Source organism: Bidens hawaiensis, unplaced genomic scaffold (assembly GCF_021521415.1).
Source record: "Bidens hawaiensis isolate Kalapana, Puna unplaced genomic scaffold, B.hawaiensis_p1.1 tig00001236_1, whole genome shotgun sequence".
Lineage (NCBI taxonomy): Eukaryota > Viridiplantae > Streptophyta > Magnoliopsida > Asterales > Asteraceae > Bidens > Bidens hawaiensis.
Window position 1 is genome coordinate 597,458 of NW_027491070.1, and position 70,665 is coordinate 668,122.

Consider the following 70,665-nt stretch of genomic DNA (forward strand, 5'->3'; position numbering starts at 1 on the left):
ATCTGTGACAAATATTATCGATTCATGTTACATTTGTATTAGTTTCATACTAGAATTACCAATAGTCAAATAGATCAGGGACTAGTTTGTATTAGTTGTTAAAAGACAAGGACTAGTTTGTAAACTGTTAGTTAGTTGTAAACTGTTAGTTAGCTAGATCTGTTCGTTAACCGATTATATTACCAGCTCTAACTAATAAGATCGGTAACTTGTTTGACGAATATTCCTTTCTCTCCCTAAAGATTCTTTGTTCTAATCTCAAGCTATCATTGGTATCAAAGCTTTTCCGATCCTCATCGGAGCTTTTGAAGAAGACGGCGGCAACAGTCAGTTCACGGCGGCAACAATCAGTTCACGGCTGCGACGATCAGTTCCACGGCGGTGTCGATCAATTTCACGGCAGCAACAAATCAAGTAATTGAAGATAAAATTAAATGGCGAACACTCGTACTCAAGAATTAGAGCGAGCAATTAAGGAACACGAAGCTTCCCTCAGTCGATTAGAGACATCAACAGATCAAAACCTAACGGAATTGATCGGAATCAAGGCATCGACGGCAAAACAAACTTCTGAAATGGAAACGATGAAATCTCAAATGGAGTCAATCTTGAAGAAACTGGATCAATTGGGTAACCCTAACAACACAGTTAGACATAACGAAACGATTAACAACAATCAGCGGGAAGAATTTGCTGAAACTAGATGCAGCCGAAGTAATAACCGATTTTCAAAGGTCGAATTCCCCAAATTCGATGGATCGGATGTTGAAGGGTGGCTATATCGATGTGAACATTTTTTCTCAATCGATGAAACACCTGAAAGATTCAAAGTTCGTTATGCGGCGGCTCATGTGGAAGGGCGTGCATTGCAATGGCATCAGTCACATATTAATTCCCAAGGTGGAAGACTATTATCACAGATACCCTGGGCTGATTATGCAGGATCCATCACTGCTAGATTTGCTACAACCATAATTGATGATGCTGTGGGAGCTATCAAAGCTTTAACACAGACAGGGGAATTGGAGGACTATTGTGATCAATTTGATTTCCTTCTAAACAAGGTAACCCTACCAGAAGAGTATACTCGCAGTTTATTCATTGAGGGCCTAAAACCTGAAATCAAATGTCATATTAGACTTCTTGATCCTAAATCTCTTAAAGAAACCTATAAACTAGCTAAATTACAAAATCAAGCTAATCTCACAATGTCTCAAACCAAGAACACTTTCAATACCTATTCTGCCAAAACAACCACCAATTCCTTTCAATCCAAACCTACCTATGGCTCCAATGCTACGAAAATGCCTTAATTACCTATACCAATTAATGCAGCTCCTGTTACTTCTTATAAACCAAATCACAATCGCAGACTTACTAGCAAAGAATTGGAAGACAAAAGGGCAAAGGGGGAATGTTTTTTCTGTAATGACCGTTATACCCTTGGCCACAATTGTAGAGGCAAGAAACAACTGTTTTTGTTTGAAATAATGGAAGAAGATGAGCCTCAACAGGAAAATACAGAACCACAATTTTTTAATGAAGTTACTCAAGATCCACATATCTCATTTCATGCATTAACTGGTATATCTTCTTTTTCCACTATGAAAATTAGAGGATCTATTGGTACAAGGCATCTGCAAATTCTTATCGACAGTGGTTCAACTCATAACTTTGTTAATGAACAATTAGTAGATAAACTACATTGTCCCATAGAATCTGTCGGGAACATGCCAGTCACTATAGCAGATGGTACCAAACTACCCTGCATGAAAATATGTAAGGATTTTCAATGGGTTATGCAAGGGAGTTGGTTTAAGGCTGACATGATGGTCATTCCACTCAGTAACTATGACATTGTACTGGGTATTCAGTGGTTACAAACCTTGAATGATATTATATGGAATTTCAAATCATTGATTATGAAATTCACCATTAATGGTCATACCTTTGAACTAAAAGGATCCACTTCTAATGGGGTCAGTTTATGTTCTATGGAGAGGCTAAATGTTTGGTTTCAAGATCCAAACAAAATTGTTAGTGGCCAATTGTTCAGTTTAAAAACAAAAGGCACTGAACAACTCCAACATCAGCCTCACATATCTGATGTTGGAACTCATAAAACCATTGATGACCTTCTAAATCAGTACCAAGATATCTTTGAAGTGCCTACAGGATTACCTCCTTCTAGAAGCTGTGATCATAGAATCAAACTTAAGGATGAAAATGTCACATTAAACCTTAAGCCATATAGGTATCCTAGCACTCAAAAGACTGTCATTGAACAAATGACACAGGAATTATTGGATACTGGAGTTATCCGCAACAGTACCAGTTCTTTTGCAGCCCCGGTAGTTTTGGTTAAAAAAAAGGACGGGTCTTGGAGAATGTGCATAGACTATAGAAGATTAAATGATGCAACCGTTAAGGATGGATTTCCCATTCCTTTAATTGAATAACTCTTAGATGAATTATGAGGTTCAACAGTTTTCTCCAAACTAGATCTAAGATCGGGATATCACCAAATAAGAATGTATGAAGATGATATCTACAAGACTGCCTTTAAGACACATCAAGGCCACTATGAATTTCTACTTTTACCATTTGGGCTGACAAATGCCCCTGCAACATTTCAGTCGTTGATGAATGAAACTTTTAAACCTGTTTTGAGGAAATGTACTTTAGTCTTTTTTGATGACATCTTGGTCTATAGCCAAACAATGGACCAGCATGTTATAGACTTGGAAAGGGTACTAAAACTTATGAGACAAAATTCCTTAAAAGCCAAAAGATCCAAATGTTTTTTTTGGAGGATCTAAGGTGGAATACTTAGGACATATAATCACTGGAGATGGTGTTGCTACTGATCCTACCAAAATTAAAGCAATTCAGGATTGGCCACCACCTGCTACCCTTAAACAACTAAGGGGTTTCCTGGGTTTAATAGGGTATTATAGAAGATTTATTAGGGGCTTTGGGACTATTGCCAAACCCTTAACCGAACTTCTGAAAAAAGACGCCTTCCATTGGAACCCTGCAGCTCAAAGTGCTTTCGATGAACTGAAAAAGGCTCTAAGTACTCCCCCTGTGCTTGTCTTACCTAACATGTCTAAAATGTTTGTCATAGAGACAGATGCTTCTGCAACAGGGTTGGGAGCAGTCCTTATGCAGGATAAACATCCTATTGCTTTCATTAGTAAGGCTCTCTCTGCTTGACAACATGCTCTATCTGTTTATGAAAAAGAGCTCTTAGATATTCTGTTGGCAGTAAAAAGTTGGCATCATTACCTGATCTCGAAACACTTCATTATTAGGACTGATCAACAAAGTCTCAAACATCTACTCGATCAGAAAATTATTACTCCACTACAACAGACTTGGCTATCCAAACTTATGGGGTATGATTATGAAATAATGTACACAAAGGGTTCTGATAACAGTGTGGCTGATGCCCTTTCTAGAGTTCAAGGTATGGGATTGTTATCTCTTACATTGAGTACTATTCAACCACTTTTATTAGATAAACTGAAACAAGGGTGGGAATCTGATAAGAGTTTACAACATATTATAAATCAAATTCTGCAAGGGAAACCTATAAAGAATTTGACTTGGGATGGTGCTATTTTAAGAAGAAAAAACAAGATATTGGTACCCACTAATTCTATACTCAGAAATGACATTATCAAGTGGTGTCATGATTCACCATCTGGAGGCCATTCCGGGTTCATTCCTACCCTATCCAAGGTTAAAGAAATGTTCTTTTGGAAGGGATGCAGTAAAGAAGTTCATAGATTTGTCAAAGAATGTACCATTTGTCAAAGGGCTAAATATGAGACATTGACATCTCCAGGGTTACTCCAGCCACTACCTTTACCATTGACCATTTTCAGTGATGTGTCAATGGACTTCATTTCTGGTCTTCCTAAAGTGCAGGGTAAAGACACAATTTTGGTAGTGGTAGACCGGCTAACTAAATATGGACACTTCATTCCTTTATCTCATCCTTATACTGCAGCTACGGTAGCTCAGGTATTTTTGGATAACATTTTCAAACTTCATGGGTGTCCTAATTCGATTGTATCTGATAGAGATCCTGTCTTTATCAGTCAGTTTTGGAGAGATTTTATGAAATTGCAGGGTATTACTTTAGCTTACTCAAGTGTCTATCATCCCCAATCTGATGGGCAAACAGAAGTGTTGAGTAGGTGTCTAGAATCTTACCTAAGATGTCTGTGCTTGGACACTCCATTGCAATGGTTGAAGTGGTTGCCATTAGCTCAATGGTGGTATAATACATCATGGCATTCTGCCATATGCATGTCTCCGTATCAAGCTTTATATGGGTTCAAACCCTCAATCCATATTCCTTATATACCAGGGGACACACAAATTGCAGCTGTGGAAGAACTCCACAGAGACAGAGAACACATGATTACTTAATTAAAGCATAATTTAGAACGGGCCCGAAATCGTATGAAACAGTTATGTGATAAGAAAAGAACTGATCGGGAGTTTAATGTTGGGGACTTGGTTTACCTCAAATTGCGACCTTATGTTCAATCTTCACTTAAACTGCATCATAATAAGAAGTTGAGTCCTCGTTACTTTGGACCCTTCTTAGTATTGGAACGTATTGGTGCAGTGGCTTATCGTCTGGATCTACCAAGAGATTCTCTTATACACCCCACATTTCATGTCTCACTTCTTAAGTCAGCTCATGGAAGTCATCAACCAAGTTATCCTCTACCTTCAGGACCTCGGTTCCACTTTCAACCACGAGCGATTTTAGATAATAAAGTGGTGCGTCGAGGAAATAAAGCTGTTGCAAAAGTTTTAGCCCACTGGATGAATTTACCAATCTCTGAAGCCACATGGGAATTTGCGGATGAACTTAGAATTCGTTTTCCCTCTTTTGTTTTTTGAGGTCAAAAAAGTCAATGGGAAGGGGGTATTGTTACATTTGTATTAGTTTCATACTAGAATTACCAATAGTCAAATAGATCAGGGACTAGTTTGTATTAGTTGTTAAAAGACAGGGACTAGTTTGTAAACTGTTAGTTAGTTGTAAACTGTTAGTTAGCGAGATCTGTTCGTTAACCGACTATATTACAAGCTCTAACTAATAAGATCGGTAGCTTGTTTGACGAATATTCCTTTCTCTCCCTAAAGATTCTTTGTTCTAATCTCAAGCTATCAATTCATTTACGTGTGCATAATACGTGTCGTATTCAAAAAAGTTGTTGAGCATAACACAATAATACAACATTAAACAATAAATCAATAAAATGCAAAACATTTTTATTAATAGTTATTTAAGCTGACACTCTATAGATATCATAATAGTGTTATGTTCTCAAAAACTTTAATTATGTAACGTGTCGATAATGTCTCCACACTCATCTAAGAGGTCGAGTTGCGGCAACCCGTGAATCCCTTCTTTGGTGGCTATCAAACCACTATTACTGAATCCTCCCGCGACATTGGCTACCGGGTCACTTATGCGAAGCAGAAGCAGCCGAATCCCTTTCGACACAACCATGCTTAGTAGTGGAAGCATCTTGCTAACCGATTTGACTCGTTAGTTGCAACCGAATCGTATCTTAGTGACCAGATCAGTGTTTACTAAGCGAAGCCGTGACTACATTAGTGTCAACCAAGCAAGCCATCAATAATATGAAGGTGGCTCTCAAGTGGCTCACGGCGATGAAAGTGTACAAAGTGGGCCATCAAAGTGTTACATCATTCTAATTGCCGATGCCCCGCCATGAACACGTATGTGGGTGCAAGCTAGGTGTGAACCCTTCAGGGTCTCCAGTTGTGTCTTATTCCATTGAATTAATATTAAAGGGGTATTTTTTATCTTATAAACCATTTCACCTTTTTAATCCTATTTACGTCGGACAAGTTGACAAACTTTAATCGACTTTTCTTACAATTTTCATAAATTTTGCTGTATAAATTACACAACTTCGAACATCAATATTTTATTTATCTTACCTCTGTTTTAGACCTCGTCTGGTTCATTGTGAAGCTCTTATATAGAGAACACAAACTCAAAAAAATATTTTTCCGTCACATGTATGAATAAAATACATTTAGGTTCAAAGTTAATAAAAATCATTTACACTACTATTTTTTCAAAACATCATACCTCACACCAACCAATACAGGGGTGTTTTGGATTCCTTATTTACACCTAATAATTTATTACCATAAGTCTAAATTACAAAAGTGTAAGTTATGATTTATTGCTCTCATAACTTTCAACTTTATCAAACAGCTTATTGCTTTTTAGAAAAGTTATAAGTAATAAGGAGGGTAAAATAAATAATCCCAAACACCCCAGTATCTTTGATTTATTATGATATTGTGGGCGAGCTTTCAATCACCAAAGAAAAACTGTATATGAGCTTTTTGTCACAAAACTAATATAAATCACAAAACTAATATACAGATTTAATGTTTGTATTGTACAGTCATAATTTTATTATTTACTCCTTTTAAACCATTTAGTATTATAATTTAAATAATACAAAAAGACATAAAAGTAGTTTTATTACGAATTGTCAATTAATCACAACAAAGATGTGAGTAGTGACTGACATGTAAAGTGGTATCTAGCAACATGTAAATCTCGTGGGTTAGTGGTGGGCATTTATTTTTCTTGTCTGGAAACCTAATAAGAAATACATATGTTAATTAAATATAATAACTAATGGATTTGGATTATATTCTATGTCAAAAAATAATGCACCGAAAATAGACATGTTGTTTAAACAAAAACACGGCACCTATGATATCATGCTTTGAAGAAGGTTTGAAAAATGCCCCATGAGGTTGTGAACGCACACACACTTTGAAAAAGAAAATAACGGCTTAAAAGAAAATATTGGTCTTGATATTTTGTGATAAGAATACAAATTACCCGTGATCAAGTGGTCTAGTGGTATGATATGATATGTGCTTGTAAAAAGGTAATGTTTTCAAATCTTTGCAAGTGTAGTGTTAGAATTTTAAATGGAAAAATTAATTATAAAAAAAAGTTACATACAAATATGGAACTAATCCACTTGATAGAGACATTTAATTACAATTAAAGAGCCCTCTTATGAAGATGACATTTGACAACCCTCTTGATTAGGATTAAAGAGCATTTGTCCTAAAATATGAACTCTCACCATTTTGTAATCTCAAAATACAACACAAATAAATCAAATACAAAAAAATTCAGTACATAAAATTAAACACAAATAAAATCCAACACAAAAATTTAGGAAAAATAATCTAACACAAAAAATCTATTAAAAATATATTGACTCTCTCTCTCCAGACCCAACCAATAGTTTTTATGTGGAGTGAGATTTACTGATAAGATTGTTGTTATAATGTCGTATAAAAAGGTTATTAACATTAAAAAAAATAAAAAAACATATGTAACACATAGGGGATGATCCCCTAAAATAGTGTTTTGCTTAAGTAGCCTAAGAAGGATTGTAAAGATGACGCATTTTGTATAACTTAAATGTGTTAGACACGACACAATAGAAATTAACATATAGGATACAATTCAAACTACCATATTCAAAACACCAACTTGACACAAACACACCATAGTTTCACACATAAAAGATAATTGACAGTCGACAAAACTCCATGGAGATTTATTATAGCCCCCCACGGAGATTAGGAACCCGATTTGTTAGGAGTGCTTTCGAGGTACACAAAACCGAATTAGGAACCCGATTTTTAAGGAGTGAACCAATTTAAACCCGAAGTTGCCCCCAACACTCCAAATTCCCATACTCTATGAATCCAGTTAGATTAATGGGTGTGGGGCGCTATCCTATCGTTCACACGAACCACAACGAGCGGGGGGCGCGATTCGCAAACCCACTTGTAGCCACGACTAGTGAGTGGAGGGATGGAGTTGGACGCTAACAACTAACTCACAACAACATGTTCAAGTGAAAGGGAGCACTAACAACGGGTGAAAAGTCAGATCTCAACTACACCATGTAACGCAGTATAATAAGATACGTCCATTAAAAACTAACCAAACCAAATAGTCTTGAATTAAATGGTTGTATGATAATTGCTTCCAGGAATTTGGGAACAGGAAAACTTTGAATTACTTTTATGTACCTACTATTAGCTAACCTTGACTTAATTAGACTACTAATTCATTATAATAACAATTAATAATAATAATAATAATAATAATAATAATGCAACTTTTTGAAGCTTTATATATATGCAGCCCAAGGAACCTTCCAGGAAGTTTCATTGTATTTCTTCCGAATTCACCTTAACTGAAACAAACAACCCCAATCTCACAACTTCTATCCATCTTCCTCTCTCACAGGTCTGTATATATACATATATATATATATGTGTATAATTACTCTACTACTAGTATCCTGTTTGTATATACCGATCCGTGTTAAATCTTACTCTAATTACTAATTTTACTAATTGTTATTCGAAACCCGAGCTTTTGTGAAAATGAACTCCGATCTTAATTATTATAAATTAGTGAAAGGCAGTATGTTATTGTTGTGGTTGTTATTTACAGAGACTAGTACTGTTGTTGTATGTGAATCTGATCGAGACGGTGTCATCTCTCCTGCGGCTAGTAATTAGGTTTTGATTTACAGTGATGAGTGGTGGTGCGTCGCCGTATCGGAGGCATAAGAATCCGAATGATGATGTCGAAATTGGCGGTACCGGAGAAGGAGGATTCGAGGAGTACGAGGCGGCTTTGGATCCGTTTGACATTGTCAGCACCAAGAGTGCTTCTGTTCATAGCCTTAGAAGATGGAGGGTAATGTTTTCTATATGCTTTGTTATTATTATTGTTTTGATTTTGTTTATGTGTTATGATTTAATGTGAATGTGAATGGAATGATGTTGTGATTTGTGAAGTTGTGTGGTTAATTGAGAGTTTAATAAGGGTTAGATCAGCTGCATTGGTGTATTTGAGGGTTTGATGATCGGATTCGGTTACGGAATTGTAGTTGTAGACGACTTGGATCTGGTATAATGAGATGTTAAGACAGTGTTCACACATGGTGATTTTGATGAAAACACGTGTATGGTATAACTAAAAGGCTTTACGATACCGGGGAAAAAGTGTGTATCGGTTAACTTATCAAGAGCTTGATGAAATGTTCATAGATGCTGATCTTGATGAAAGCAGATTTGGGCACAACTAAAAGGCTTTTGAATACCTGGAAATAAGAGGATGGTTTGCACTTTGAAGAAATGTGTGTATCGGTTAATGCAGGTATCGAGACAATGGTTCTTGAGGTTTATTGACTATATGCGTAGGATTGGGTTTATGAGAATATGTGATGTGCAATGTATTATTGTTGCCATTTGAAGAAACTTGGATCCTTTTATGTCATATTTTTATTGCAAGTTAATGAGATGAATGAACCGACACAATGAAGAGACGGTTGTCTCGGGAACTTGAAAAGAAGGATTTATAGGCGGCGAAGGAAATCCACTTTATGGACATTAGGTGAGAGGTTATAAGAAGCGAAGAAAACCAAGGTTCTAGTAAGTTTAATGTTCATGATGCCAAGATCATAAGTATGCTTTTGGGAAGCCACTTTAAGCATTTTTAGAAACAATCTCTCAGGCCGAAAGAGATCATTAAAGTTTCTTATGCATTGTAGACGGGATGTATGCTATAATATGCACGAGGCTACATATGCTCATATAGCAGGAGTTGATAGTAGATGCATGTTTAAGCCATAGAAACAGCATTGGGAACTAGTCAAGTGATTGTTATGCTACTTGAAAGTAATCATTGCGTTAGCACTTTGTTTCAGATGAAAAGATGCTATTTCGGAAGGTTACGTAATGCATATATGGGTGGTGGTATAGATTCGAGTAAGAACATGGCACGTGATGTTTTCACAGCGGAAGGAACAGCTATTATTAGTTAGAATTGGAATGTTAAAAGAATGGGAAAATATGAAGTTAATTTTGAACAGCTATCATCTTCATTGTATCTGATACGAAATTATCCATTCAAAACTGAATAATAATCTATTCATGAGAACATGTGCATTCAAGCTTCAAGAATAAATTATCGGGTATTTGTTTTAAACCGCAAATCCAAACACCTAGCAACTGCTATCAGAAATTGGTGAAATTCACTGTGATCCATAAGTTTTATTAACCTTGCCTCATTATGGTTGGTGCCAAGGACCAAGTCAAATGTTGCATATCTGTTAGGAAAAATGGAGAATGTGTTTCTACAGATCATTTCACAGGACACGTTCCTTCATTATTACTAAAATTTGTAATTTTATTGATATCAAATTCGTGTGTTTGACTGAAATGGTAGGTTATGCAGATTACAAACTTAATATGGTTTGTGGTGACCTATTTGGTTAAGCTAGTTAGTTTTACTTACTTTTGTACCTTTATATTATCATAAGATACCGCGGGCACTAAATTTAATTCCTATTTATATTGATATCTTATTATGTGAATGTAATTATGTGCATTAACACAAATAATTTCCTTATAGCAAGCGGCGCTTGTGCTGAATGCTTCCCGTAGATTTCGATACACACTAGATTTGAAAAAGGAGGAAGAGAAAAAACAAATAATAGCCAAGATCAGGACCCATGCACAAGTCATACGAGTAAGTTTTTGTTTATCACTCACATTTTGTTTAATTTAAATCAACTTCATTGCATTTATCACTTGTTATTACTGTTTTCAGGCAGCCTACCTTTTCCAAGCTGCTGGAGCACAATCAAATGGTACTTAATTCTTATTAGCTTATTGCAATGTGACTAGAGTTGGTGATTTTAACTAATTTACTTATGAGTGGGCCAATTGGGTTGTTTAAAACAAGTCAAATGTATAATTAATAATTAATCTAAAAGGGAAACAGGTCAAATGGATTGAGAGACACCTAAAGTCTGTTTTAATTCATATAATCTCCATTTGTTTTGTTTAGTCATATGCTTAGATTTTGATAATACTACTGTTTTTCTCAATCATAATCAGCACAATAATTATTTTATGATTTTTTTAATAAAATAAAAAGTATTATTTATTACCCAACCCATTGGCTCGCCCATCTTGCCACATATAGAGCATTCACAGAATCACAGCAAGTACCCTATCTCCATCCCTATGATTTAGCTAGGAACCACCTTCCCTAAAATTATCTCTAAATTTTATACATGTTTTAAAAACCTTCCACATCTCATTCCCCATCCCTATATTCTTTTTGTTATCTCTTGTTCTTTTTTAATACCAATAACTATTTTGTCTTATTATCCTTTTCTTCTAAATTTGATTTCTAATGAATTAATATATAAGCTTGAAGATCTAATTTATGGTTTGGGTACTTTTTCGAGTTTGAGGTTAATTGGGTATTTTGAATAAGCTAAACTAACATAAGTCTACGGGCAGATCTGCAAATCACATATTAAAGGGAGACTTAAGTCAAATCACAAATCATATATCAAAGTGAGACTTAAAACAAATCAGCAATCAAAATAAGTTCCCACTTAATTAACTGCCTTGACCCACTCATATTGGAGCCGGTATGTATCACAGCAATTCGTCACAAGAGAACTCAAATCACCCAATGAAAACTGCAGTTGATCAAATACACATACATATACCAAAAACAAAAAATCACATATTCAATCACATGTTTAAGTTGTAAAAATCACATAGAAAGTTCTATAAAAGTCATCTTCTTAGACCTAGCTTACTCCATTTCAACATAATCTTGTCTCCAATTATAACAATTTAATACTAAATCCAAGTAAATTAAGTAATGGACCACTGACCCGGACTTCAATATAGAGGGAACGAAGATAGTTGGGGAGAATAAGGATAGCGGATGGGCAGTGAATCCTCAAATATAGGGATTCCTGTAGCATTCCTTAAAATTTTGAGGATGGGGAATGGAGATGAGAATTCTGATGTAAGAGTGAAAGTGACAAATCTCCATATCTTCCCTATAATTTTAGGATGGGGTGGTGATAGGGGCTGTATTGAGAATGTTCTTAGAAGAGAATACGAGAATACAGTTGTGTGCATACTTTTTTATATTTTGTCTGGCTTTTTAATGGTTTTTTTTTTCTATTAGGATCAGAGAAAGCACCTCCATCTCCTATTCCTAAGGGTGATTTTAGTATTAGCCCAGATCAACTTGCTTCAATGACCCGAGATAATGATTTCTCTGCTTTGCAAAACTATGGAGGGGCAAGTTTATTTAAAAACAAGTTTATTATCATATAAAACATATAACATTTGATCATATAACTAAAGTTTTTGTCTTTAACATCAGGTTAACGGATTGGCAGAAAAGCTAAAGACAAATCCAGATAAGGGAATTCATGATGATGAGTCAAGCATATTGGAGAGGAAAAATGTTTTTGGGTCAAACACATACCCACGAAAAAAAGGAAGAAGCTTTTGGGTACGTATTTTGACATAATGACATTTTGTTTTCTATATTAGCCTTTGGGATACTTTAAAGTTTGAAGCTTTTGTGGTGTTTGATTTGATAGAGGTTTGTTCTTGATGCTTGTCGAGATACCACTTTGATCATTTTGATGGTGGCTGCAGCTGCTTCTTTGGCATTGGGTATTAAAACAGAGGTAAGTGAAAAAGATTATTACAGTTAATTAGTTACGTATACAGTTACTGAAACTGTAGTCGACTTCAGGGAATCAAAGAAGGATGGTATGATGGTGGGAGTATAGCTATGGCTGTTATTATTGTCATAGTTGTCACAGGTATTTCATTAATTATATCTTTACACCACTGTTATGGTTTATATATGGAATCTCGTGGCATCTTACTGTTTTTTTGTCTTTTAGCTGTAAGTGATTATAAACAGTCACTTCAATTTCAAAATCTGAATGAGGAGAAACAGAATATACACCTGGAGGTTGTAAGAGGTGGGAGGAGACTTGAAATTTCAATATTTGATATTGTTGTTGGTGATGTGATACCACTCAAAATTGGTGATCAGGTCAGAAAATAACATGTTGTTTCCCTTTATTGTGTTATATTTGTTTTATTATTTCTCAGCATGTTCACAATCCATTATGAATCAGGTTCCTGCTGATGGCATTTTAATATCAGGTCACTCATTGGCTATTGATGAATCTAGTATGACTGGTGAAAGTAAAATTGTGAGTTTCTTGATTTATGCATATTATGCTCTTTCACATGAGCTTTTTGACAAGCAAATTAATTTTATTTTCCTTTTGATGGAGCAGGTTCATAAGGATCAGAAAGCTCCATTCTTAATGTCGGGTTGCAAAGTTGCAGATGGCTATGGCACTATGCTGGTAATTATAAAAGAAATAGAGAAATGGTTTTTTTCTTTCCTTTTTCTTATTATAATTGTATATGCATATTTGGTTATTAGGTCACGAGTGTCGGAATAAACACTGAATGGGGTTTACTTATGGCTAGCATCTCTGAAGATAATGGGGAAGAAACACCGTTACAGGTTAGGTCTCAGAAATAGAAATCCTCATTTTGATGGGAAGAAACAAACTATATTAGAAACTAAAAAATGTTACATATGATTTGTATAGGTGAGGTTAAATGGAGTGGCCACTTTTATTGGTATAGTTGGGCTTGCCGTTGCTATAGTTGTTCTCGTTGTCCTTCTAATCAGGTAATAATAATAGGCCTGGCAAACTGGGCGGATTTGGCGGGTTTAGGTCACGGGTCAAAACGGGGTCAGTTCAGAACAGGTTGGAGTCAGTATGGGTTCTGAGCAAAATGAGTTTGGGTCAAAATGGGTCATTTTGAAAAAAAAAATGAGTCAAATTGGTTCGGGCCAAAATAGAGTCAGGTTGAAATGAGTTGTTTTACAAAGAAGTACCAAAATAGATTCACTCACTATATTAACAGGTTTATGATTGTTACCTATTTTGACCTGTTGACCAATTTACGTAGACCAAGTTGATCCGTTGACTTGTATAAGATGACCCAAATTAGCCCATAAGTTAAGGATTTTTAGAGAGAATTGAATACCTTAGGGCTTAGACTTAACTTATTTAGGTCACATACCATAATGGTATTTCCCTTACATATTTTATTATTATTATTATTATTAGCTTTTATATTGCGGTTAAACTGTGACCTTATTATTAATATTATTATAATTAGTAGTAGTTTTTTATATAACTGTTAAACTTTGATTTCCTTTTTTTGCTTCATACACATGTTCTTAGAGCCGAGGGTCTCTCTGGAAGCCACCTCTTTATTCCTTTGGATAGAGGTACGGTGTGCCTACATCCCACCCTCCCCAGACCCTACCTATAGCTCTGCTGTCGGTGGGATTTTACTGGGTATGATTGATTGAAATCAACCCTTCTTGAATAATGGGTAATGATTGTCACCTATAGGTAATACAATGTCACATGGTGATGATAAATTTGTTTCAAAATGGCAACTTTTGATATCTTATTTTTTGTTTTGGGTAGATATTTTACTGGGAACACAACAAATTCCGATGATCCTAAGTTTGTTGCTGGGAAAACTAGTCTTGGTGATGCTGTGGATGGTGCAATTAAAATCTTCACTATTGCAGTATGTAACTATATCATATTCTCTTTATACCCATTTCTCTGCTTAAGAAGTGTTCATGTTGACTTTTGATAGTTAAATCATACTAATTTTTGGTATAGGTCACTATTGTTGTTGTTGCGGTGCCTGAAGGGCTTCCCTTAGCTGTCACATTAACGTAAGTTTGTCTTCATATCATCTATTTTGTTATTTGTTTATATTTGAAATCTGATCAGGTTTTAAATAAGTTATTATTATTTTTTTTTCTAAAACTATTTACAGTCTTGCGTACTCGATGCGTAAAATGATGGCAGACAAGGCACTGGTAAGTTTATCACTTTTCTTCTTTTCCAGAATTTCGTTTTCGTCTATAATTTATATATCTTTTAGAATCTGTGTTAATTGTTAGTAATTTTCGAAATGCAGGTTAGAAGACTTTCTGCTTGTGAGACAATGGGTTCTGCTACTACAATTTGCAGTGATAAAACTGGAACATTGACATTAAACATGGTAAGTCTCTTTCTTTTCTTGTATCAAATTATCTTTTTTGTAGGTAATTTCATTACATGTTTTTGCTAATTGTTTTCAGATGACCGTGGTCGAGGCCTATATTTGTGGGAAGAAAATTGATCCACCGGATAACAAGTCAGAATTATCTTCCGGGCTCATATCTCTTCTCATTGAAGGCCTGGCTCAGAATACAACTGGAAGTGTGTTTTTACCCGAGGTAGATCCTTAATAATCAATAAACTATTAAAAAACTGTATTTATTTCTTTCATAAACAAGATGTTGTATAATATTGTTTCAATCTTTGATAGGGTGGTGGGAATGTTGAAGTTTCTGGATCTCCAACTGAGAAAGCTATTCTTCAATGGGGAGTTAATGTTAGTGCACATTTTTTTTGTCCTTTTGTTTTTTGTCTTTCTGTTTTTTGTTTTTCTTGTCATTGACTCATTCCTGATAATATTTTGCAGCTTGGAATGAATTTTGATGCCGTGAGGTCAGAGTCGACAATAGTTCATGCGTTCCCATTCAATTCAGAGAAAAAACGAGGCGGTGTTGCTGTGAAATTGGTAATTTCATTTATTCTTTATTATGAGATATGTGCTTTTTGGTTACTTGAAAATGTTTTTTTTCTCCTGCAGTCTAATTCTGAAGTTCATATACACTGGAAAGGAGCTGCTGAAATTGTGTTAGCTGCATGTACCAGCTACATGGATGCCAATGATAACTTAGTTCCTTTGGATAATGATAAGGTTTCCAAACTTATCTTGTTAAAAAATCATGTATTGTTCTTCACTTTATTCCATTAATATTTCAATATGCCAGGTGGAGTATTTTAAAAAAGCAATAGAAACAATGGCTGCGGGAAGCCTGCGATGTGTTGCAATTGCTTACCGAACAATGAAAGGGGAAACTTTTCCAGTTACTGAAGAGGAACTTGAATATTGGAAAATGCCTGAAGATGATCTTGTTTTGCTAGCAATAGTTGGTTTAAAGGTAATTATTAGATTTCAATTTTGTTTTTTGATTTTATAATATATATTGTTTTGAGTTTTTGACATGTGACATCATTTTAATATACAGGATCCATGTAGACCGAATGTGAAAGATGCAGTCGAACTGTGCAAAAAGGCTGGTGTGAAGGTAAGAATGGTGACGGGTGATAATCTTCAGACAGCAAGAGCAATAGCACTTGAATGTGGAATATTAGAATCAAACGAAGATGCACAAGAACCCAATTTAATCGAAGGGAAAACGTTTAGGGGATTATCAGAAAACGAGAGACTACAAGTGGCTGACAAGATATCTGTATGTTAATTAATTAAATAATATTAAATTATTGTTTTTATGAAATTAATGTTGTTTTGCAACAGGTGATGGGACGGTCTTCCCCTAATGACAAATTATTACTCGTGCAAGCATTAAGGAAGAATGGTCATGTTGTTGCTGTTACAGGTGATGGGACAAATGATGCCCCTGCATTGCATGAGGTTAGAAAAAGACATTATATTTTGGGATTTATATTATAATATCAACGTTAATATGATTTTGTGTTTCTTTAATTCATCATCATCATCATCATCATCGTACTCAGTATATCCCACCAATAGCAATGCTATGGTAGGGTCTGAGGAGGGTAAGATGTAGACAGCCTTACCTCTATCCCATAGGGATAGAGAGGCTGCTTCCGGTGAGACCCCCGGCTCGATAGTAGTTTTGAATCAAGCCTTGGACATAAGACACATAACACTCAATCATCGGGACACCGGCTGATTGGTGCATGTGCCCTTGTCTTTCGGCTATCAACGCCACCACATGATGCCTGATTAACCTTCCGCCACTTTTAACGTTATTTTCACGTGATTAGTAAAATGACGTCAAAATTAGTGCAATTTTACTTTTGCCCACCCAAGGGTTCACACATATATACATTATATGTGAGCACCGCAAGCAGGGCGTAAAATTTGTGTTTCTTTAATTGTAGGCTGATATTGGTCTAGCTATGGGAATCCAAGGAACTGAAGTTGCAAAAGAAAGCAGTGATATAATCATATTAGATGATAATTTTGCTTCAGTTGTCAAGGTATTATTTACTACTTTTTGCTTATATGATGTATGTGTTTGTTATTATATGCATCTGTAATTCTTATATTGTACGGCAGGTGGTTCGATGGGGAAGATCAGTTTATGCCAATATTCAAAAATTCATTCAGTTTCAGCTCACTGTGAACGTTGCAGCCCTTGTTATTAACGTTGTTGCAGCCGTCTCGTCTGGTGATGTCCCGTTAAACGCGGTGCAGCTCCTATGGGTCAATCTCATCATGGACACACTTGGTGCACTTGCTCTAGCCACTGAACCACCCACGGATCACCTCATGGACCGAACCCCAGTTGGCAGAAGGTTTGACTTTGGCTTTGTTATCTTTAACTATTAATCCGATTCGGATGTAAAATTTTATCATATGGTTAAAAGGTTTGTTTCTTGTTGATCAGGGAACCGCTTATAACAAACATTATGTGGAGGAATTTGTTAATTCAGGTATAGTGATATATTGACAGTAATATTAACAACATATCAATCACTTAAATGAACCATATTTTTCTCTCATTCCTACGTATAATATGGTCGTTTTAGCTCATTTACTCAATAACCTATAAAATATAAAAACCACTCAAAATGATATAATTATTAACAATATAAATGCATTTTATAAATAATTAACATGTAAATACGTGTACCAAAAATGCACCGATCATATATCGATAACTATTTTTTTGAAATTAAAATGTTAAGTCATCAATGTTGATGGATAAAATTACAGGCTATGTATTAATAACAACTAATATTTGTTGGATAAAATTACAGGCTATGTACCAAGTGACGGTCCTCCTTGTACTCAACTTTGATGGCAAACGGATTCTGAATTTAGAACACGAGACCAGTAAGCAGGCGAACAAAAAGAAGAACACACTTATTTTCAACGCGTTTGTCTTTTCGCAGGTGATCTTTTTTAAACGGGCGGGTCAGCTAACTGGGTTCGGTTCAATACAAAAAGGGTTTTGACTTTTTAATTTGACTGCAGATATTCAACGAGTTTAACGCTCGGAAGCCTGATGAGATGAACGTTTTTAAAGGAGTCACCAAAAACCGCCTTTTTATGGGAATCGTTGGATTTACCGTCATACTTCAAGTGAGATTCTGCCTCCTATTTCATTAGTTAAAACATACATTTCAAATTATATTATCGGTTAATTGAGACTATTGCTTTCAGGTTATCATAATCATGTTCTTGGGGAAATTCACAACCACCGTTCGGCTGAGTTGGCAGTTTTGGCTAATTTCTATTGTAATTGGTCTTATCAGGTTGGGTTACTTTTATATAATTCTGTTATCTTTTTGCTAAATTTTCTTGCTCATCTTTTGTTGGTTAATATGACAGTTGGCCTCTTGCGGTTCTTGGTAAACTGATTCCTGTTGCTGAGCGACCGTTCAGTGAATACTTTTATAATATGTACAAGTCATGCACTCGTCTTTGGAGAAGTCAAGGTACGTCTTTTGATTTTTCATTGTACTTTTTTAATAAGTGGCAAAACATTCAAATACTAAAAAACTTGTGTGATAGGTTCATCAAGAGGAAATGTGGATGGTACTTGAACATTTGATGTTCTTTAAGGTTTTTCGTGTTTTGGACCGTAAATTCCTGACTAACTGAACTTAGCCTTTAGGTATTGTCTGGATCAAGTGACATGGTTTTTTGTATATGGATATATGCACAGAAACTTTTATACATATATTGTGATGGCTTGCTTTATTAAACTTGATTTTATTAAACGTCTTCGACAACAAACATAACATAAAAACGACACTTTGACTAGACTTTAACAGTCAACACACACGACTAACTTAGAGTCGCTTTATTCTAGCTTTATTCCAGTTTCCACACACAACTTAGTTTCTGTTTACTGACAGAAACATGTGTACACCGGGTGGTTCCTCTGTGATATGTACGAGGAAACATGGTCTTCTGCTAGGCTTGATGTTGTCTGTGCCGGCACATAAACTTCTCTCTTGCCATTAAAAATTCTGTTTCCGACCACATTTGTGTAAAACAGACCCGATTTTGCGGGTATAAACACGTCACTAACTGAGCAAATATAGAAGTCGATCATCTCTTGCTCCAGTCCCGAATTGAGAAACTTCACCTTCTCGGCTTCTTCCATTACATCTTCCTGTTAAGAGGTGGTTAAATGAGCGGGTTAGTTCACATGTGAAACTCTTTTACTAACCGGATTAGGCTAACTCGTACCTTTGTGAGCAAGTTAGGGTATAAATCTTTTAGAGAACGGAGGCTATAACCGGGTTTTGATTGAGTGACGTAAATTGGCGAGTCTCGTGGATAACCGACTCTTTGAAGAAATTGTGCAATATCAACCGGATTGTAGCAATGCTTCATTCCTTTAACTGCATTAGTTCCACAAATACCCGTTCCCATCATCTCGCCTTTATAGTCGATTGCAGTGAGCGTGTGATCCTGGCCATGGTTCTTTAGTCTCTTGACTATGGAGTTCATTAAGTCTTGTAACTCGGGCTTGAGACGGAGAGCCTTAAATATAGCCCAACACGAAGACGGGTTCATATTCTTGTCGACTTTACCTTCTCGCATGGCTAATGGTGGGAAATCGGTAATGACACGCACGGTTAGTGCTACTTTAAACAGGTGTTTGACATTTGTTATGATGTATTCCTGGTTGGCGTTGTAGGGAATTTTCACGCTAACAACCTTCTTGAACGCGTTGGAATATTTACGCCTTTCGACTTGAACCACACCGCTCATGCTTGATATGAACCTCTCAGCGTCATAAATCTCTTCAAATCCCCTGAAACATCGTACCAAAGATGTAAGTTCAAGCAAACCAAGCCTATTCACCGGTTGGTTCAGTATGGTTCACGTGTCATGGTTCGATGATTTCACTAACCTTTTTTCCCCTTTGCTCCCAATGATGTCTGGCAGCACAAGAGTTGCACCAAGATGTTTGGCGACTAGGACCGCGTTAGCAACCTGATCGAACACGAGTATATTAAACTCAAAAACTTATATAAACCTCGAAAAAGCAAGAAAAAAAACAGAAAGCATGTTGAACCTGTGAAATGTGATATTCGGGGCCATCAGTTAACGAGAACGTAACAAAACCTTTAGACAGAACTCTTCCTGCCGATATAACAAAACGAGTCACAAGATCATAATTCATAACCAAAACTAAACTGAGCTAATACGATTCGATAATAACTAATAACTACTTACCGACGGAAGTAACCTTACAAAGCTTTATTGGTTCCTCAATAATTTGAGCATCACGATCAACATTGTGTTTTATAATTGACATTGCGTCTGGTTCAACATATGCTGTCGCCGGGACATTCATCTGCTATAAACATAGATGGTATTATCAGTTGCAGACAACAGAATCAAGTCTTGGTTTTGATGTTGTTTAAGCCAAATTATATGCATTAAGATGGGTGGATTGTAGTTGAATGGATAGCATATTAAACCATTACCGATACAGGGCTCGTAGTAAATTTAAGTAAAGAATATTAAAAGTTGGTGAATGAAATATGTCGTTGGAGAGAGAAGGTAATGAGGTGAACCATCTTATGTATTACAATTAAGACCAATGTTTCGAAAACCAGATCAGTTGTTGAACCGGCTGCTTTATAGGTTCGATGATAGGATCAATTTTAAAAACCGGATGACGTTATAACTTTTTTAGCGATTTAAAAATATGAGAAATAAAATAATGGTACAACTTAATTTAGACAAAAACAAACATAAAACATATATATATAATATATAAAAAAATTATATGTTTTTTCGTCCACTTGTAACTAAATAAAATTACGAGTATTATATTTATGTATATACCACACACATTAAATTCAATAATATGGGTAAGTATTATAGTTATTTTTTATTTTATTTATTTATTTTTTTGAATAGCAAATTTATGTCAACAAAAATTCTCCAAACCTTGCATTTGCAAGGATTTAAACCCATCACTTCATTTTGGAAGGGTGGACACTATACCACTAGACCTTATCGGAAATATACTTTATTAAATATAAAAATCTTAGCATTTAATAAAGTGGTAAGGGTTCAAACCTAGTATTAGACCCACCCATTGAACCCATAAAATCCGGCCGACCCTTAAGAAACAATTTAAAACATAAAAAATTATATACCAAATTGCGGGATTCAGAATCAAACAATTTAAAACCTCTTATCTGAATCAACGGAGAGCATGGTTACCGGACGGTCCGATCATTAGTACATTAATTAGAACATATGTTTATTCGGTATTTTCTTTACTTAAACTTAGTTATGTATTTAACTCTACTAATATACCATAACAATAAAATTAAAAAAAGATTGTGTAAAATGCTTATATAATAGTGGATATTTTTCAAGTATTACTAAATATGACAAGTAATATGACTTGTAACAAAATGTCCAAATTGGGGCAAAATTTTCTTCAACTATTATATAGAAAAATTTCAATTAATTCTATATAATAAGATTACAAAATAAAAAAATGTACTAATTAGTAAAGAATATGAATTGTTGAATTTAAGATGTGATATACTTATACTTACCAAGACATCTCCATCAAAGTGATCCCTCTTAATCATGTTACCAAGCATAAGAAACATTGACAATGTGAGAATTCCTCCCATGATTTCCCTTATATCCATCACTTTTTGCTAACTCTTGATTTGAAAAGGAAATAAATCTAAAAGAAAACCAAGGCTTCTTCCCCTTTTCTTATGTTATGTAGACATAGCCATTTCATTATATATATATATATATAACTCGTGAATTTACTTTCTCTTTCCTTCGTTCCATAAATAGTGAAGTAGATTAGTGTCGACCGAAAAATGACGAAAATAGTAGTGAAGATGAGAGAGGAAGTTTAAATTTGGCATGCGGACAACGAATACAGCTTGCGTGATTCATAAGCCAGTTGGCATTCTCTATAATAAGCTATGGATCATTAAACCTCACCGCTAAATATTGTTAGAGCTTTATTTATGACTCGGTGAAGGGAGACTACATTTAGGTGGTATGTGATTGGATAAGGATCAAGGAGGACACGTCTCCTCGAACTTGAGGCCGCGTGTCCTGAGAGTTAATTAAGTTTATAGACTTGTAAAATATTGCCATTTGTCGTCACACGTGTCACCCACTTCAATTCGAGTTGATTAAGTTTACGGACTTGCCAAATGTGGCTACTTTTTATTGCTTTGAGATGATTGTGCTATACTCCTAAATAAATTTTGTCTCCGTCGTTTTGATCAAACATTATGGATAGGTTTTCTAGCGAATTGTTTTCAAGATACAATGAAACAACGTATGTAGAAAACTTATCAACATTGCACTTGGTGAGTATAGTATTGAGTTATCAATGATTTCAAGGAACTAAAACTGTGTATTGATTCGGTATATAAGATAGAAAGACTAATTTTGACCAAATGGCAGTGTCTGATTTAGGCCCACCGTGTTGGCCCACAAACAAAGGTAAAAAGACATCGTATGTCTTTATTTCTCAGCCCAATATAGGCCTACTTGAGGCACTTTGAAAATAGATGGGGCCCACATTAAATGTGATGATTAAAAAAATGAATTTATTAACACCAAACCTTTTAAGTTTAAGTAAATTGTGTCAATTCCTTTGAAAGTCGTTTTTGTCACTTGTAAATCACATTTATTTTTATTTTTTAAATGTAGTAATAAAGTAAAATAACACAAAAACACATGATGTTTTCATTTTAAATAATATATATTTAGTTTTTACACATTTTAGTTTCTTTTATATTATACTTTAATTCATAAAAGTTATTTTTCTAGCAATTATTTCTTCTATAATAAATTAACTTAAAAAATCTTTTGATATAAAAAAGAAATTAAATGTTAAAAAAATGTAAAAGGGGAGTGATGCCGTGAAAATATAAAGATTTGTAAGAATGTATAAATGGTGAGAAAATGAGTGCTTTAAAGGATAGTGGAGATATGTTATGGTAGGTGTTTGAGCAAGTTTGTGATGTTTATAAGCCTTACAAATGTGGATAGTTTTAGCTTCTCTCAAACATAATATGATATTATTGTCAATTTTCCATTTCCATCGTTTATAACCACGACACCATTGTTTACCAATCGTCGTTCACCAACAATGCTCATCACTCAAATCACTCAGTTGACTGTGTGACATTGTTGCCACCTAACCACCACTGCGTAGCAAACCTAATTCGGTGAAACCAAGATAAACAAAACATTGATAGACCTTGACACACATAGTCTTATATACGCTTCTCACCACCAAACATGACAAACAAACCGATGTACGGATTACCATCAAATAGAATAAAAAACCTAACCACAATTCAAATGGTAACTTGTCATAACATAAATACAACACACACTTATGTATCAAACCAATATTGATTTCTTACTATAATTAGTAACCTGGTCATGGGCTTATGGCCCATGAGTACTGCTATCATCTTTACTTAGCCTCATTCAGTAGCCGGCCCATCTAAATGGCATCCAAGATGTATACAATAATACAAATGACCAAAAAGATTAAATCGACACATTCAAGTTCTCTCTTATTAATGATTTATTCACAAATTATCTTCATGTTTTTTAATCAAACTGAAAGGTAATTTACACAGACATACATACATGTGCGCGCACTCATATCAAGATTGGCTTTACAGTACAAAAAAAAAATTGAAGCTTCGAGTCACATATTTAATGGGCTCTCGACTTTTTAGGTGTTTGAGTACATTCAACTTGCGTTCAATTCTTCCTTCCTAATCACAGTCTCTCGAAGTTTATGTTGAATGTATCTTTTAGAAAGCATATAAAGCTTGTATTATCATATTCTCATGTGATAAGATCCTAAGAAAATTTATTATTTTCCACAAAAAAAAGAGTTCTTTTGTTTTTTTAATTCGCTTTAGACCTATAAAGGTGAACACAGATCCCTTGTTTCACGGGTTGCCTCCATATCTCTTCTCACTATTTTTATCCTCGTAAATAGTAAATGAAGTCAAATTGCATTAAATACCAATTAATTTATTTTCAAAACCAATTATTTGTTAATTTTCTTGAAATCATCAACATACGAAATACATTTTTTCAGTTATAAAATGTATACAATGATACAAATTTAAATTTTTTTATATATTGATATTTTACCCCCTCGTATAATACAAGGGTTCTAAGCTAATGCTGATAAAGTATAGACACATGACTTAAATATCATGCAAACTCTTTTATAAATCCAAACAACCTATAATCTATAAGGAACAAGGACACTTTTTTTAAGATTAAAATCTAAAAGTCGTCACATTGATGGTGGACTTTATTATTTTAAAGTCAAAATTAGGAATGGAGTGGGGGGGGGGGGGGGGGGGGGGGGTCAATCATAGTTTAAATCAAGTGTGTCATGCAATGCAATGGCCAACAACACCAATTGCATTATTTGGTCATCCACTTCTTCATGTTGGAATTACAAAACCTTATTATGAGATATTTGGTCACCTTCTTTTGACTTTTATTTTATTTGAAATCCTAAAACTATATTTGAGGAAATAAAACATAATGTTTTGTTTACAAATATAATTTTAGTGATTTACAAATCTAACGTCTAAACCTAATGTCTTTGAACTAATATTAAAAATAAATCTTGACCGTAGTTAAATCTAGTTAGCCATAATGATAATCAAATTTGATGTAAATAACCACCAATCCAAACATGGTGTGTTAGTCTAAGGCTTTTAATGACAAAGTTTTCATATAAAGTATATTTTATAAATCCAAATGAGTATATGTTCTTAAGCGGACGCCACATAGGTTGAGTCCGCTTTTGAATGAAACAACACTTATCTGCAATTTCGGATGGGGAATGAACAAATTTAGGTGGAGCCGGATGAGTGCAACAGTCAAATAAAAAATTTTGTAAAACTCCATCAGTGGTATACATTAACTAAAAAATGTATTTTAAAACTTTAAACACTTGGTTTATTAGTTTTTTAACAACTATTTGTTTTCAACGTCTAAGTTTTATGAGATACATATATATAATCTTTGGGTTTGTGAATGTATACCATTCACGAATAATAAACAATCATAAACTCGACTAAACATACAAGTCACAACCTAAACCTAGATTTATAAACATTTTTAAAACCCTAGTGTTAGTGGTTTAAGTCAAGTGGGTATATTAATTAGTTATAATTCCTTTATACCCACTAAAAATATAAAACAAATCCAAGATGCTATTGTGATTAGATCTAGCTAACTTTTACATCTATCTTGTGATCGATATACCAAAACATTATTTGTGTCTAGTAGTAATCAACTAATCATGGCAATATTGTTCCACCACAACTCATATATACCAAGTTAATAAACCTAATAGCTATGAGTTTCAAACACAATTGCTATAAACCAAGTTTTCAACTTGTGAAACCCCCCCCCCCCCCCCTCCCCGTTGACAATTTCAGTGTATACCTAAATGCATTGATGATACTTGCATATATACGACTTCTAGATAGTTTTATCTTTCATACACACTTATCACCAACGTTTTTAAAGATACAACATTTTACATTTTGCACCATTGAAATTTGGAGCCACATTGTTTGCCTACTTTTACAATCTGCCTTAAACCTAGATATTCTCTTTCAACGGTTGGTCCTAACATGCAAAGTTTGTCCAAAATATTCTAACAATCGAGTAAATAGTCCACTCATGTGGCCCCAAATGATGGTGCACTTGTACCTAATCCTACAACATATTATGCTCTAGTTCTCATACGTTAAGACTTAAGAGATGGTGTAAAAATGTATAATATTGCAATAGAAAACTTTAAGGTTATAAGTGTATAACACCACAATAAATAAACATGGTACAAATTTAGAATACACATTCTTAAGAAGACTACGACAATAATAACATCAAATGTCAACTAGCCGGCATCAAATATGGTAATCGCCATTAGCATATCCTCGTGAATGTTTAAAAGATTAAAGAGACGGAGGAAGATGAGAAGAAAGTGTCCACAATAAGTACATATTTCCATCAAATAGTCTTCGGTATAACGGTATCAACTATCTAGATAAGACTTTGCTTAAGGACGAGTGTTCAAATCCTTTTGAGTAACAAAAACATAATAAAGAAAATAAAAAAGATAATGAATAAATGCTTAGAGTTTTCATTATTGTATTTAATTTTTATGGATGTAACATAAAACCAATTAAAACATAGACATTTAATTCATGTTAATCTGGCTTTAAAACTTCCGCATCAAGGTCATTCATGGCTTATGTGAAGAAGATTTGTGAGAAGGATGAAAATGCAAGTATTGTGGAGGTTGAGGTGGAGGCCATCAATCTTTGAAGATCCTTCCTCGTGGATGGTGAAGAATGGTGGTTGGTGAGTCCTCACTCCTCAATATTGGTGATGTGGAATTATGAGGTTGTTTGTGGGTAGAATGAAAATGTTATTGTTGTAGGTAAAAAGTGTTTGTGAAAAGAATGAATGAAAATCTTATATGACATGCTTACTAGACTGTGGAAAAGAGTGTCATGAAATTATGCAGACGGTCTTATACTTACTTTTAGGCTAGCTCATGATCAAACTTATATAAACTCGTATTAACAAATCGATATGAAGAAAATCACAAACACGTTGACAAACCTAATTACTAGTATTCACTTATCAGCTGTAAAACACTAGTCAACATAAATCCTTTAATAATCTATTTTCTCAGTCAACGAATCTTTTAAATAAGATACTAGCAAATTCATCATATTGAGATACACTCGCCTTCCAATCAGGGGAAAACCCCCACCTAAGGCCAACGTCCGTAAATACTCACCCGAATGCACGATAATGCGGTGAAGTAAATTCCGTTCAATTCAAGGACTCATCTATTGAATGTCACATACTCATCCAGTCTCTCATCATCACCCGATGTCCCGAAAAATCAAGTATTTCCTCACCACCACCACCACCACTAACCAGGGCAGTCTCTGAGAATTTAAATACCTCAGCCGAACCAAAATAAAAGGGCCCGTAGGTCTTAACGAAAAATTTTTATTCGCTAATGTACATGGTTAAAACTTTTATCTCCCCGAAACTGATGTGCTTTGGCCAATGGCACGGCTCGCAGATCCTCCAAGCGGCCGCCGGCGCCACCACCACCACCAGGTTTGTTTTTTCTTTAATTATTTCACCAAATATTTGCGAAATCAAGATTTACATTAACATATTGTTTCTTTTTATATATTTTTTAAATTAAAATATTGATATTCCTTGTTAGACTTTCTGAATCGATGATACCTTCTGTTCCATTTGTCCGTTTATTTAATAAACAAACACCTTTTTCAGAAAGTCAAACTCATCTCCACTGTCCGATCTCCTTCTCACCTTTTGACTTTTCCATGTTTATAAACTCCACTAATCTTCTTCACTCTTCAACTTCTTTCCATCTGTATAAGCTTCAGCTTCTGCAACAATGGCTGTTGATTTCGTCGGAATCCAAACCGCTGCTCAACACCTCAACCGCATATTCCACCTCAACAACCACGACTTCTCCGACTCACCTACCTTCAAACAAGCTGTAACCGTCTTAAACCGCAGCGGCCACGCTCGCTTCCGCCGTGGACCTCACGCGCCTTCTGTTTCTTCACAATCGGATGAGAATATGCAGGTGGAGTCTACTGCAGCGTCTATGGAGTGTTCGTTGAAGAAATGTGTTACGGATACAACGGCAACGGCGTCGTTTCAGTCGATGACGTCATCGTTCGTCGGAGGTAGCGTTGACGGAAGCGTTTCGAACGGCAGGCAGTTGTCTTCGTTAGGTATAGTCGCACCGACACCGTCGTTCTCGTCACGGAAACCGCCGCTGCCGTCGTCTCACCGGAAACGGAACAGCGCCGACGTGAAGCACTCGGTTTCCGGCGTTGCTTGCCGCTGCTGCAAGAAGAGGTATGATTCTATGAACAGGTTTCAGCTTGCACTGCGTACGTTAGCATAACTGAATCAATGTGTATCTGTTTAGGTGCGCACGTTAGCGTTTTTTTTTCGGTGCGCACGTTAGCAAAACTGAATGTGTTTTGCTTTACTGCGCACATTAGAAGGCTCATATATTGGTATTTGTGGCTTCCTTGGTTCAGGAAAACCGGATCGAAACGAGAAGTTAGAAGAATTCCGATAATCGGATCAAAAGTAGAGAGTATACCGGCCGATGATTACTCGTGGAAGAAATACGGCGAGAAGAAGGTCGATGGATCACCGTTTCCAAGGTAATATACATGTTTACCTAAAAGTTTACTTCGGCAAACGTTGTAATATTAGCCTAGGTTAGAAACAAAACATTTGTATTACACGGGTTAAATAGTTTTTCTTTTAAATATTTTATTATAAAAAACATATCGTATGTTTCTTATTGACGGTTTAAAAAAACGATACAGACTTACTACGATGTATAATCGTGTTATTATCAAGTTAAAGAAAATTATTGTTTTCATTTTATAGTGATAGTTAACATCACACATAATTGCTCTATGATATAATATATAATTATTCTATATGTATATATAATTATCGTATTTGATTCTCTCAATTTGCTTATTAATTTATTTGTATTTAATCTAAACACATTATTTTATACTAGAGATATGCGAAAAATCAAAATATCGACTTAAAACAACTTTTAGGTGACCTGCAAAGCTGATATGGGTTTTCAAAGACATAATTATTTATTATACATAGAGATTAATATGTTGATATTCCAATCCCTTCAGAGATTGATCTCGATTATGACTTTGCAGAGTATACTACAAGTGCAATTCTGTCAAAGGATGTCCAGCGAGGAAGTGCGTAGAGTTGGCCCTAACAGACTCAAAGATGCTTATTGTAACATACGCCAGAGAACACACCCATTGAAACACTGCGACAGCACTCGGTCACTATTCTCAGCTTTTATACTCGAGGTTTTTTCGATCATCGTCTTCGTCGGTGTAATTTGTACCATCTTTTTTGAAAGTATGAGACTGTGAAATATTGAGGGTGTGATATGTAATTAGGTAAAGTAGAAGGGGTGAAGGTGTAAAGTGAATTGAGTAGAAGCCCCAGATCTGAAAGATTCGATTTTGTTGAGAATTATTTAGTTTTCTTTTTCCTTTTGTTAAATTATTATTCACAAAAAACAAATATAAAAAGTAAAAGGCGTTTGTTGGGATGACAAAAGTCAATGGATTTTAGTTACTTTTATCGTATAACTTATATGTACGCACGTCACTATTATTCTTGTAAATTAATATTTTTTTTGTTTAAAGTAACGGCATTATTCTTTTGGAATAATCTTTCCAAATAAATAATTATACTTGGTAAGTGAATTGAGGTAATTAAACCTTATTACCATCAATTTATATGGAGATACAGGGTTCGAGTCCTGATCTCACCCGATTTTACTGGCTCCTCGCTGTCGTGCCGTTTGACGGGCGTGGGGGTCGGGTTTTATCCGCTGAATCCCTCAACAGGTGGACCGCTAGGGGCTCCGTCCGTTCGGACTAGCGACCGGCTCGGGCTACCTTTAGCCAATGGGAGCCACGTACGGTGTACCCGGCGTTACTTAGTTGGCCGTTAAAAAAAAGTGAAATGAGGTAATCGGATTCTAATGGGTTATTACTTCAATAAAAGAAAATGGTATTAGAAGGTTATTATTATTATTATTATTATTAAATACTGACTAGGTTTCTCTTATTTTGGTATTTTGGAGTAGTGTTTTTACTCTTTACTTCCTTAAAAGTTGTTTCATGTATGGATTAGCAAAACGGATATTGGTATTGATTTGGTACCGTTGGTATCGAAATGGTATCATGTTTTGAGTTTTAGGTGCTGGTACGGTTCGGTAAGGTATCGGTATTTCCTGAATTTCGCATGAAATACCGGTATCGAATCGAACATTTCGCTACCAGTACCGGTACCATCTCGAGTTAATCCCTAGTTTTATGCAATGATCAAATACAAGAAAACATATCTTGAAATTAACATGTAGTTATGCCTTTTGTGTTTGATGCTTTTGATTTCCTTGTTTTTGACGGTCTGAGGCGATGGAGCTACTTAGTTTTAGCCAACAGTCAATGAATATTGTTATTATGACCCTAAGATCAAAAAATGTAATTTTTAACGACTTAGTTATGCTATTTAGAAAATGTTAGCGACACAATTTATTATTATATTTAATTATTCATGAACCTTCTTTATCCCTTCTCCATCAACAAGAATATTATAAAAAGCAACTTAAATAAAAAAGAATATATATATTTTTTATTAGAAAGGAAGTTCGATGGGTGTTATTTTGATTAGGTTATTCTTTTAATGCGACTTTTGCAAGCACTTGTGATGTCGTCGTCGTCATCATGTGCAAGTTAAAGAAAGAGGATCGCTTTGACTTTCAGAAGCAAGTGGATGCCAAAGTGGTTTGCCAGGGGTGACGACTTTATAATATTCGTATTCTAAGACATAGTTGTTATGCTTTAAGCCTTTAATAACTAAAGTTTGGTGTTAGTATCAAATGCTAAGATTTCAAAACATGTTATGACTTCTAAATATGATAATATGCTTGGTATATGTTTCATGTCTAAATCTATAAGATCTCTATAAGTCAACTAATAATTTGTAAGTTTATTAGCCATCTCGTTTAACAAGTTTGTACAACTCTTTTGAACTATTTAGAAAACAAGAATAATACAAATACGTAATTTATAAGTTCATTCATCTCGTTTACCGTGTTTTTCCAACGAGTTTGAACTATTTAGATAAATGAGGTACGCTAGTTGAATTAGAAATACATGGTTTTAAATGCGTCAAAGTTGGATTAACAAATAAATATAATGATCGTGTTTGGTGTCTTGAAGTTATATTCATAAAAAAGAAAACAATTTGGATATGATCTACATACTGTCATGGGTATATTTATAAAAAAAACACAATGATTATCTCAGTATGAACTGAACTGAAAAGATAAAAAGAAACTGATATCATGTTTTTCAAAAGAAAGACCGAATATATTAAAACCAAATCGATGACACCCCTCATTTCCTTGGTTTAAGGGTGGGGGCACCCCTTAGAAGTTTTGAACCCACAGTAACCCCAATAATAATAACCCCAATAATATTGTGGCACGTGCATCAACCCAAATTAATAGAGGCGGTGTACCCAGCTCAATTCCCATACTCGCTTGCCTTTTTGCTCCAACCACCCTCACAATTCTTCCGAGTAGCAGAGCCCGCAAATCTTATTTGCATGCCTAACTCGATGAGGGGGGGGGGGGGGGGGTTTGCTTGGAAGTTCACTGATCGCGTGGGGACTAGTAGAATGCCCCGCCCACTCTAAAATAGGTGTACAGAATCTTAAAATATTAAACCGAAACAAAAACTCAAAAATCAAATAAAGTCACCATCCCACGTAATTTATCTATAATTTTACTCATGTATCACAAATAAAACAATACATATATGTGGTTCTCGTAATTCTCAACGTGTTGTTTATTCCTAAGCGACCGCCATGTGTAACGTTGTGTCGTTGTGAGTGGGCGTATGCGCAAGGTATCGTGCTTCAAAATTAAGTCGGTTGATACAACTTTCAAACTTTAAACTAAACTAACATTGAAACTATAATTTAACTTATCTAATAAATAAAATCACAAATATAATCGTGCCAGAAGGACCCGAAGCCAATGTACAATGACCGGGTAAACTCAAACACAAAATAAAGTTTGACGACTAACTTGTTTGAGCGACTAGTGTGGCATAAATAAGTTCATTCCAGGCATCGGGGACTCCTGGAAGACGCCAATGGCTGCAATCTTCCCTTTTAGTCGACACCTTCATCAACCCGGTCACATTCTTCCCATAAACCGAAGGGTGACTATCTTTACGGAAGTTGGTTAACCTTGTTACATTTAAAAGCACAACCGGGAATCGCATTTCTTTTATCACTTCCTCGATTATCTGCATTTTTGGTGGATAGGTTTCGATAATCCGTCCACTTTTTATGGGCTCGGTTTCTCCATGGCATGTACCTCCTGAATCCCATTCTCCGCCTCTGTTTAAAAAACAAAAAAAGATGGCAAAATCAACGGGTTATTAGTCGGGTAGCGGGTCAAAACTGGCAGTTTTTGTACAGCTCAGTTTTTAATAATTAATTAGTGTGTCAAATATGAGTACAGAAATCATAAGATTAATTGCATAAAATGATTTAGAAAGTTTTTAACATTAAAAATACACTTTTTGGCAAATTTTTGACTCGTTTCCATTGAAGACAGTCTTTTTTATTTTACTCGTTTGACGAATTTGTAATAAAATATAAACTAATGGGTCTAAATTTCCATTTCTACCGTTTATGATTGATAGGCTAAACAAAAGCGAAAGTAGATATTCACTATGTTTTAACTATGGAGAAAAAAAAATTAAAGTATGACTCCCGGTGTCAAAAGAAATAAAAAATTTCAACATAAAACGACAGTTATTTAAGATAATTAATCGGACACCGATAACAAAGTTAACTCTGTAGCAAAGTTAACTCTCATTCAAGTTTCAACAATGGAATAACAAGAAAGGAACTATAAAAAGTAAAAACAATACCTGAAATGAGCCGACGAGTAACCACGATAAAACACGAGCTTATCTTTATCCATATTCTTATCAATCCATTTTCCCCATGTCTTTAACGCCGTCCTAAACGCTTCCACCGCATCAAACTTTGGATAAATATAATCCCCTTCTCTAAAATAATTTTTCCTGCATTATTTATGTATAAAATCAGCACGTTAATTATGATTACAAAAATAATATTATTATTACAATCATCATCATCATCATCATCGTACTCAGTATATCCCACCAATAGCAAAGCTATGGTAGGGTCTGAGGAGGGTAAGATGTAGACAGCCTTACCTCTACCCCATAGGGATAGAGAGGCTGCTTCCGGTGAGACCCCCGGCTCGATAGTAGTTTTGCATCAAGCCTTGGACATAAGGCACATAGAACTCAATCATCGGCTGATCGGTGCATGTACCCTTGTCTTTCGGCTATCAACGCCACCACATGATGCCTGATTAACCTTCCGCTATTTTTAACGTTATTTTCACGAGTTTAGTAAAATAACGTCAAAATTAGTGCAATTTCACTTTTGCCCACCCGAGGGTTCACACATATATACATTATATGCGCGCACCGCAAGCAGGGCTTAATATTATTATTACAATGATAATCTAAATATCTTTTGAAATGGCATGCATACCCCCCACTAGTTTTTCCATGAACCCACCAATGTCCGGTATTAAAAACGAGAATGTCAGCCCGTTTCCAACGTCTAGCTGATTTATCAATTACATCTATCGATAACGTCGGATTCGAGTTTCCTTGACCGTTGACTCGAGTTCCTTCCCTTACAAGAAAATGGGACCGCACAAAATCAACCGTGCAGTTATAATCCTGTCAAATAATAGTTTGACACTATTATTTAGTAAAACTTCCATGACAAATATAATCCTTATTATTATTACCTCAAATTTGAAGACAAAACTGCCTCTTCCTTTGGTTATTTTGTAGCCATGAACTTCATACATTTTGCTCTTATTAGGAAGGCTTTCGTATAACATGCAAAGAAGTGACTCGTATTGATTCCGGTTCATCGAGTCTCCCACAAGCAATAATCTTTTTCCTCTTAGCCTCACTAAAAAATCAGTTGCATTGAACCTAAACACATAAACATCCGTAAGTCATAATTAGTCACGTTATAGTCCCTCAATAAATACAAAGATTTTATTTTTCTCCAAGATTCAAGATAAAACTTAAATAAAGGGCCCAAACGTTAAAAAGGAATAGCCTAAGCTACAAGTGGAATTACAGAGCCGGTTACCAATTGACGGAAAGGTCTCAACGAGCCGAACAATGTGGCAAACGGCTTTCAGAGGTTTGCCCGGACTGTCAGACCCAAATTCCACCACTCGGGTTCCGATTTGCCCCCAATTTTTTATTCTTCAAACGTGTGCTCACTTAGCCTCGAGCGTTTTTTTTTACCAATTAGCATAATTTACAATCTTACTTTTAGTTTTAGTTTCAGTATTTAAGAGTTGATTTGTAAATTTGAAAATCTGGCAAACCAACAAATTTACCTTCTTCTGTAATCATTTGAGACATTTAGAAATTCATCAATCTTTTTTATTGATATTATTTGTTTTTGCTTCCGCTCTGCATCAATATAGGTAACAGTTTACACATACAAGAGACAATTTTATGCATTGCATATTTGCATGTGTTATCATAATTTTGTAACACATTTAATGCATAATCTTGTGACTCTTGTCTCTTGTATGCATAAATTGTTACTTATATTGACACAAAGCAGAAGCAAAAACAAATAATTACTACTATTATGCATTAAATGAGGTACCAAAAAAGCCACTAAAAATGTGTTACCAAAACTTTATCCACCTTCATGATATATGATCAATTAATGCATAACTTATGCTTAATATTTAATAATCAATAATCCTTAAGCATACTAAAATCAAAAAGCATTAAATAACTAAATAACCAACCTTGGAAGCTCACATTGATCAGGCTGCCACCTCCACTTCATATAATCTTGATCAGACCTTCCATTAGCCTGACAATCAAAAGCTTCATCGACAAACGGGCACGACCCGGGTACGTAAACCGGGTACTCTTCATCCCTCACCCATTTCCCAGAATGCATATTACAATTCCTCCCCCAATCCACACTCTTCTTAACCAACTCATCCTCAAGAACACGTGTCCCATTCTCCAAAATCGAGTCTTTATCATCCGATACGGCATCATTTGGAGTTTTAAAAACTGGGTTTTCATCTACAGGTCCTGAATCACCTAACCCAGTTTCAATTTTCAAAATTGAGTCTTTATTAACCGAATCGGAATCATTTTGATTTTTAAGAACTGGGTTTTCATCTACAGGCTCTGAATCATCAAACCCAGTTTCAGTTTTCAAAATTGAGTCTTTATCACCCGATTCGAAACCATTTGAACTTTTGAAAACTGGGTTTTTATCTACAGGCTCTAAATCACCAAACCCAGTTTCAATTTTCAAAATTGAGTCTTTATCACTCGAATCAGAACCATTTGGATTTTTAAAAACTGGGTTTTCATCTACAGGTTCTGAATCACCAAACCCAGTTTGGTTTTTCAAAATTGAGTCTTGGATCTTGGTTGCAAGAATTGGGGGGTTTTGAAAAGAAGTGGAATCTTGGGGATCTGGAAGTGGGTTGTATGGATCTGTTGTTGTTTGGTAAATGGGTATATGTGGATCAAGAGTTTGTTTGCTGAAGAGGAAGATGGTTACTAGAAAGACCAAGAGTAAGAAGCCTATGGGGAGGGTTTTGTGTGGGGTTCTAGTTATTGTTGTTGCTATTTGTGAGTGTAAAGTGACATGTGTTGTTTAAACTCTTTTGGTTCTTTTTTGTGTATATCTAGGACAAAATAGGTAAGTTAAGATTGGATCTTGGTAAGAATAGTTTTTATTATGTTTAGGTGATTGTGTAATGTATTAATGTAACATGTATTTAGCCATAAGTTATGGGATGTATTAGCCATAAGTTAGGGGATTTGTAGTTGCTAAACAGAAGTTAAAGTTAAGGGATGTATTAAGAATAAATCAACTTTTGTTTTCTATTTTGTTCTTATTAATTTTTTACATGGTAATTGATCATTGGTTTTGTGCTTTTACTTTTATCTTCTTGTCATCATAAAAATATTACAAACCAACAATTAAGGTTCAACACGTAGAAATTCCAATTCCAAAACCATGAGCAAGAATCCGTCACGTTTATGTTACATGTGTCATTCATATCTATCAGAATACATGCCTGTTTTAGGAAAACTGAATGGATGAACTATCAGTCTAGTAACAAATTGATGATACAAGCCCTCACCGCAAGAAACAAGATTGGTTTTGTTGATGGAATAGATATATAAATATCACCTTGATATGATCAAAACCAACACAATGCATGAATTGGAAGGGGAAAAAATCAAAGTGTATGCAATTGAAGGGAATTTAAAAAAAAAGGAGAAATAAATAAAAATGTAATATTGTTCTCTTGAGTCTATTAATAATGACTTAATGAGATAATCATATGAATCAAGCGATGAAACACATCCACCTTACTAAGAAGTAAAATGTAGATAGCCAAAGAAATAACAATTAGTTTGGAGTTACTACATATAGTAATTCTTTTAATCTCATGAGGAACCACGAAATGGTTTCATAAACCCATCATTTTAGCAATGGTTTGGCATATCTAACTACAAATATTACATAAATATAATCAGATATTGAGTTGGTTTGACATATCTAACATGTATAATAAACACGTCATGTTTTATATTGTTATGAAGTTATCTGCTTGTTTAAAACTAAAGACAAGAAAACAAGGATCGATCTCCAATCCATGTATTAGGCTATTTTAAGTGGTTAACACCCACCATCCACGTAACCGATTTGTTAAACACCATTACGCTTTGCGTGACCAAGACGTTGCCCTTGGATATGTGATCACAACCACGAGACTCTGACACATTGACCATCAAAAGCCACACCATTTACTTGTTTAGCCAATCACCATCACGCATGTCACTTTCTTTTTCTTCTTATCATTTTTTATTTCATAATTTTCACATTTTCTTAACTATTTTTGATGAGTGAAAACATTACGCATTTTTTTAAACGCTTTTCTACTTAACATCACAATGACGTAAAATAAAGTTTTCCACTTTATGATTGTTCCACTATAGATGGCCTTACCGGTTTAACCGTATTTACAACTTGACTAACTTTGAATATGTTCAATCTAAGTAGTATATACTCTTATCATCATATGCTCATTATTATTATACAAACCACTACAACAATATTATTGTATAACTTCTTGTTCCGATCGATGGTGACAACTTTTTATCACCAATCACAGGTCACCAGTATACAATAAAACCAACATATTTTTTTAAGTTGACTCTAGCACCAAATCTCAGGATGTTTAGCCACATACATACATACATTCTTCTTGTACTTTGTCTTGGATTTATATTATTATTAATACTTTGAACACTCCGATGACTTACTTTGACTTCGTTCATCTCCAAGCTGTCGTCAATAAAACCAACTATTATATATTTCTGCGTGTTATTGGGAAATTGTGAAGACCATATGGGTCGATTATTTGAAGGTATTTGCTATCATCTTATTACTCTTGTTAATTACCATGTGTTAGTGTGTGATTCTGCAAGTGTTTGATTGGGTTTTGTTGTAGTTTCCCTCTCAGACATTTATACAAACACCTGGTGTGCATAAATAAGGGTTTTTTTTTTAAATGTGAAATTTGATACACTTTTGCTTTAGTTAATGAAATTGTAGTTTTGGAATTGTGTTGATCTGATTTAGCGAAAGAATTATGTTAAAGTTCTAAAGGTGAGCAAAAACCGAACCATAACTGATGACCGAACCGCTAACCGAAATTATCGTAACCGAACAAAATTGATCGGTTATGGTTAAGTGAGTCTGATTAAGCGACCATATGGTTATGGTTACGGTTGATGTGCCTTTGTTAACTAACTTTAACTGAATGGAACCTTGTATGTTTGTGTGTTTTCCAAATTTTTAACTCTATTTCTATCTTTTATACCTCCATTTTCAGCTTCGAACGTTTAAATTCATGCTGCTACTGTCTATAACCGAGCTTGGAACATCATAACCAAGCTGGGAACTGGCATTTTTCAGCTTTGAAACTTCTTAATTGAGCTTGGAACACCATAACCGAACCATTTATGCAACTGGAACCAAGGAAAAACATATAAAAAAATACGATTGACAATTAACCGAACTTAACCGAATCCGACGGTTAACTGACTATTCGGTTATGGTTAAGCAATCTTCCATAACCGAAGCTCGCTTATGGTTATGGTTAAGCCCCCTTAACCGAACCGAACTGACTTTGCACACCCAAAACGGTGTCTGTTAATTAGTGAATTACATGTTCATTAAGTAATGTAGACCAAAAATAAGTATTTGGGTTAAAAAAAGAGCTTGTGATAATTGATAATGATATTATAATATCACTTGTGGATGCAGCAATATCTCCAACACCCTTATATCTCAATGAAGAAAGCTCATCTAAGAAGCACAATGCACCTGCCATCTTCTTAATCCTTGGAGGGTTAATCGTGCTCCTGGTTTTACTGATTCTTATATTCATTTTCTATAAGTTTATCAAACCAGCGCGGGTTAGAAAGTCAGCAAAGCGCGATAAAAGCTGCAAAGGTTATAACTTTATTGTATAGCATTATATCACTAATATCATTGATGTTTGCTTATTAAACTGATCTTTTGTGTTGTGGCTTTAAAAGATTATTTCAGTGGGAATCTTAGGACAATAAGCTATTTTAGCTTCCAAGCATTAAAGAAGGCGACTAAGAACTTCCACGAGTGTAATTTTCTTGGAAAAGGTGGATTCGGTCCCGTCTATTTGGTATGTTTCCTTTGAACCGATAACTACAAATTTTGATCTATTAATTAAGATAGATATGTGCGTTTTTGTGTTGTAGGGTAAATTGCACGATGGAAGATTAGTTGCTGTAAAGAAATTATCTTTTGATAAATCGCAACAAGGAGATGCAGAGTTTCTTGCAGAAGTGAGAATGATCACTAGCATACAACACAAGAATCTTGTTCGTCTTCTCGGTTGTTGCTCTCAAGGACCTCAAAGGATTCTTGTGTACGAATACATGAAGAACAAGAGTCTAGACCTCATTATTTATGGTACATAACTCAAACACACATTTTTAGAGGTGAAATAATGAACGGGTTAGGTAACGGGTCAAAATTAATTTTGACCCACAAACCTTTTTTTACCTTTTTCTTGAATTTGTTGATACTAAATGCATAGTTTTGTGAATAGGAAAAAACGAACAGTATTTAAATTGGAGTACTCAGTTCCAAATAATCTTGGGTATTGCTCGGGGATTGCAGTACCTACACGAGGATTCACACATCAGGATTGTGCACAGAGATATAAAAGCTAGTAACATTCTTCTTGATGACAAATTTCAACCCAAAATTGGAGATTTTGGGCTGGCCCGATTCTTCCCCGAGGATCAAGCTTACCTCAGCACTGCATTTGCTGGAACATTGTAAGTTACCTCTTATATCTTATAATAATAATATAACAAACTATAATCATCAATCATACAAATTATAAAAAATGACTTTGTTTCGTGAATTTTAGAGGTTATACAGCTCCAGAATATGCGATTAAAGGAGAACTATCCGAAAAGGTTGACATTTACAGTTTTGGAGTTTTGGTGCTTGAAATCATTTGCTGCAGGAAGAATACTGACCTTACTTTACCAGCAGAAATGCAATACCTTCCTGAATACGTAAGATCCACTCCCGTTTACATATTTAGTATTAGATCCATATCTACAAAATGTAATCTTTATTTATTTGTTTTGAAAATAGGCGTGGAAGTTGTATGAGAGGTCAAGAATGGTTGACTTAATCGATCCAAGAATGAAGAGTGACGGTTTTGTGGAGAAAGATGTAATGCAAACGATTCGGGTGGCTTTGTTGTGCCTTCAACCTCATGCAAACTTAAGGCCACCCATGTCAGAGATTGTAGCAATGCTGACATGGAAGGTCGAAATGGTTAAATCGCCAGTAAAACCAAGATTCTTGAATGCAGGACGACGGCAGATGGATGAAAACGAATCTTGGGAAGCCATATCTGATTATTTCCCTTCTCCACTCGAAAGTGAATCGCCCAACTTGACTCAACCTCCAAACTCTGTAGAGTCTAGTAGCAACATAAGTTTTTCAAGAAAAGTTGGCAGCTTGAAAAATTGTTAATTTAATTTTTTTTTTCTTTTCATTTTTTTTTTCAAATAAAGATTTGTTTTTTTTTGTTCTAATCTTTTGTTTTAATCTTTGCACCAAAATGGTAAATTTGTTTGTTAGTTTTTTTTTTCAAATCAGGATTTGTTTTTATTTTTATTGTAATTTGTTCTAATCTTGTTTACTGGATTTGGGCTTGTAAATGAGTTGCATGTTTAGTTAGTAAATAAAGAAAGAAGTGTATGTACCAAAAATAATTACAGCCATTAGTTTACAATGTTACAAATTTTTGTTTTTTAATAATGGAAAAAACAAAAAAAGAAAAAAAGAAAAAAACCCAACGGTTCTTTCTCTCTGTGTGCGGTTTTTGTGAAGGACTCACAGCCTTTCTCTGAAATTTTCTCTCTCTAGACTCTGAATTCTCTCTTTCTCTCTCCTCTACAATCTTTGTTTATTGTTTATGTTTTATATTGAACATGCACATAATATCAAAAACATTTGGATTGGATCCACACGTTCAGAATTATAGATTTATAGGTGGTAAGATATCATATTATCACATCATGTTGGTGCATTTTAAATATTCTGTTCATGTATTGTTGAAGAATTTTTATAATTTCAGGTTTTATTTGATTTGAATTGGTGTGAATTTGTATAATGTCTGTTTCTATGAAAGAAGTTGATCCAGCTTTTCAAGGAGCTGGACAAAAGGCGTATCCTTTGTGTTATATACATTCTAAATATTAATATTAATATTTATAATAATATTTTGTTAATTAAATGAAGTGTATTTGTGCATGTTAATCTTGACACCATCTTATAGAGGAATTGAGGTATGGCAGATTGAGAATTCGAAGCCGGTGGCTGTTCCGGAATCTTCTTATGGTAAATTTCTTACAGGGGAATGCTATTTGACGCTAAAGGTACTACCTTTATATTTCTTGATGTATTGTAGTTGAATCATATAAGTTTTTATATATTCTGTTTTGTTTTGTTGTTCCATCATGCTTTTTTGTTCATCATCTATAATTCTAAATAATATTCTATTGGTATAGCAGTATACGCATTTAAGCATCCGATGCATAGAACAAACTTTTGTTTTATGCGGCCCTCATAGCAGCTAATATTGTCTGTTTTGCTCACAAGTAGTTCAAGGCTTTGTTTTTTGGTGTCACGTTTACATTGTGATTAAGATTGATTGACACACAGATCCTCAAAAGAATGAAAGTGTGAAAACGAAGTATTATTATTTTTTGAGTAAATTACTCGGATGGTCCGGTCGTTTGCTCAAATTTCACCTTTCGTCCCTAGCTTTGAATAGTTACAGAAATGGTCCTAACTGTTTGCGAGATCGGAGATCGTTTACACATTTGGTCCTGGCTGTTAAAATTGTGTTAAGTGGATGTAAAATGACTCTTTTGCCCTTTATTTTACAGACCCATGCTTCAAAAAGTGGTGCTTTTCGCTATGACATCCACTATTGGATCGGTAAAGATGCAAGGGAGGTGAGCTCATTTCTTTCCTGATATACATGTTACGTTAAGTCGTTAACTTGCTATTTTATCGCATGTATATGTTAGTTTCCTTTTGTTTTTACTAAATGCAGGATGAAGTTGAAACTATATCTATAAAAGCACTTGAACTTGATGTAGCTCTCGGATGTCGAGCGGTTCAGTATCGTGAACTACAAGGACACGAAACAGAAAGATTCCTTTCTTGTTTTAAACCATGTATAATGCCAGAAGAATCTGAATCTCTTGAACACAAAACACGCATGTTTTCTTGCCAAGGAAAACATGTAGCTCATGTTCAAGAGGTAAAATAAGTTCTACACATTATATAAAAATATGACAATGTTGTCTGATATTATTTTACCGAACGCAGGTTCCTTGTGCTCGATCCTCACTCAATCATGATACAATTTGTATATTAGACAGCAAAAATAAGATATTCCAATTTAACGGGTCAAATACTTCAATACAAGAAAGGGCTAAAGCACTACAAGTAGTGCAGTATATCAAAGATACTTACCATCGTTCAAAATGCGATATAGCTACCATTGGTAAGTCAATTTATATCATATAGAATACTAGAATATCAAATGTAAAATCCAAAATCTGACTTTGTTTCTGGTTTTATTTAGACGATGGCAGGCTAATGGCCGACGCTGAAGCTGGAGAATTTTGGGGCTTCTTTGGTGGATTTGCTCCGCTTCCAAGAAAAACAACTGAGAATGTTGCTCAAAGTACTGATGATATTCCACCTCAGCTATTTTGGTAATAAATATATAAGAGTATTTATTAATATAAGGTGCTTGATTGGTACACGAACAGACATGTACACCATTGATAGTCTGACACACAATATTGGCCAATATTGTGTGTCAGTGATCTCTCTGGCATCTGTCTGCATGCAGACAAAGCGACATGGGACATATAATCCAATACGGGCCATACTTTTATTTTAAAAAAATATATATTCTTTTAATCGTAATTTTATTTGTTTTATATAAATCAACAATATTTATTAACTTTTTGAATAAATAAACTAAATCATATTTATATCCATTCAAAGTAATAAAATGTGATAGCATTTTATTAAGTTTTTGTTAGTTGTCGTTTTTTACGATTTTTCAGTAGAATCAAAACGGATCAAAATTTCATAAATTTAGATGTTTTAATTGAACAGCCAAAATAATATTAAAATTAATTGACAATAATCTTAATGATATTTATTTTTAATAATATTTTTATTTATAAGAATAATAATAAATTAAAAAAGCACAAAACGGGCCATATGCAGCTATATATCTTGAATATTCATGATATTCAATAAGAATATGGTCCACATTTTGTTCTTGAACATTTTACACGTGACCAATATCGTTTTGAAATGACATGAGCCACTGTGGCAGATGATTGTCGTAATGATTGAAGGAATACGGCCCATATAGCGCAATATGGGCCGTATTCTTGACAGGGACTTGGTGTCTGGAAGATGGAAATGGTGGAACAATATAAGGATCCTTATTATAATACTATCTTTATCTAGTATATAGTCAGTTCTGACTTCTGACAAGATACATGTTTTGTACTTAAGTGTAAAAAAGGGGCAGACAGAACGTATCGCTGCAGATTCCTTGGCAAAGAAGTTACTAGACACACACACTTGTTATGTTCTGGATTGCGGATCAGAAGTTCATGTTTGGATGGGACGAAATACTTTGATGGAAGAAAGAAAAGCCGCAAACGGAGCTGCAGAAGTAAATATAATAAGAATTATGGATTTTTGCGGTTCGTGTAATGATTTTATCTTATTTCCACTTAATTATAAGTTTTAATCTTGATTTACAGGAACATCTACGTGGCCAGGACAGACCACAGTGTAAAATCACCCGCATGATCGAAAACTTTGAAACGGTATCGTTTCAGTCAAAGTTTGACTCGTGGCCTCAACCGACTGATGTGGTTGCGTCTGAGGAGGGCAGAGGCAAGGTGGCTGGTTAGTTAGTTAGTTATTTAATCACTTATTCAGTTATTCCATACTTTTAGAAATAAAAAGTCAATTGACATTTAGTTAAAAACTTAGAATAATGATTTTGTATTTGTAGCGCTGTTAAAACGACAAGGGCTCGATGTTAAGGGGCTGCTTAAAGCAGCTCCCAGAAAGGAAGACGAAGAAGAAATCCCAGCATATATTGATTGCAGTGGATCTTTGCAGGTTTTTATAAAACTTTTATAAAAACTTTTGTAATTTCGTAATTTACTAAAACATGATTGTGCAGGTGTGGCGTGTAAATGGTCAACAAAAGAGGCTTTTATCCGATACCGATCTGTCAAAGTTCTATACCGGAGATTGTTATGTCTTTCAATATACATATACTGGAGACGAACAAGAGGAATGTCTTATTGGGACATGGTATGGAAAGAAAAGTGTTAAGGTAATTAATTTATAATTAAAATAAAATAAAATAAAATAGGTAGTTAACTAATTTACTTATTATGTAAATGTGTTTTGTAGGAAGATAGAAATTCAGCTCTCTCACAAGCAAATAAGATGGTTGAGTCATTCAAGTTTTTAGCTACACTGGTAGTTAGTTGACCTAATAGTAACTTAATAGTTATAAATAAATTTCAGTAATTATTATTTTTTATTTTAGTCTGTGTTTATTGTTTAATGTTTATACTCATGATCATTTGATTTAATGGATTTATAGGCACAGATTTATGAAGGAGACGAACCGTTTCTTTTCTTTGCAATATTTCAGAGCTTTATGGTTCTCAAGGTGAGCTTCAACTAGGCTTGTAAACGAACCGAACAAACACAGGCGGTAAATATATGTGTTTGTTCAACTTTAAGCGAACAAACAATCGGACACGGACAATTAAACGAACAAGGTTTTCTTGTTGGTGTTCGTTCTTTAAGAAAATGAGTGTGTTCATGTTTGTTATATGTTCGCTTGTTAAAGAGTATAAGGTTCACGAACGTAAATGAATGAACATAACCGAGCGAACAACAATTAAAAGTAAAACTAGTCAATCTATCGGGTCTAATAACTAATAAAACTAGACTAAATTGCATTGAGTTTAAACGTTTTAAACGAATTTACAAACGAACAAACATTAGTGAACATAAACGAGCGAACATAAACTAGCACGTGTTCATGTTTGTTTGACTAAACGAACAATAAAATGTTCATGTTCGTTCGTGTATTAAATAAACGAACTTCCCGCCGAACGGGTCACTGAACGTTCGGTTCGTTTACAGGCCTAGCTTCAACTAAGAAACAAGGAAAGATAACGCATTAAACATTTATTCTTTTCTGTTCGTTCGGGTTTTAAAACTTAGTAAATTTCTTAAATTACCAGGGTGGTCTCAGTAACGGATACAAAAATTACATATCAGAAAACGGACTACCAGACGATACTTACAAAGAAGATGGTATTGCACTATTTCGAGTTCAAGGCTCGGGACCAGAAAACATGCAATCAATTCAAGTTGAACCCGTAAGTTATTCTTGTATATTCATATATGTCATTAAATAACCGAAAGATATGTAATTATGTTTCTAACTGACTCAGGTTGCTTCATCCTTAAACTCCTCTTATTGTTACGTATTACACCAAGATGCAAATGTCTTTACCTGGTACGGAAGCCAGACAACCACAGAAGACCACGACCTTTGTGAGAGGCAACTCGATGTGATAAAAGTATGCGTATTAGTTATATTGTAAATTTGTAATTATATATATGCATCTTATTTTAAAGTGACCGATACCAATAATATTTATTTGTCATCACGTACGGTTGCAGCCAGAAATGCAGACTAGAGTGCTTAAAGAAGGTATCGAGACCGACCAGTTTTGGGAAATCCTAGGTGGAAAAACCAAATACGCGGCAAAAAAAATTCCACATGAAGAGGAAAGTGATCCTCATTTGTTCTCATGCACATTAACCAAAGGTGAAACCGTCTCTGTTTTAATTAATTTAATGATTATTTTGCTGTAAGTTAACATTTTTTTTTTGGTCTTTGATGCAACTTTTGCTCGTTCAGGAGACGAACTGAAGGTATGCATCTATTTTAGAAGTTTCACATGTGAAAACGAATACAATATAATTTTTATTTTATTGAATTTGCAAGATTGATTTCGGTTTGTTGATGCAGGTGTATGAGATATACAACTTTAATCAAGATGATTTAATGACAGAAGATATTTATATCCTTGATTGTCACACTGCCATATTTATTTGGGTAGGACAAGAGGTTAATGCAAAAACCAAAACACAAGCATTAGCTATTGGAGAGGTATGTTTTTCTTATCAAACAACAACATTGCATCGAAACAAATGTACATTATTTAATGTGTCATTTGACAGAACTTTCTTAAATGCGACGTTCTTCTGGAGAAATTATCTCATCAAGCTCCAATATTTATCATAACGGAAGCATGCGAGCCACCATTTTTCACACGTTTTTTCACATGGGATTCATCTAAATCTGGAGTAAGTTATGCTTCATTTATAATGTTTAACTTTATAAACATAATTTTAGTATTTATAATATGTATGTCAACAGATGCATGGAAACTCATTCCAAAGAAGGCTGTCGATTATAAAAGACGGAGGTCGTTCAATCAGGAATCATGTACGCTTTTCTGTATTATCTTCTGATAACAAAATGATAATTATTTATTTATTTATTCTAATCAGATAATTATGACATCATCAGAAACCAAAAAGGAGAACACCATCATATGGAGGCAGATCGGCTTCTGAGAAACCGCAAAGGTCGAGAAGTGTGTGCTCTGACCGACCACGTGCCCGGGGCAGGTCTCCCGCCTTCAACGCGCTAGCTTCCAAATTTGATAATCCAAATGGCAGAAACCTCTCAACTCCACCTCCAAGTAAGCTCGGTTTCGGTAGTGATAGCGGTGGCAGCACTGGCGGGGGTGGTGGCGGCAGCAGTGGTCTTGACGCCTCTAAAGCTCTTTCCAAAACTAAAGCTTTTACATCATTAACCACCTCAACCGACAAACCAACACGCGAAAAACTTATTCCACATTCTGTAAAAGGTAATGTATAATGTATGATCATTTCTATAAATTATGGTTAATAATATAAATGTTGAAACTGATTAATATGTTTTAATGTTATTAGTAAGCGCTGATTCAGCAGCAAAACCCGAGGCAAACACTAGGGTTGTTAATCCAATGAACAGTAGAACAGAAGTAAAGGAAAATGCGAAAGAGATTGAAGTCGAAGATGACGCAGGGATCACATTATACCCGTATGAACGTTTAACAACGACGTCAACTGACCCTGCTCCAAATATTGATGTAACTAGACGAGAGGTACGTTTTTTTTTAAAACAATTAGTGTGCCGAATATGATTACAAAATCGTATTTTGGTTAATTTACATTTGGAATATTATTATACGCAGATATATCTGTCGAAAGCCGATTTCAGGGCGAAGTTTAATATGACGAAAGATGCATTCTACAAGATGCCAAAATGGAGACAAAATAAGATGAAAACTTCACTTGCACTGTTCTGAGTTATCTATATGTTTATAAATAAGGAAAGCATGGTTATAAAATTTCTATATGTTTTATGTTGCAGTAGGTAATTATTTATTGGAATGTAAGTGAATAGAGTGTATAGCAAGTGCAGTAATCCTTCATTTGATCAATAAAATCTGATCATTTAAATACTCATATGTTATCATGTATCAAATTTATTAATCCACTCTAACATGCTATTACACATATGCACCAGTTTTATATTGTATTAGTTATACCATGATTGCAACTCAACTTTGATGTGTTTTAATTTTTCTTATAAAAAAATAAGTATCAGTTAAGGAAACACACCTTAAGAAATGTTTAAATTAACTAAAAAAGAGTAACAATAACAAACATGTAGTAACTGACAAAATTCATCTATTTAATAAAACTTATTATTTAGATGGATGCTTCTTGTGGTTTACACATATTGCATGTTTGCTCCTCAATGTTACATAAGTATAATATGGTCTCCAACTGTTTGTAAACGGTAACACTGACATGAGCATTAAAATTTTCATTGTACTTGAAATGACTATTTTGCCCTTAATAATTAAAAAAAAGCTTTTTTAAAAGTACAATATGGTCCACATCCATTCCTCCCTCTGAACAACCATACCCAATTCTCCTGCTACCACCACCTTCCCATATCACATCCTCAACCCCCAAAATAAACTTTGTTTTTTTCGCTGGCCTCAAAATACTCTACAAGCAAAGAAATACGAACCTCTATTTTCTCACTCAATAATAAGTTAATGGCAAAACTTACTAGACAAAGTGGATTGAACTAACTAAAATCATCCGGAGACAGACAGTGGTGAGGGGATTTACATATCCATACTAGGAAGCATCAATGTTACACTTTTAGAAAAGCGGGGGAGAATAATGCAACATACATAAATCACACGGAGCATCCGTGTAATTAATTAGTTAACTCTAATAACTTATATTAGTTAACTAGTAAGAGAGCAAATTGCATATTAATAAATAGTTGAGGGGTAATACTCGTAACTCTGACAACTGTATATAATAATAATAATATCTATATATCCATCCAGACCTCACGAACAACAATCCACACACTTTCTGTTAAACAATACACGTGGCAAACTTCACACAGTAGCCGTGTAACTTGTGTGTGTAAACTACCGAACTTATAATCATACAGTTTTAGGTTATGGAAACTGGCGATTAATTGATTGATTGATTAGTGAAAGATGTCGACGTCAGAACGAACGCCGGTTGACGTCATCAAAGGCGTTAACGGTCTGGAAAAAGTTGTTCTCCGTGAACTCCATGGCAGCAGTGTTGAGGTCCGTAAGTTTAATATCATGTTTGTGAAGTTAGGTTTTCGTATATATTGTTGTGTATGAATATGAATTATAGACATCATCATCATCATCATGGGTCTGAGGAGGGAGGGTAAGATGTAGACAGCCTTACCCCTACCCATAGGGATAGAGAGGCTGCTTCCGATGAGACCCCCGGCTCGATAGTAGTTTTGCATCAAGCCTTGGACATAAGGCACATAGCACTCAATCATCGGGACACCGGCTGATTGGTGCATGTACCATTGTCTTTCGGCTGTCAACGCCACCACATGATGCCTGATTAACCTTCTGCCACTTTTAACGTTATTTTCACGAGATTAGTAAAATAACGTTAAAATTAGTGCAATTTTACTTTTAACGTTATTTTCACACATATATACATTATATGCGCGCACCGCAAGCAGGGCGAATGAATTATAGACATGATTGAGGATTTATATGTTTATTATGAGGAGTTTAGTTTATTATTGTATGTATACAGTTGTTGTAACTGCTACTGGAAATGTTTAATGTTTAATTGATTGGAAAGATGAATTTGCATAATATGTTGATTAGAGGATGTGTGATTTGGTTGGAATTGGGGATTATGCTTATGAATTAAAGCCTAATTGCATTGATTGTTGATTCTGATGGAGCTCAACAAACCGATGATATATATGTAAGCTGATGGCCTTATGATATATATGTAACTAATCTCGTGGTATATATGTAGCTAAATTTGCCTTATGATATATATGTAAGCTGATGGCCTTATGATATATATGTCACCGATTTTAACTAATTGAGTAGCTAATTGGCCTTATGATATATATGTAAGCTGATGGAGCTCAGTTTAATCTTGTGGAATCAATAGGCAATCTCGGAGCTAACTTCAGTGTTGTAAAAATCACGTTTAGTATTGCTAACTGGTTTGGTGATTTGGTTCAGTCTTGAATGAAAATTGTTGCTTGTTCAAAAAAAAAAGTATCGCTAACCAGTATGCTACTAATTCGATTTCACCTAATCGGATCAACTGATTGGTAGTCGAATAAAGTCAGCCTAAATTGTTCAAAATCCGTCAAATTTTGGTCAAAGCATGTTAAATTTTGGTCAAAATTGGTTTAAATAGGCCTAAATTGGTCAAAATCTTTGAGTATTTGAAAAACTATACTTCTTAAAGTCCAGTTAATAAGTTTGAAAAATTATATATGATGTCTAATTTTGAAAATTTACATATAAATTTTCAATCTGATTAATTGCTAGTAGGTACCCCAAAGGTTTTGGAAAATATATTCATTTGAGGATGGTGATTTGGTTGAAACTGGGAATTATGCTTTTTGATCCTGAGTACCTAATTTGGCCTTATGGATATGCTAAACTGTTGGAGCTCCTTCAGTTGAATTTTGTGGAATCAATAGGCGTTAGGCAATTTCTGTGCTAAGTTTAGTGTTGTAATAATCGCGATAAGTCACTGATTAATAGCTAATCGGGTATGCTATCGATTTAATTTCACCTAATCGGACCAGCTAATTGGTAGTTGGTCAAAGCCGGACAAAATAGTCCTAAATCGTTCAAAATCCGTCAAAATTAGTTAAAATCGGTCAAAAATTTTGTATATATTATACAGTCCAGTTAATAAGTTTGAAAGTTTATATATAAAATTTTGAAAAGTTGTGTATAAAATTTTGAAAAGTTGTGTATATATATATGTATAATTTTGAAAAGTTACATATAAAAATTTTAATCTGATTAATTACTAGCTAGGACCCTAACACCCGACTAGCACCTGGCAAGATCTACAACACTGGCTAAGGTGCTGTTTGTTTTTTAAGAGGTAAAATGTCTGCAGTCTGCGGACCATATCTGCACACATCTGTAGAAGAGATTGCTAAAATAAACTGGTGGTGTACGAACTGCGGTAGTGGGTGGTGGTGCTGCTGGATGGTGATAGTGGTAGTGGTGGGTGGTGTGGACGGTGGTGGTGGTGGTAGAAGGCGGTAGTGGGTGGTGGTCGTGGACGATGGGTGGTGGCGGACGGTGGTGGTGGGTGGGTGATGGCAGACAGTGGGTGGGTGGTGGCGGACGGTGGGTGGTGGTGGCGGACGGTGGGTGGGGGACCGTGGTGGTGGCGGCGAACGATGGGTGGTGGTGGTGGTGGTTGACATTGTGTGTTGGTAGGGTGTAGTGTTTTAACCCTCGTCAGACCTTAAATGATCTCAGAAGTGTATGAGCCAAGTATGCACCAAGAAGAGCTTGCGCGGACGTTTTTTAATGAAACGTCTTCAAGAAAGCAAACAGTCTGCAGATGGCAATGTCTGCGCCGCGCAGACAAAAGAGGCTGCAAAGACTTTTTACAGAAAAACAAACAATACCTAAGTTATTTGTGGACCTGCTTATTTTGTGTATATGCATTTAGTGACCCTTATAATACATGTAGCATTACTATTCAGATACAGGACTATGACAATTCTGTGTTAGAGATCATCATCATCGTACTCAGAATATCCCACCAATAGCAAAGCTATGGTAGGGTCTGTGGAGGGTAAGATGTAGACAGCCTTACCTCTACCCTTTAGGAATAGAGAGGCTGCTTCCGGTGAGACCCTGGCTCGATAGTAGTTTTGCATCAAGCCTTGAACATAAGGCACATAACACTCAACCATCGGGACACCGCCGATTGGTGCATGAACCCTTGCCTTTCGGCTATCAACGCCACCACATGAACCACATGATGCCTAATTAACCTTCCGCCACTTTTAACGTTATTTTCACGAGATTAGTAAAATAACGTCAATATTAGTGCAATTCTGTGTTAGAGATGAAAACTCTATTTGAAACTTTTTCACTATCCTCCACTGTTTGAAAATATCATATTTTTTATCAAAGAGTTACATTTTGAGGTCACAACGAAGTAAGCATATCTGAAAGTGAAAATTGTGGATCATAAGTGACAGAGTTATGTGAACCTCATATCACGTACATCCAAGTTAATAGAAATTTCACTTGTTTATATGCAAGGTTCATGTCATGTAATTAGCCTTACATATGATTGTTTATATAAATTACATGGATTAATTATTCTCCTTGATGTAGTTCTGTACTCTGTAGTATAAGTTGAAAATGCATCTTATAGTTCTTTCTTCATTCTATCATGTAGGTATACTTGTATGGGGCCCACGTGACATCTTGGAAAAACGAGCACGGAGAAGAGTTACTTTTTATCAGTAGTAAGGTGTCGGTAGATACAATTATACACTTAATTACTTATACGATTGAATCAGTTAATAATTATCACTTGTCAGCTGATCTTATATAAAAGTATAAACATTCTGCAGGAAACCTTCAAGCCTCCAAAGCCGATTCGTGGGGGTATTCCTATATGCTTCCCTCAAGTAACTAACTTTTTGTCTTTTTCTTTTTGATTTTTATGTTTTGGATTTCTAATTTTCTAAACTTGCTTTCTTGATGCAGTTCTCAAATTTAGGTCCTCTTGAACTTCACGGGTTTGCTAGAAATCGATTTTGGACATTTGATGATGACCCGCCTCCTTTACCTCCTGATGTCACAAATAAGGTTTTTCTTGATTTGATTCTCAGGCCCACTCAAGAAGATTTAAAATTATGGCCTCACAGGTACAATTTATAAAATTTAATTTAGTTTACAACTTACAAGTATTTCTGCTTGCTTAAGATTCATAATTTGAAATTACTTTAGCTTTGAGTATCGTTTGCGGGTCACATTGGGTCCGGGGTCAGACTTGATGTTGACTTCTCGGGTCAGAAATACAGGCACGGATGGAAAGCCGTTTACATTTACATTTGCATATCATACCTACTTTGCAGTTTCGGATATCAGGTATATAATGACCAATTTTGATGACATTTAGAGTAAATTACACTTTTGGTCCATGTGGTTTAGATTGTTTTAACACTTACAACTCTTTCGGTCTAAGAAGGAATCTTTTGACGTATCATGGCTTGAGGTTTAAGTTTATGACACTTTCGGCCTCTGTTGCTAACCCCATCCACTTTTTCTGTAAAACAGAATGGCAAATCAGTCATTTTACATCAATCACTATTATTATTAGTGTTATTATTATTATTTAATAGAAGATACAGAAAATATAAATGGGTTATATAGTTCAAGGGTTTTTGTCATCAATTAACAAATAGTTAAGGGTATTTTGGTCTTTTAATAAAAATATAAAAGAAAATTTGGATGGGGTGAGTAGACTGGACTGTAAAAAATCAAATTTAAGTTTTTGGACTAAAATGGTTATTGTCAAATCACAGGGACTATTAAACTTATCTAACTCTTATAAAAATTTATTGATTCAGTGAGGTTCGGGTGGAAGGATTGGAAACATTGGATTATCTTGACAATTGTCAAAAAAGGGAGCGGTTTACAGAACAAGGAGACTCGTTAACCTTTGAATCAGAAGTAAATTAACTAACCTCCTCAACCCCAGTTGTTTACTGCTTAACCATGATTATATCATTATTGTTAATGTTATACTTTACACCAGATTGACAGGATTTATCTTAGCACACCAACGAAAATTGCAGTTATGGATCATGAAAAGAAACGAACCTTTCTCATCCGGAAAGATGGTCTTCCAGATGCTGGTGAGGCTGCACTTTCTCTTAGTTTCGTATCCATTCTTTTCTCTCATAACCATTTATACAATTATTTTTATATTTTATATAGTGGTGTGGAATCCATGGGATAAGAAAGCAAAGGCAATGGTTGATTTTGGAGACGACGAGTATAAACATATGTTATGTGTGGAGGCTGCAGCAGTGGAAAACCCGATTACATTAAAGCCTGGTGAGGAGTGGAGAGGAAGGCAACAACTTTCAGCGGTCAGCACGTTGCTTGACTCATAAGGAACTTGTCTAGAATGGTTTGTGTTATGTACATGCATGTATGTTGCATAATCTTATTAATCTTACTTGTGATATAAACATTTTTCTAATTTTTATTTTGTTTATCTGGTGCAGGTAATGTGATTTGGATGAAACAAAAGGTTCTTTTTTTTTGTTCTTAATGTATAAATTTGTTGCTGATTACATTGGTTCATAATGCTTGGACTAAAATGGACAATAAGAATAATCATATGTATACGTGTACTATGATTTATAATTCATGTCAATTGATTGTTATCATATTAATTGTATGTTGGATTGATGCATAGCTCTACTATGTTGATTAAACAAATAAACAAACTAGGGGTGTGCGTGGTCCGTGGTGTGGTTAGGCGCAGTTTTTGTTTAAAATCAAACCGAAAACCAAAACTTCGGCTTTTGGAGTTTTTGAAACCGTTCGGTTTCGGTTTTTTGGTTTTTTCGTTTTGCCATTTAAAAGCTTGAAAATTTTAGGCCGAAAAAAAAGTTGACAAAAAATAATGAATTTAGGTATAAATAATTTTGTTAATTGTAAAATAATAGACTATTGTAAATTTAATCAAAAACATTGGAGTTACATATTTGTTATATTCTTATAAATTAATTAATATAAAATATAACAAAAACAAAACTTTAGGAATTCGGTTAGGTTTTTTCGGGTTTTTTTACATGCAAAACCAAAACCGAACCATTAGTACGGTTTTCATAAAAACATAAAATCAAACCATTGGTTTTTGTTTCGGTTTGGTTTTTTCGGTTTGAATTTTTTTGGTTTTTTTGGTTTCGGGTTTTTCTCACCCCTAAAACACACTGATATAACTCATTTACTACAATATATTTATAACCATGGCAAACTGTGGACCACATGTAGGAAACATAGGTTTTCTTATGGATTTGCAATTTTGCATGCCAATAAATTATTAGGTTTCTTTTTCTTTTCTTTATTTACTATTTAAACAAAAGCTTTCAAATTCAACACTTAAGGTATATATGAATAAAAGAAGAGATGGTACGTATCATCTCTCTTTTACCAACTTATACCATTATGCACTAATATAGTATAAAGTAAAGTTAGTTGGGTCTAGTCTGTAAAAACACAGTCCCATAATATTAAAAACAATATATATATAAATGCTCCTATAAACAAACATATTCATCATCAATTCATCACCCACAATCTTAATTATAACGAACAAAACATGATAGCAAAATGAAAGTGAATATGAAGAAGCAAATGCTCTCTTTGTTGTTCTTCTCTTTCTTTGTTGCTTCATCTTACTCTCAACTCTCACACAATTTCTACCAACACATTTGCCCGAATGTCGAATCAATTGTTCGATCAGCCGTCACCAACAAATTCCAGCAGATGCCAGTCACCGCTCCGGCCACTCTCCGCCTCTTTTTTCATGACTGTTTTGTTCGGGTTTGTGTTCATGTTCTCCATACCCATTAATCGTTATTATATGTAATACATTTTTCCACCCACAAAACGTACATAAAAATTTGATGCATGTATTACACGGGTTCTAACTTCTAACTTCTAACTTCTAAGCTAGTATTAAAATATATCCTATGTTTTTTATATAGGGATGTGATGCTTCAGTGATTCTATCACATGCAAACGCTGAGAAGGATCATCACGAAGACTTGTCACTCGCTGGAGACGGGTTTGACACCGTTATCAAAGCGAAGGCAGCCGTTGACAGCCATCCCGGATGCCGGAATAAAGTTTCTTGTGCTGATATATTAGCTCTTGCCACCAGAGATGTTGTAGCCTTGGTAAATTTTCCCTCAATGACTTCTGCTTATGTAGTATTTTACCAATTTTAGCTTTTGAGAGTAATAATTTAGTAGGGTTTGTATAAAAAGTATAAATTAGATGATTTTGATATGTTTCACACTTTCACTATTGTAGTTTTAAGCTATTTGTTCTATTTTATTTAATTGGTCAATTAAATAATCTAATACAATTTTACAAATCAACTTTTGTATTAAAGTTCATCATCATGTTTAAATCTACACATCTGTTACTCTTTTCTTTTTAGAATTAATTATTTGTTACACTCGTAAACCAGTTGAAATTGGATTACAACGTTGTGTGACGTTTCAGTTGTGCAAAAAAGTCATTAACTTTTTCCTACACGATGTTTTAAGTAAATTAACTATTTGTCGATGATTCGTTGGTAAATTCTTTGCTCACGCCTCTTTTCACCACAAATACTCACCAACGGGTTACCAGCATTCCTATTTACACCGACGGATGGACCACCTTGATGGCACGTTAACAAAATTTCGCTCATATATGATCCACATATGTAAAAGTTATGCTAGTAACCTAGACTTCACATACTTGCATAATTTAAACAAGTCAAGGGATTGTAATTTATCATAATCTGGTTCAATGACTTCTATACATATTAAAAGTAATTGTTTTTATGATATTAACTCAATACTTTTAATATGTTGAATTGATTAAATTTTAGTTTTTTAATATATATAGACAGGTGGACCATCATACAATGTGGAATTAGGTAGGAGAGATGGGAGAATCTCTACAAGAAAAAGTGTTCAACACAAGCTTCCACATGCAAATTTTACCTTGGACCAACTAAACACTATGTTTGCTTCTCATGGTCTATCTCAAACTGATATGATTGCACTTTCAGGTAATTAAGTTAATGAGTTATTTATAAAAAAAATAGATTTAAATATTTTGATTTAATGTTTAAACTGTTAATTTGTTTTTAAAAGGTGCACATACACTTGGATTCTCTCATTGTAATCAATTCTCGAAACGCATTCGCTCCAAGGCTGGAATAGACCGAACCCTAAATCGAGTGTATGCTCTTCAGCTAAGACAAATGTGTCCAGTAAATGTTGAACCGGATGTCGTGATTAACATGGACCCCACCCCGCAAACATTCGACAATGCATATTATAAAAACCTCCAACAAGGGAAGGGCTTGTTTTCTTCTGACCAAGTCTTGTTCACGGATGCTCGGTCAAGGTCAACGGTTAACCTGTTTGCTTCTAACAACAATGCATTCAATAAGGCGTTTGTGACCGCCATCACCAAGCTAGGTCGTGTTGGGGTTTTGACCGGTTACCAGGGTGAAATCAGACGCGATTGTAGCAGGGTTAATTAACTAGAAATATATGATAAAACATATATATATATATATATATATATATATATATATATATATATATATATATATATAAAGTAGCTACTAGACGAGTACCCGCGCGATGCAGCGGGAAACACATACCTTTGTCACCATGTAACAAGTTTATGGTGTTCGTTGTTTGATTTGAAACCGAAAAATGTTCACACGGGTCATTGGTTTAATTTCATCTTTGATTTTTAGTTAACTTTTGGCCGGTCGTTTTCAATTTTCAAAGGTTCGTTTTGGTTTTCGACGAAAAAACCGCTTACTGGCGGTTTGACCCATTTTTTTAAGTAAAAACCATCAAAACCAGACCGCAAACACTCATACGTAAAATGTTATTTTTTTAAATGAAAAAAAACTATAACAATATGATACTCAAATTAAAGAGAAAAACATGCTCGTTTTTATTGTGTAATTTCTTTAAAAAAATATCAATGTATGAAAAATTATTAACGTTTAAAAATCATGAGAGAAGTTGAGTTAAAAATGAAAATAAAAATCGCATATGAGTGAAAGAACAAGGATCATATTTGTAACTATTTTTAAAATTTACAAAAGTTAAGCAAAGTGAATGGGTTAATCTTGTAACTATTTTTTAATAACCGTATATGATTATTTTAGTGGACAAGTTTGCCCTTATCCTAGATGCATTAAAGGTTGTATCATGTGTTGATTGATTTGTAAATCTCTTAAAACCAAGGTGTCTTAATTTACCCTTGTTTCATACATTATATATAGTATAGATAATAACTGTTCAAACGCATAGCTTTTAAAGAACAATCATCTTGATTATGTGTTGAATAATAAATGCTTGTTTATATTTTTAGGTCCAAAATTATTTCTCACTTGAAATTTTATGACAAATAATTTCCTTTTTCATGCGGGTATTGTTATCATTGTTCTTGGTTTTTTTCCCAACAATTGCAATTATTGTTTTTCTTTTTTTTAATGCCAATTGCATTAAAATCAAGCAAAAAACTTGAAGAAAATATAGCAAAGAAAAAAAAGTTAAAATGAACCCCAATCACACACTATTTGATGTGGTGACAAAAATGGTTTAGTTTCAAAATTATGTGAGAGATTCAATCCTTACTAGGGATGGTTTGTAAATAATATATCTGGTTGTTTAAAAAAATGAACAACCGATTAGAGCATTCCCAACTCATTCTCTAAAGTTGTCAAACCCATATAATTTAGGGTAAATTTTAAGAAAACCATCAAAATCACCTCCCCAATCCATTCTCTATTATATGGATGAGTTATATGGCAACTAAAGTAAATCCCTAAATATAGGGACTCATTTTTATCCATACCATATAATATATCACATATCTCCCAATCACCATTTACTATATAATAAGACAAAAGAGAAAAAAATAATAAAGAATTAATTTATGGATATGAATAAGGAATAGAATGTGGAAGAATTTTGAAAAATGATAGATAAATTTATATAATTGTGTTTTTTAGCTAAATTATAAGAAAAATATATGAAATTGGATGTGAATGCTCTTACAATGGAAACTTTGTGAAGCTGAATCCACACCACATCAAGAGATTCCTCCATTAAACATGATTCAAAGATGTAAATTGCATCTTTGCAACTAATTTGATTTGTCAAGTTAGTTGTCAAAGATCTACACACTTCAACTTGAGTGAAGCACTAAAATTTAAAAAAAAGACGGAAAAGGAAAATATTTGTCATATCGTTCTATATATTTATCCCAAGATTTATGGTATCCTAATTATCTTGTTTCCTCATTTATCTTCTGCAATTTGTAATTATAGTCCTTGATGTAAACCATGAAAATTGACACTAATAATATATTTGCCGCCCTTGATAGTTGATGCCAACAAGACTTCTATATCCAAAATAAGGGGAAAGTTCATGTATATTTTGATTTTAACACGAGTACGTAGGAAATAATGCCAATTTATTTAACAATGCGAACGTAAGATACAATACCAACTGCAATACCAATCTACATAAACGATGACTTATAATAACAAAGAAAAGAACCTAAAAATTAAAACAAAAGAATCAAAATCAAGAACAAAATAATAACAGCATATACCAACAAATACTTATAACTGCAAAAGAAAACATCTAATAATAACAACATAATATAAATAAACAAATACTTATAACGTCTCATAATCGAAAATTAGCAAATACGAACAAAAAATAGCAGCAAACACCTATAAAAACGAACATAATCATAACAACAAATTGGTTCTCACCGTTTTCATGTTAAGAATAAAATGTATTTGATCATGTTTATCCAAAATAAATAGAAAATAAAAAAAACGAATTAAAAGGCAAACAAGAACCCTTGATTAGTCATCATGATACGTGTGCATGGTTCAATTTGGGTCGGTTTTGGGCTAAAGCCAAACTAAAACTTTGGTTTTGGATTTTTGAGACCGTTCTATTTCTATTTCAATTTCCGTTTAAATTTAGGTATCGGTTTCTGTCATTTGATCTTGAAAATTTTAGGTCGAAAAAAAGTTGGTCAAAAATAATTAATTTAGTTATAAACAATTTTGTTACTTTTAATTACATATACCAAAAATATTTGAGTTACATGTGTATTAAATTGTTAAAAATTACTTAAAATAAAAAAAATATTTAGAAATTTTGGTTCGGTTTGGATTTTTGTATTTCGGATCGGTTTTTTTTGTTATGTTGCACGTCCCTAATTATATGTTTTTCTTTTAAATACAAAACAGCGGCCTCCAAAATTTTTCATTGAACACAAACGAACCCTGGATCGGAACTTATATGAATCATATATAGATGGACGTCAAAGGTACGTAATTTACGATAGAGGAATATGATCCAAACACACATACGAATATTATATCTATAATCTATAATATATATATAAACGAAAGCTCTAAAATCCTATGTATCGCTCTATGGTTACTTCATACATTTTTTCAAGCCACCATATTGCATTATTTGTAAATGGAGGCTTCTCATTTATTTGACCCAAACTCACGGGTATGGGTCTCACCAAACACATATATTTCTTAAACAGGTTATAATATCTTATTAAATTAAAAATTAATCTTCCTAAATATTTGATGTGAAAATCCTATAAAATAGGTATTTACCTAAAGTTAATATATGATTTTGGTTTTTTTTAAATATTATTTATAATTAAGAAACAATTTTATAGTCTAAAAATAAACGGGTCTTGGGTCACACCAACCCAGATATTTTTTCGATCGGGTTATAACATCTCATTTATTTGTAAAACTTTTTTATCATCAAACCGTAAGTATATTATTAAGTTAATTACAATAAATAAAATAAAATACAAAAAATAAATAAATATTCGGCACGAAAAATGAAACACAACCCTTGTAATACGGTTAAAAACTAGTTTCATAGATACGCGTCTTTTGTTTTATTTTATTTTAGTTGAATTGAAATAATAATTTTATAGCCCAGTGAAGTTCTAATAACTAATAATTCCAAGAGGGCCAAAATGAAAGTTGAAAAACACCCCAAACCCATAAATACATCCATCCCATTCGCAATTTCTCCGTACTGATACAAACCAACCCTAAATCGGAACATGGAAGAAGAAGTTGAAGGTAAGTAAGTTACGATACGAACGCACTGATGTGTTATATTGTTTTTTCTTCAATCTAATTGTCTTCTTTCGCTATATATAGATGATTTGTGTGTTATTTTCGATTCTCCCTCTTGTCTTGTTAATCAACGAATTGAATAATTCATTCTGGAGTGGTGGTTCTAAACACTCATTTATTATTATTATTGAGTTGTCACCTGATCTTTTATTTTGTTTGTAAAATGCTATACTTATATATGCCCTGGTATTAATTGGTCGGGTTTTCGATGAAAATAATGAATAGGTACTACAGTTCAAGTGACTTTCGCTGCTGCTGGTGAAGGTAACAGCAGCCGTTTGAACCCTTCAGGAGAGATTGCAAGAGCAAGAGCAAGGGCAAGGGCACGAGCAAGAGCTTCTGTTGAAGGTAACAACAGTGCTCTCTGAAACAGTTAAACTAACAGCTTAATTTGCTTAAGAATATGTATGTATGTATGTATGTGTGTGTATATATATATATTCTCTAATTCCCTGTCCCATGTCCGTTAAAAGAAATTATTGTTAATAATTTGTTCTAATCTGAATTTCAGAGCTTACTGAAGAAGAATCCGATGTTGACCTTAGAGAGGATCCAGATACGCAAGCATATGTTGCACGAGCGCTTGCTGCTGGTAACAACTCCTCCTTTCACCGTTTATCTTAATGCATGCTTGCTTGTTATGGTAACTAACTAACTAACTAACTTGTTGGTTGTTTTCTTAGGTTTTAAAGTTATAGCATGGTCGGCAAAAACATTGGTGATGGAGGAGCAGACAAAAGGTGGCAGGCCACGCAAACTACCACCGTGGTTGCTCTATAGGATGGCCCACAAACCCGAGACAATGAAATAGATGAGAGAATTACCTTTTGGATTCTCAAACTCGTTACTCGACAAAGCTGAGCAGGAGTTCGGGAGGGAGGTTTTGTATCGGTATAGTAATGAAAATTGACTGAATACCAATTTTGTTTTCATTTTTATTTTTTTAGTTCTGGTACCATAACGAACATGATGAAGCTCGACCACATTTGTTTAGACTCATCGCCTCAACACCCAGGATCGACAACGCTCGGGCTTTATCAACGCTAAAGCTTTATTGATCGACGTCACCACATTAGTCCACCTCAGGTTTTTATCAACGCTAAACCATTGAACCACCAGAATGGTTCATCATTGAAGGATTCAATGACATAGGGAAACCGTTCGTCCCCATAGATCGCGTAAAAAAGAAAATATTGTTCAGCTTGAGAGATCCATAGGGTGATAAAAAGAGGTAATCGGGGATGCTCCCACAAGAGTTCTTCCAAAGCCATCTAGGCTAAGGCTCAATGAAAGCACCAATTGTTACGGTTTATTCGAGACAACCCTCTCAAGAACACAAGAGAAGAAGAGAAAATAGACCTAAATAATGATTAATTCTTATTCTTTTTCTTAAACAATATTAAAATATATAGGAAAACAAAGACATAAAAATAGAAAAACGTAAACAATAAAAAAACTAATTTGACTATAATAAGAGAACTAAATAAAAGATAAACTTAAATAATATTAATAATAATAGGATCGTATCAAAATCTCACGTACAATAAATTTGCTTTTGGCCTATGAACCAATATCAAATTTGCTTTTGGCCTATGAACCAATATCAAAATCTCACGTACAATAAATTTGCTTTTGGCCTATGAACCATTACCCGTGAACAACTCGATTAACCCAACACCCCTAGTTGTGTTATGGGCAGCATCCCTTACAAGTTACAATTGTACATCAGTTGTGCCAAAACATAAGTTGTAATTTCTTCCACTTTTCTTTCCTTTCCTTTCCATCCTTAACGCTGTGTTCCCGAGCTTACTTAACGAGAGAAAGGAAAGAAAAAGAAAGGTTTTCTTTCATTTCTTTTCCCTTTCATCTCCTTTCTCTTTTTTTTCCTTTCTTTTCAATTCTTTCCATTTTGAAAAGAAAGTTTTGTACCAACTTTTCTTCTTTATTTCACCTTTTTTCCTTTCCTTTCTTTCCATTAATAAAACTTGGCAACACACCATTTTAATCTTTCTTTACCTTTCTCTTCTAAAAAAACTAAGGAACACAACAATTATTTACTTTTCATTCAATTCTTTTCCTTTCTATCCACTATTGAGACTAAGGAACACAATGTAAATGAATCTTGGGAACACAACTTGATTTTTTTTTTCAAAAAAAACTTGGAAACATACCAATTCCTTTTTTTTTCCTTTCATTTCTTTTCCTCTCTTCCTTTTAATGGGACTCGGGAACATAGCGGTAATGTTGTGTGAATCAAAATTACAGTGTTATGTCAAACAAATTACAACATGGCAGCCAATTAATTGTGACGATACATAAAGGTATTAAACTAATTCAAAACTACTCAAATGAAATTTAACTTTTCACTTTTGTTTTGAAGTGTCTTTAGATACAAAGAAATAGTAGCCATATAAAGCTTATCTGGACTCGAATTTTAAGCACGTACTCTCTTGAGCACCATTTTTAGATGAAGTAAAATAAATATTGTGAAGACACCTAAACCTGATTTCACTCAAGATACCTAAGTTATAAATGAAATTTATATTTAAAGTGTTCATCTTTTAATTATTAAAAATTTATATACACGTCTGTAACACCTAACTCTTTTATAAAACCTAAACCTAAGTTATAGACGAAATAAGATACAAGTCCTTTTAAAGACTAGTTTAAAATATAATATATTATTATCATTAAAAGTAAATGTCATCCCGTACAGAGTATCTAGATAATTCTCTATTTACTGGCCGTTCAAGAAATACACGTACGTACATAGAGAATTACCGTCATCCCGTAAGATGCAAGTCTTTTTAAAGACATGTTTTGCCTCTAATTGTTTTGTTCAGACGAAGAAGAAATGGTCACTTTTTTCTCCATCTATATGAGTCAGAATTTGTAGTGTTTCTTAGTAAATAAGTCTTAGATAACAATGAGGTCCAAGAAAAAGTTGCAATAAACATCATATAAGTGTGGTTCAGTTAACTTGTATAAATTAGTTTAATTAACCGCCGGGCCAAAACAACCAATCGACTTTGAAGAGCCAAAACAAGTCGAGCAGTATGTTATCAAAACACTACAGCATCTATTAATAATATTAAATAAAAACACATTTAATATTCTGATAGGAGATCATGTATCAAATTTTATCAATAACAAAATCAAGTTGTAAAAGAAAAGATCAATAATAACCATGAGACCCGGAGCTCAAATTGCGTCATCATCAGCAGCAGTAGATGAGGAAGTTTGTTGTTCTTGTTGTTGAAGAGTCATCTTCATTTGGCGTTCGGCGTGTTCTCTCTCACAGGCACTAATTCCCAAAATGATGTCAACCATTGTACCGGTGGTTCCGAAGAAGACGAGTGGTGCGAGTGATTTCCTCTTGATTCCTATTGGAATAGCGAGCAAAGCACCAGCAACAGAGAAAACCCATGTGCCCAGTGCACTGCAAAACAAGTTTATGTTGTTATAATTTCTTCTTTTATATAAAACAAAAGGTAAAATAAAAAGAGAATTTACTTGGAAATAGAGCAGTCCTCAATGTGCTTCACATCCTCGTGACTTGCCATTGCTTGTGATTCCTTCCTTCCAAACCTACAGACGTGATTGATTGGTAAAAATGAAAGCATAACGTGTCTTGTAAATCCTACTACTACTTATTAACTGGTAACACGAGGTGTCGGTGTTAAAAAAAATACTAATCGGCACCACGTTTTGTCACCACGTACACCGACACCACGGTTCAATAAAAGCCCAACGTGAAGGCATCGTAATGATAATAATATTCTAATCGATGAATTTTGAAAGGAATTACGCCCCGCAAAAGGAAACTAGATGGTTGGACCAAAAGCAATTCTTACTTTAAAAAAAAAGATAATTAAGGTGAAGGGTTGAAATTGGTTTCAAAATCTAAATAAAAATTAAAAATTAATTACATTGAAAATTGAAAAAAAATTTATCATTTTTGTTTTCATTTAATTTTGTAGATATCCTTTAAACTAAACATCACTTTCAACATGCATTTGGCCAGTTCATATATTTGAATTAGAACTAAACATGGCATTGAAGGTGCTCTAATAACTACATAAACAAACTAAAGTTTAACACAAACTAAAAAAAATTAACATAATTTATACATTCATGTACATTTAAGTTTAATACCTAAACACAACATATATGAAAAAAATCTACATTCACAAAAATTTAATAAATAAAAGTGACCCGCGTAACACGCGGAAATAAAACTAGTTAAATATATATAAACGAAACATTCATGTTTTCTTTCAAGCCACCAGATTGCTTTATTTGTAAATGATGTTTCTCATACATTTGACCCGAATTCACAGGTATGGGTCACACCAAACCCATATAACCCTTAAACGAGTTATAACACCTCATTAAATTAAAAATAATCTCATCAAATATTTGATGTGAAAATCACATAAAATAGGGATTTACTAAGAATTAGTATCCGATTTTTTTAAGAAAAAGATATTATTTATAATTATGAAACAGTTTTATAGTAAAAAAATAAGCGGGTAATGGGTTTCATCAAACCCAGATAGCTTTTAAACGAGTTATAACATCTCATTTATTTGTGTAACCCTTTCATCATCAAACCCTAAGTATATTATTAATTTTCTTTCAATAAATAAAATTAACATACAAAAAATATATGAATATTAGAAACGTAAAATGTAAAACAAACCCCGTAATTAAACCCTAATTTAACTTCTCAATATTGATTTAGTTACACGATACTTTTTTTTTTAAATTTAACTTAAATGAAAAGTTTCACAAAACAGTATCCAAATTATAACAAACAAACATAAACAAATTAATATAAAAATTAAGTAGATAATTCATTCAACATTTCATTAAAAAATGAAAATAAACCAACATGAATTAATCAAAATATGTTCAAGTATATTATTAACTTCTTACAATAAATAAACTATAATCTAAAAAAATACATTCACAGTATTAGAAACGAAAGCAAATAAATTACAATACATATTAGATTTATTCTTATTTTTGTTGTACTTTGTATTTTAACTTTACCCTTTAGACAATTCTTTGTTTATTGACTACAAAAAAAATATAGGTAACAACAACCGCCATTTAGTGTTTAATATCCACAAATAAATTATAAAATGTCTCCTATTGAAGACGGTAATTTGTTATACTATATGCTAACCGATTAAATTATTAAATGTGGAAGACATATCATGAAACACCTTTAAATGCACATTTAGCAAAGGAAAATCAACATGGGCTAACCTCATCATTATGTTTCTTAAAAAAAACCAATCACATTAAACCAATAGATAGAATCCACCCATAAAACCAAACAAACAAAGTTTCAAGAAACATACAAAACATATTCTCCATCAAAATGTAAGTAGTTTATATAAAAGTGGATAAAAACCTCCTTTTGTTTGAAGTTTTTAGTTATGAGTTATGCGAAGTCTTGAGCAATGGATGGCGGAGAGTGCACCCTCACCTTGTTGGTAAGGCATTGTGGTTTGTGATGCACTCCACAACTCGGTTTAAGGTGTTGTGTCAGTCATCATAACAAAGGGAGGTTCCACAATCCCAACGTCGGTTCCGCGGACGTCCGTTTTTTGGACGGGGTGCCGAAGTCATATGAAACATAACATTAATTGAAAACCATAATCAACTGTACTTAAACTTGTCGCCCTAAAATGAGCTGGATGTACGAGGAGCACCTCAGGTTCTGTCTCAGTACGAACTTGCCACTAGTCATCATGAAAGAAAGCAAGTCATAGACTGATCATCATTTGAAATTTTTGAAAGACAAATCTAACAGTTCTATATTCAAAAACTACCATGAGACCCTTTAGCAAAAAAAATGCATCTTGAAGCGTATAGAGAGCATCATCGGGTATGGCCGGCACAATGGATAGATCAACTACTGTTGAATCATAGGGATTATCATTGCAAAACCATGATGTATCTCTGCCTCTGTTAGATCATCTGCAACAATCATGTGAGCCACCAACGGATATAGAGGAGGTTCCTCTTCAAAGGAGTAACAAGAGAAGAAATGGAAACCTTCACGTTGATGATGAAAAAAAGCCGAATATGTGGTGTTAGTGTTGGTCATCACAAGGGTCGCTTATCATTTGAGTTCCTCTACAAGTACGGGTAGATGTCAGCTCGCTAGCAATATCATAACCAAATTTTTCATACACCTATCCAAATCCACAAGCACTAATAACTTTGCTGCCAAAACTATTGGTGACTTCTTTAACTCTTCCAAATGGGTAGTAACATGTTCAAACTCTGTCAAATCAAGTGGTCAACTGAAGGTAAAAATTTGAAAAGAGTTGTAAGCAAAAACCTACATACACACAAAAAAAGGAAAGAAAGAAAAGACTTGTGTATTCTCTCTAACGAAAGATGTTAATGTGTTTAATTAGATTGGTTCAACTAAGAACATGCCCATAGAGAGGCTCGCATAGAAAAGTATTTTGAAATTCTTTATACAACAAACCTTAATATATTAAAGCATTATATAGATAAGCATTCCCTAATGGGGGAATTCGTACAAACAAAATTAAGCTAAAAAATACATATAATAACTAAAGTAATTATTATTATTATTCTAAATCTGCTTGTATGGTTCTCACTTTAAAAACTGTTTGCGTTTGATCATAGCACCTCCCTACCTATCCAAAATCACACAATGTATTTCAAAATTTGAGTAACTTAATCTACTTTCATTTGTTGGTGGTAAAACAATTACTCACATAAAAATTCATCTAATCAAACTCCTAGGGATGGGCTTATGGGCTAGACCCAAAAAGAAAATAAAAGGCCATGTAGGCTGGACTCGAACCCAAAGGTTGATTATGAAACCGGTACGGTGAAATCACACTGGTTTGATATCGGTTTTGTGTGTTGGATATATACACCATAAATCTGTTTTTAATTACCAACCAAACGGCTGGTTGATATCAGTTTGATTATAAAACTGGTTTGGACTTAAAAACCGATTTATGGTATATATAAAATGCTATTGATAATTTGATACTATCTTATTAATTAATATATAAAACGCTACAAGTAGTTTATGGTATCAAGATGTGTGGAATATGATGAATAGTCCATAAATCCATTAAGGTTGATAAATTGTTTTGTCTTTTTATATGCTTTGTGTATACTATGTATTCGTTATGCTAGCATGATGCTTTTGATGATGAATTATATTCAAATTGCTGAGATACGTTATGCGCTTAGTTCTTAGCTAGTGATTTTAATTTATAATTTAAATAAAGAAAAAAGTTTGTGTTTACGAAGGACTGAAACTAATACTTCGATGCGCATCTAGACAAAACATATCAGAAGGGCTTGAATAGTAGGTTAAGCACAACTGAAACAATATAATCAGTGGGAGATTAGTATCAAAAGAATGTAATTAATTTAAACATCTTTTATTCATTGTTATTGAATCAAAACATCTTTTATTGAGTAAACTCTTGTTTTCATGCTAGTTGATATGATCTATGAACATTGAATTCATTTATATGCAAAAAAGAAAGCTACATTGAAATCTTGTACTAGATGATGGATTAAGAAAACTTACATTCAATTCATTCTTTTAATTCTTTATGTAAGCATTCATAGAGCAAAGTTTTGTTTTGAATCACAGTTTACTTCTATTTGAACATTGAATTTATAGAGCAAACTTTTGTCTTGAATGGCATCTACATGTACTATAGTGACAGTGGTCCCCCAGGGGACCATTCCATGTCGCTATCCAAGAGATATTTGTGGGTACAATTTGGAGGGTCCACTCGATCATGGCCGTTATTTGTCTATTTCGTCTATTTCGCCACCACCTTTTTGTCTTTATCTAGGCAAATGCGACTATTGGATTGTGCTATTTTGAATAGCAAAATTTAGTTCTATTTGAACATTGAATTCATATATTATCATTCATAGAGCTAAGTATTCGTTCAATGTTTAAGTAAATGCTTAAGTATACAGTTCAATGTTTTAATTCATATATAATCATTCAATGTTTGAATTTATATATAATCAGTGACGGATCCAAGAATTTTTTTCGGGTGGTGCACTACTTTGCAACTTCATAGAGTCGGGTATAAAAAATTCGGACGGTTTGAGGTCCGGGTCGGTTCAATGGTTCTGGAAAAGTTCATTACATAATAAAAATACGATAAAATAATAAAAGAGACATCGTCAATAGAAATTAAAAAAAGCATAATATCAATACAAGAAACTAACAAAAACTAGCAAACTAACAAATAGAAACTAACAATCTAACAAACTAAAACTAAATGTAACAAATAACTTAACAATTAAGTAGTTAACACTTAACAATTAAGAAAAATTAACATTTAACAATAAGTCAAAAACATTAACATTTAACAATGAATTATGAATGTAAACTTACCTTCAAAGAGGGAGGATAAAAGGATTCGAGTAAGAGTAGGCTGTGGCAGGAGGACGGGACGGCGTTCCGCGATGTCGGAGTGACGGGGACGAGTGGCTGCCGGCGGCTGCGGGAGTGACTGAGTGAGGTTGTTGTTTGTGGTCTGATTGTGTGTTTGTGTTTGCTATTAAACCCTAACTATATCAAGCCCAGAAAAACTATATCAAATTGACAAATGTACAATGAGATGGATATCTTTATCTACAACCCATACTATATCAAGCCCAGAAAAACTTGCAAGCCCATACTAGCATATGATTAATCTTAAATAAAAAATTATAAAAGAAATCGTAAAATCGTCTTGTGTGATTCAACTAATCCTAATCTTAAATCTATAATCTTAATCTTAAATATATATAAACGAAACATTCATATTTTCTCTCAAGCCACCAGATTGCTTTATTTATAAATGATGGTTTCTTATACATTTAACCCGAATTCAAGGGTATGGGTCACACCAAACACATATAATCCTTAAACGGGTTATAACATCTTATTAAATTAAAAATAATCTCATCAAATATTTAATATGAAAATTCTATAAAATATGGATATACTAAAAAATAGTATCCGATTTTTTTAAAAAAATATATATATTATTTAAAAATATGAAATAGTTTTATAGTAAAAAAAATAAACAGGTCATGAGTTTCATCAAACCCATATAGCTTATAAACAAGTTATAACATCTCATTTATTTGTAAAACTCTTTCAGCATTAAACCCTAAGTATATTATTAATTTTCTTACAATAAATAAAATTAAAATACAAAAAAATATATGAATATTAGAAACATAAAATGTAAAACAAATCTCGTAATTAAACCCTAATTTAACTTCTCAGTATTGATTTAGTTGCACGATTATTTTTTCTTTTAAGTTTAACTTAAATGAAAAGATTCATAAAATAATATACAAATTATAACAAGTGAACATAAACAAATTAATATAAAAATTAAGTAGATAATTGTATGTGTTGAATAAGCTTCGAAGTTTTATATAATTTACTATAAAACGATTACAATAAAATGGCAGGCAAACGGGCAACAAGTTGCGCCGCAACCCCCTTTTGAACAGCAAAGCCAATCCTGCTAAAAACGAAGCTTTGGGACCTAGAAGCTGAAGAGGTTCCGTGTACGACGCGCTGAACCCTACTCAAAAATTTCACAGCCTCTTGAGCCAGAAAACCAAATGTATCAAAGGCAAATGGTAGAAAGACATGTTGATTATCTAAACAAGCTTTCTCGTGTTTAACAACTTTGCCCAATTCAGCCTTCAACGCAGCCTGACCCACAACAAACCCACGGTCCCTGAGCCCAACCCGAACACAAGATAATTCATTCAACGTTTCATTAAAAAATGAACATAAACCAACATGAATTAATCAAAATATGTTCAAGTATATTATTAACGTCTTTCAATAAATAAACTAAAATCTAAAAAAAATACATTCACAATATTAGAAACGAAAATATTAGAAACGAAATGCAAATAAATTACAATACATGTTGCGCGCAAAAAAAAGGAAAAAAGAAAAAAAAACTATTGAACTAAGAATCTTAATTTTAAATATACATAAACGAAATTCTTAAAGCTCTCTAGTTGTTTCTTACATTCCCTCAATCCACCAGATTGTTTTATTTGTAAATGAAGTCATCTTATGCATTTGACTCGAATTCACGGGTATGAGTCTCACTAAACTCTGATAACCTTAAATGCGTTATAACATCTCATTATATTAAAAAAATAATCTCACATTGATGAGAGAATCTTATAAAATAGGGATATACTATAAAATTAATATCTATTTTTTTAAGAAAAAGATATTATTTATATTAACTAACAATTGTATAGTAAAAAATAAGAGCTTTTAAACGGGTTATAACATCTCATTTATTTGTGAAACTCTTTAATCATCAAATCCTAAGTATTTTATTAACTTTAACGAAAACTTTAAAAGCTCTTTAATTACTCCTTACATTTTCTCAAGCCGCCAGATTGCATTATTTGTAA

General features: G+C 34.0%; 9 protein-coding genes across 10 annotated transcripts; 7 read left to right on the forward strand and 2 right to left on the reverse strand.

Annotated features, from left to right (window-relative positions):
* The first annotated feature begins 4,473 nt into the window (after positions 1-4,473).
* On the forward strand, positions 4,474-4,923 carry LOC143565912 (uncharacterized). Its single transcript, XM_077052747.1, has one exon. The coding sequence runs from the start codon at positions 4,474-4,476 to the stop codon at positions 4,921-4,923; it is 450 nt and encodes a 149-aa protein (XP_076908862.1).
* Positions 4,924-8,443: 3,520 nt separating this feature from the next.
* On the forward strand, positions 8,444-18,883 carry LOC143568362 (calcium-transporting ATPase 10, plasma membrane-type-like). Of its 2 annotated transcripts, none has more exons than XM_077054542.1 (31): positions 8,444-8,821; positions 10,541-10,657; positions 10,739-10,778; positions 12,134-12,243; positions 12,329-12,460; positions 12,552-12,641; positions 12,710-12,779; positions 12,864-13,018; positions 13,104-13,181; positions 13,269-13,340; positions 13,421-13,504; positions 13,593-13,675; positions 14,490-14,595; positions 14,694-14,749; positions 14,854-14,896; positions 14,998-15,081; positions 15,161-15,298; positions 15,391-15,456; positions 15,547-15,645; positions 15,718-15,828; positions 15,902-16,072; positions 16,160-16,384; positions 16,450-16,566; positions 17,061-17,159; positions 17,239-17,477; positions 17,570-17,615; positions 17,943-18,077; positions 18,160-18,267; positions 18,349-18,440; positions 18,517-18,623; positions 18,700-18,883. In XM_077054542.1, exons 1-31 carry the CDS (start codon positions 8,657-8,659, stop codon positions 18,729-18,731), a joined length of 3,270 nt encoding a protein of 1,089 aa, XP_076910657.1. In that variant the 5' UTR covers positions 8,444-8,656; the 3' UTR covers positions 18,732-18,883. The 2 variants fall into 2 exon arrangements, with proteins under 2 accessions (XP_076910657.1, XP_076910650.1); XM_077054535.1 differs by having other exon boundaries at positions 8,446-8,821; positions 12,128-12,243.
* A 153-nt stretch (positions 18,884-19,036) lies between these two features.
* Positions 19,037-22,292, reverse strand: LOC143565920 (protein MANNAN SYNTHESIS-RELATED 1-like). Its single transcript, XM_077052756.1, has 6 exons — positions 21,726-22,292; positions 20,380-20,500; positions 20,219-20,334; positions 20,054-20,136; positions 19,384-19,954; positions 19,037-19,306 (listed from the first exon to the last, which is right to left on the reverse strand). Exons 1-6 carry the CDS (start codon positions 21,822-21,824, stop codon positions 19,037-19,039), a joined length of 1,260 nt encoding a protein of 419 aa, XP_076908871.1. The 5' UTR covers positions 21,825-22,292.
* Positions 22,293-27,440: 5,148 nt separating this feature from the next.
* Positions 27,441-29,484, forward strand: LOC143567045 (putative WRKY transcription factor 17). The gene is made up of 3 exons (XM_077053571.1): positions 27,441-28,128; positions 28,317-28,445; positions 28,974-29,484. The coding sequence occupies exons 1-3, from the start codon at positions 27,656-27,658 to the stop codon at positions 29,086-29,088; spliced, it is 717 nt and encodes a 238-aa protein (XP_076909686.1). The 5' UTR covers positions 27,441-27,655; the 3' UTR covers positions 29,089-29,484.
* A 2,195-nt stretch (positions 29,485-31,679) lies between these two features.
* On the reverse strand, positions 31,680-35,613 carry LOC143568383 (protein trichome birefringence-like 5; the record flags this gene model as incomplete). Its single annotated transcript, XM_077054557.1, has 5 exons — positions 31,680-32,253; positions 32,793-32,948; positions 33,451-33,644; positions 33,716-33,908; positions 34,754-35,613. Coding segments are annotated over 5 exons (1,725 nt in total), but the record flags the coding sequence as incomplete, so codon positions are not given.
* A 2,704-nt stretch (positions 35,614-38,317) lies between these two features.
* On the forward strand, positions 38,318-40,089 carry LOC143567054 (putative LRR receptor-like serine/threonine-protein kinase At1g56140). Its single transcript, XM_077053578.1, has 4 exons — positions 38,318-39,003; positions 39,143-39,374; positions 39,470-39,620; positions 39,703-40,089. The coding sequence occupies exons 1-4, from the start codon at positions 38,883-38,885 to the stop codon at positions 40,087-40,089; spliced, it is 891 nt and encodes a 296-aa protein (XP_076909693.1). The 5' UTR covers positions 38,318-38,882.
* A 396-nt stretch (positions 40,090-40,485) lies between these two features.
* LOC143568375 (villin-5-like) lies at positions 40,486-47,232 on the forward strand. The gene is made up of 23 exons (XM_077054552.1): positions 40,486-40,614; positions 40,697-40,787; positions 40,898-40,997; positions 41,511-41,579; positions 41,681-41,890; positions 41,959-42,136; positions 42,218-42,350; positions 43,174-43,336; positions 43,428-43,575; positions 43,685-43,794; positions 43,859-44,014; positions 44,095-44,163; positions 44,291-44,359; positions 44,943-45,080; positions 45,156-45,284; positions 45,388-45,535; positions 45,629-45,642; positions 45,740-45,880; positions 45,952-46,077; positions 46,151-46,219; positions 46,304-46,646; positions 46,732-46,925; positions 47,016-47,232. Exons 2-23 carry the CDS (start codon positions 40,732-40,734, stop codon positions 47,127-47,129), a joined length of 2,877 nt encoding a protein of 958 aa, XP_076910667.1. The 5' UTR covers positions 40,486-40,614; positions 40,697-40,731; the 3' UTR covers positions 47,130-47,232.
* A 972-nt stretch (positions 47,233-48,204) lies between these two features.
* Positions 48,205-53,388, forward strand: LOC143568402 (putative glucose-6-phosphate 1-epimerase). Its single transcript, XM_077054572.1, has 8 exons — positions 48,205-48,449; positions 51,604-51,678; positions 51,782-51,838; positions 51,918-52,078; positions 52,161-52,301; positions 52,784-52,886; positions 52,972-53,071; positions 53,154-53,388. Exons 1-8 carry the CDS (start codon positions 48,354-48,356, stop codon positions 53,330-53,332), a joined length of 912 nt encoding a protein of 303 aa, XP_076910687.1. The 5' UTR covers positions 48,205-48,353; the 3' UTR covers positions 53,333-53,388.
* A 1,184-nt stretch (positions 53,389-54,572) lies between these two features.
* Positions 54,573-56,525, forward strand: LOC143568390 (peroxidase 16-like). The gene is made up of 4 exons (XM_077054564.1): positions 54,573-54,773; positions 54,938-55,129; positions 55,851-56,016; positions 56,102-56,525. Exons 1-4 carry the CDS (start codon positions 54,573-54,575, stop codon positions 56,494-56,496), a joined length of 954 nt encoding a protein of 317 aa, XP_076910679.1. The 3' UTR covers positions 56,497-56,525.
* Positions 56,526-70,665: the final 14,140 nt, after the last annotated feature.

Bases quoted from the DNA above. Each gene is read 5' to 3' on its own strand.
- LOC143568402 (XM_077054572.1), top strand. From the start codon at position 48,354: ATGTCGACGTCAGAACGAACGCCGGTTGACGTCATCAAAGGCGTTAAC. The intron at 51,679-51,781 runs GTGTCGGTAGAT...AACATTCTGCAG, and splicing joins TACTTTTTATCAGTAGTAAG to GAAACCTTCAAGCCTCCAAA. The intron at 52,302-52,783 runs GTATATAATGAC...TTATTGATTCAG, and splicing joins TTTGCAGTTTCGGATATCAG to TGAGGTTCGGGTGGAAGGAT.
- LOC143568390 (XM_077054564.1), top strand. From the start codon at position 54,573: ATGAAGAAGCAAATGCTCTCTTTGTTGTTCTTCTCTTTCTTTGTTGCT. The intron at 55,130-55,850 runs GTAAATTTTCCC...TAATATATATAG, and splicing joins CCAGAGATGTTGTAGCCTTG to ACAGGTGGACCATCATACAA. The intron at 56,017-56,101 runs GTAATTAAGTTA...TGTTTTTAAAAG, and splicing joins TGATATGATTGCACTTTCAG to GTGCACATACACTTGGATTC.
- LOC143567045 (XM_077053571.1), top strand. From the start codon at position 27,656: ATGGCTGTTGATTTCGTCGGAATCCAAACCGCTGCTCAACACCTCAAC. The intron at 28,129-28,316 runs GTATGATTCTAT...TCCTTGGTTCAG, and splicing joins TGCCGCTGCTGCAAGAAGAG to GAAAACCGGATCGAAACGAG. The intron at 28,446-28,973 runs GTAATATACATG...ATGACTTTGCAG, and splicing joins GATGGATCACCGTTTCCAAG to AGTATACTACAAGTGCAATT.
- LOC143568362 (XM_077054535.1), top strand. From the start codon at position 8,657: ATGAGTGGTGGTGCGTCGCCGTATCGGAGGCATAAGAATCCGAATGAT. The intron at 17,616-17,942 runs GTATAGTGATAT...ATAAAATTACAG, and splicing joins GGAGGAATTTGTTAATTCAG to GCTATGTACCAAGTGACGGT. The intron at 18,268-18,348 runs GTGAGATTCTGC...TATTGCTTTCAG, and splicing joins GATTTACCGTCATACTTCAA to GTTATCATAATCATGTTCTT.
- LOC143565912 (XM_077052747.1), top strand. From the start codon at position 4,474: ATGAAACAGTTATGTGATAAGAAAAGAACTGATCGGGAGTTTAATGTT.
- LOC143568375 (XM_077054552.1), top strand. From the start codon at position 40,732: ATGTCTGTTTCTATGAAAGAAGTTGATCCAGCTTTTCAAGGAGCTGGA. The intron at 46,647-46,731 runs GTAATGTATAAT...TAATGTTATTAG, and splicing joins TATTCCACATTCTGTAAAAG to TAAGCGCTGATTCAGCAGCA. The intron at 46,926-47,015 runs GTACGTTTTTTT...TATTATACGCAG, and splicing joins TTGATGTAACTAGACGAGAG to ATATATCTGTCGAAAGCCGA.
- LOC143567054 (XM_077053578.1), top strand. From the start codon at position 38,883: ATGATCACTAGCATACAACACAAGAATCTTGTTCGTCTTCTCGGTTGT. The intron at 39,004-39,142 runs GTACATAACTCA...TTTTGTGAATAG, and splicing joins TCTAGACCTCATTATTTATG to GAAAAAACGAACAGTATTTA. The intron at 39,375-39,469 runs GTAAGTTACCTC...CGTGAATTTTAG, and splicing joins ACTGCATTTGCTGGAACATT to AGGTTATACAGCTCCAGAAT.
- LOC143565920 (XM_077052756.1), bottom strand. From the start codon at position 21,824: ATGGATATAAGGGAAATCATGGGAGGAATTCTCACATTGTCAATGTTT. The intron at 20,137-20,218 runs GTTCAACATGCT...GTGTTCGATCAG, and splicing joins CCGAATATCACATTTCACAG to GTTGCTAACGCGGTCCTAGT. The intron at 19,307-19,383 runs GTACGAGTTAGC...ACCTCTTAACAG, and splicing joins ACCCTAACTTGCTCACAAAG to GAAGATGTAATGGAAGAAGC.